The 66,199-nt window shown below is 34.7% G+C and overlaps 8 long non-coding RNA genes across 20 annotated transcripts; all 8 read right to left on the bottom strand.

The window, feature by feature from the left end:
• Nucleotides 1–9,698: 9,698 nt before the first annotated feature.
• LOC133671304 (uncharacterized) lies at nucleotides 9,699–12,425 on the bottom strand. The gene is made up of 3 exons (XR_009834281.1): nucleotides 12,212–12,425; nucleotides 12,036–12,106; nucleotides 9,699–9,764 (listed from the first exon to the last, which is right to left on the bottom strand). It is a non-coding gene; the product is annotated as an uncharacterized LOC133671304 (long non-coding RNA).
• Nucleotides 12,426–12,533: 108 nt separating this feature from the next.
• Nucleotides 12,534–17,339, bottom strand: LOC133671301 (uncharacterized). The gene is made up of 2 exons (XR_009834276.1): nucleotides 12,712–17,339; nucleotides 12,534–12,606 (listed from the first exon to the last, which is right to left on the bottom strand). It is a non-coding gene; the product is annotated as an uncharacterized LOC133671301 (long non-coding RNA).
• A 3,359-nt stretch (nucleotides 17,340–20,698) lies between these two features.
• On the bottom strand, nucleotides 20,699–23,782 carry LOC133670704 (uncharacterized). Of its 3 annotated transcripts, XR_009834138.1 has the most exons (3): nucleotides 21,619–23,782; nucleotides 21,119–21,513; nucleotides 20,699–21,013 (listed from the first exon to the last, which is right to left on the bottom strand). It is a non-coding gene; the product is annotated as an uncharacterized LOC133670704 (long non-coding RNA). The 3 variants fall into 3 exon arrangements; XR_009834140.1 differs by having other exon boundaries at nucleotides 21,108–23,782; XR_009834139.1 differs by having other exon boundaries at nucleotides 21,119–23,782.
• A 31-nt stretch (nucleotides 23,783–23,813) lies between these two features.
• Nucleotides 23,814–36,429, bottom strand: LOC133670703 (uncharacterized). The gene is made up of 14 exons (XR_009834137.1): nucleotides 35,872–36,429; nucleotides 35,474–35,559; nucleotides 34,965–35,017; nucleotides 34,664–34,881; nucleotides 34,471–34,580; nucleotides 33,469–33,523; nucleotides 33,066–33,177; nucleotides 32,295–32,333; nucleotides 32,115–32,185; nucleotides 31,941–32,011; nucleotides 30,897–30,940; nucleotides 29,655–30,097; nucleotides 24,077–24,726; nucleotides 23,814–23,979 (listed from the first exon to the last, which is right to left on the bottom strand). It is a non-coding gene; the product is annotated as an uncharacterized LOC133670703 (long non-coding RNA).
• Nucleotides 36,430–43,070: 6,641 nt separating this feature from the next.
• LOC133670702 (uncharacterized) lies at nucleotides 43,071–50,384 on the bottom strand. 5 transcript variants are annotated; one of them, XR_009834133.1, is made up of 5 exons: nucleotides 48,329–50,383; nucleotides 47,829–48,223; nucleotides 47,653–47,723; nucleotides 44,349–44,431; nucleotides 43,071–43,251 (listed from the first exon to the last, which is right to left on the bottom strand). It is a non-coding gene; the product is annotated as an uncharacterized LOC133670702 (long non-coding RNA). The 5 variants fall into 5 exon arrangements; XR_009834135.1 differs by having other exon boundaries at nucleotides 47,818–50,384; XR_009834132.1 differs by having other exon boundaries at nucleotides 47,829–50,384.
• Nucleotides 50,385–50,523: 139 nt separating this feature from the next.
• LOC133670710 (uncharacterized) lies at nucleotides 50,524–50,982 on the bottom strand. Its single transcript, XR_009834151.1, has 2 exons — nucleotides 50,787–50,982; nucleotides 50,524–50,689 (listed from the first exon to the last, which is right to left on the bottom strand). It is a non-coding gene; the product is annotated as an uncharacterized LOC133670710 (long non-coding RNA).
• Nucleotides 50,983–50,998: 16 nt separating this feature from the next.
• LOC133670708 (uncharacterized) lies at nucleotides 50,999–60,220 on the bottom strand. 7 transcript variants are annotated; one of them, XR_009834147.1, is made up of 6 exons: nucleotides 59,775–60,171; nucleotides 58,650–58,720; nucleotides 57,606–57,649; nucleotides 56,750–56,806; nucleotides 56,364–56,432; nucleotides 50,999–51,436 (listed from the first exon to the last, which is right to left on the bottom strand). It is a non-coding gene; the product is annotated as an uncharacterized LOC133670708 (long non-coding RNA). The 7 variants fall into 7 exon arrangements; XR_009834146.1 differs by lacking the exon at nucleotides 50,999–51,436 and adding an exon at nucleotides 60,178–60,220 and having other exon boundaries at nucleotides 56,193–56,432; nucleotides 59,775–59,886; XR_009834149.1 differs by lacking the exon at nucleotides 50,999–51,436 and adding an exon at nucleotides 58,824–59,042 and having other exon boundaries at nucleotides 56,193–56,432; nucleotides 57,606–57,841.
• A 269-nt stretch (nucleotides 60,221–60,489) lies between these two features.
• Nucleotides 60,490–63,135, bottom strand: LOC133670709 (uncharacterized). The gene is made up of 5 exons (XR_009834150.1): nucleotides 62,580–63,135; nucleotides 62,183–62,268; nucleotides 61,674–61,726; nucleotides 61,373–61,590; nucleotides 60,490–61,289 (listed from the first exon to the last, which is right to left on the bottom strand). It is a non-coding gene; the product is annotated as an uncharacterized LOC133670709 (long non-coding RNA).
• Between the last annotated feature and the right edge of the window lie 3,064 nt (nucleotides 63,136–66,199).

The raw sequence follows: 66,199 nt of genomic DNA, 5'->3' as shown, positions 1-66,199 counted from the left end.
ACACATGGGCATAAAGGGCAAATATGTGAATGATGTTGTAACAACTCGGATTTCTAAGCCCAACAATAGTAATTTTTTTTTTTATATATATTTAATACACCTGGTGCCGGTAATCAAAGAACTTGAATCCTTACATCATCAAAATACAACCCATACAATCAACAGTTCATTCAAAAGCGAATCTTACACAAACACATAATATTAGTGTTGCATGATTTGAAATTCATATTAAAAATATATATACATGGACATGAGTTTGCATTCTTATACTACTAATAGCCATCACAAAATTTTAAACAAAAAGGGTCTAATAAAAGTTATACATTCAGTACATTGATCCCTACAAAATACATTGTGAGTTCGAATGCATCTACTTAATTCTTTGCAAAAGTAGGTTCCCATGTATCGGGTATCCTAGACATCTTGTTGGTGTGACGTCCCTGCAGCAGTACAAAACATTTAAGAGAAAACAAATACTTAATAATAATAATAATATTGGTAACTAACGGCCTAGCAATTAAATAAGCATTAACATTTATAATTTCTTCATGTATTTGATGTAACAATTAGTAGTACATATAGATACACAAGTTTTCAAATGCCATTCGCCGAAACTAGTCGTTTATTTGTCCCGGCTATCCATCCGGATTCCATAGCAATAGCTGCGTCACTGCCAATCCTAAAATCGGCAGCCGAAACTACATCGCTGCCGATCAAGGAATCGGCAGCGAAACTGGGTCGCTGCCGATTTCTGTATCGGCAGCGAATACTGTGTCGCTGCCGATCCAGAATCGGCAGCGGAACTGCGTCGCTGCCGATCCACAATCGGCAGCGAAATCATCCCTTTTTAACCCGGCCATCCATTCGGACGCCATTAGCCAAAGCTAATCACTCTTTTGTCCCGGCCATCCGTTCGGATGCCATTAGCCGAAGCTAATCACTCTTTTGTCCCGGCCATCCGTTCGGATGCCATTAGCCGAAGCTAATCACTCTTTTGTCCCGGCCATCCATTCGGATGCCATTAGCCGAAGCTAATCACTCTTTGTCCCGGCCATCCGTTTGGATGCCATTAGCCGAAGCTAATCACTCTTTTATCAACAATTAAGCGTTCGACAATTTAATATCGGTTCTAACAATATGGTAGTACTCAAGTTAAAATGTTCTAAGGATCAACGTATGAAAAAGAAAGGTGCAAGTCACCTACCTGTTCCACCTGTGGGTCGTTCCTGTCTTGATGATGGTCCAATCCCGACTGCACCACCTGAGACATCAATGGTCACAAATCAGCATAGTTGTATTTATTTTATTTTTGAATCACATTCATCATTACACTTATTTCAATAGTTCACATGTTCACATTAAAGTGTTCCCTATTTTACACCATCATATCATGAAATTGTTATTAGCATTTAAGTCATTCCTGCCTAGGAGGCTTATTGTAGGAATCGGCAGTGAGAACCGGTTCGCTGCGGGCTGCCCAATTCGGCAGCGAGAACTGGTTCGCTGCGGGCTGCCAGTTCGGCAGCGAGAACTGCACCGCTGTTGGCGCCACAGTTTCGCTGCACAACGCACAACTCGGCAGCGGATATCACTTCGCTGCAGGAGGTTCAGCTGCGGCAGCGAAACAGAATTTCGCTGCGCAACACACAACTCGGCAGCGAATATTAATTCGCTGCAGCATGTTCAGTTGCGGCAGCGAAACAGAATTTCGCTGCGCAACACACAACTCGGCAGCGAATATTAATTCGCTGCAGCAGGTTCAGTTGCGGCAGCGAAACAGAATTTCGCTGCGCAACACACAACTCGGCAGCGAATATTAATTCGCTGCAGCAGGTTCAGGTGCGGCAGCGAAACAGAATTTCGCTGCGCAACACACAACTAGGCAGCGAATATTAATTCGCTGCAGCAGGTTCAGTTGCGGCAGCGAAACAGAATTTCGCTGCGCAACACACAACTCGGCAGCGAATATTAATTCGCTGCAGCAGGTTCAGGTGCGGCAGCGAAACAGAATTTCGCTGCGCAACACACAACTAGGCAGCGAATATTAATTCGCTGCAGCAGGTTCAGTTGCGGCAGCAAAACAGAATTTCGCTGCGCAACCCATAATCGGGAGCATCAATTTCAGCACAATCATCACAGTAGAACACCTTAATTCCAGCAACAAACATCACAGCAGAACACATTAATTCCAGCAACAACATCACATTAATTCCAGCAACAATCATCACAGCAGAACACATTAATTCCAGCAACAATCATCACAGCAGAACACATTAATTCCAGCAACAACATCACAGCAGAACACATTAATTCCAGCAACAATCATCACAGCAGAACACATTAATTCCCCCTAGTTAAAGCCGGCCCTCTACCATGATTTGTTAGATGTTCTGAAATTGACTTTATTTCACTTTTGTTTGCTTGTTCTCTTGGTTAATTTCAGCTTCCTTCACAGCTGGCTTAGGTCTTAGATCAATTCTTTTCTTAGGGTTTTTTTTTTCTTCTTCTTTATTTTCGTTTTTTGATCTTACGGGGGAGAGGAAGAGAGTTTCATGACCCATACCTTCTGAATTTAACTAAGTTTGAGGAAGGTTTGACACTATTCAGCTGCTGGTTCTCCTTCTTTTTTTTTTTTTTTTCTGGCTCTCCTTTGCCTCTCCTCTATGCAGCTGCCCACTCCTCTCTCAAGGTCTCATCTCTCCCTCACAAGTTCACAAAGTAATCTCTACTGGTCTGATTTACGTTTCTGTTGTGAAAGGGGAAGGGAAGAACGGCATGCAGCTGCTGAATTTGGAAGGAGATGGGTCATTCTCTCTCCCCTCTTTGTATTTATACTACCCATCCAATGAAATGGGTTGTTTGGGGGTTGGTTTAGGTGTGTCCTTATCCTTGTTTGGTTTATCTAAAACCAGTTTTACCCCTCCCTCCCAGCTCTGCGTCACTGTTCATTGAGAAATCGGCAGCGAAAACTGCATCGCTGCCGATTTCTGCATCGGCAGCAAAAACTGTGTCGCTGCCGAAACTGTGTCGCTGCCGATTTCTGCATCGGCAGCAAAAACTGTGTCGCTGCCGATTTCTGCATCGGCAGCAAAAACTGTGTCGCTGCCGAAACTGTGTCGCTGCCGATTTCTGCATCGGCAGCAAAAACTGTGTCGCTGCCGATTTCTGCATCGGCAGCAAAAACTGTGTCGCTGCCGAAACTGTGTCGCTGCCGATTTCTGCATCGGCAGCGGAACTGCGTCGCTGCCGATCCAGAATCGGCAGCGGAACTGCGTTGCTGCCGATTTCTGCATCAGCAGCGAAAACTGCATCCATCATCATCCCTCTCTCTCTAAATATATATATATATATATATATATTTTTTTTCCTTTGGGTGTTTACATTCTCCCCTCCTAAATATGAATTTCGTCCTCGAAATTTAAGAAGTTTTCACACTCCATACCTGGTAGATCAAATAAAGTGGGGTACTTTTTTCTCATCTCAGCCTCCCTCTCCCAAGTTTCCTCTTCTACTTGAGCATTTCGCCATAAGATTCTAACAATGGGGATCTTTTTGCTCCGCAACTCCTTCACTTCTTGATCTAGTATCCGTATGGGCCTCAATTCCAATGTTAAGTCTTCCTTGACCTCTACTGGGACCTGGGGTAGAACTCGGGCGGGGTCTACGTTAGCCTTCCTTAACAAGGAGACATGGAACACATCATGGACCCTGGCTAACTGTGGGGGCAATTCCACCTTGTAGGCTACTGGTCCAACTCGTTGTAAGATTTTGAAGGGTCCAATGAATCGGGGAGTTAACTTCCCTTTCAATCCAAATCGTAACAAGTTCTTCCATGGGGCTACCTTCAGGAACACCTGGTCCCCCGTACTAAACTCGAGAGGTCTTCTCCTCACATCGGCATACTTCTTCTGTCTATCCTGTGCGGCTTTGATACGATCCCTGATAATTCTCACTTTCTCCGTGGTGACTTGAACTAACTCTGCGCCATATAACTTCCGGTCCCCAATTTCTTCCCAACATAAAGGAGTTCTACACCTCCTACCATACAAAGCTTCATATGGGGCCATCCCTATTGTGGCTTGGTGACTATTGTTATAAGTGAACTCCACCAATGCCATGTGTTCCTCCCAGTTTCCTCCAAATGCTAGCACACATGCCCGTAATAGGTCTTCCAAGACTTGAATGACTCTTTCCGATTGGCCATCCGTTTGGGGGTGAAACGCAGTGCTCATGTCCAATCTTGTTCCCAAGGCATGTTGTATGCTCGGCCAAAGTCGAGAGGTGAACCTAGGATCTCGATCCGATACAATGGACACCGGAATCCCATGAAGTCGTACCACCTCATTTATGTAGATCTTGGCAAGCTTGTCCACCGAGTCGGTCATCTTTACAGGCAAGAATAGTGCGGATTTCGTCAACCGATCTACAATGACCCATATCGCATCATTTCCTTTTCTCCCCTTGGGAAATCCTGACACGAAATCCATGGTGATCATCTCCCACTTCCATTCTGGAATTTGTAATGGCTGTAATGGTCCCGCAGGCCTTTGGTGTTCAACCTTGACTTGTTGACATATCCCACACTTTGACACATACTCAGCTATTTCCCTTTTCATATTAGGCCACCAATATAGGTGTTTCAGGTCTCGGTACATTTTAGTGCTGCCAGGATGTATGGAGAATTTGGACTCATGTGCTTCTTGCAGAACCATACGTTTGACTGTTTCGTCATCAGGCACATACAACCGTTGTCCCATCATCAAGGATCCATCCTCCGCTACTCGGAATTTCATTTCTACCCCGGCCTCCACATTCTTCCTAATCTTGGATCCCACCTTGTCATGGAATTGGGCATGTAGTATCTGTTCTCGATACGTTGGTCGCACCAATAATTGGGCTACTAACCCACCTCTTGCATCAATTCCCAAATCTGCACCCAACTCTTTTAATTCTGCCAATTGCCGCTCCTTTCCTACTGTTAAGCTTCCCAAGGAGGCTTTATTTTTGCGACTGAGGGCATCTGCCACCACATTTGCTTTCCCCGGGTGGTATTCTATGGTGCAATCATAATCCTTAATGAGCTCTATCCACCTTCTTTGCCGCATGTTCAACTCCTTTTGCGACATCAGATACTTCAGGCTCTTATGATCAGTAAAAATTTGGGTTCGAGACCCATACAAATAGTGTCTCCATATCCTCAAGGCAAAAACTACAGCTGCCAACTCCAGGTCGTGCACCGGGTAGTTCACCTCATGAGTCTTTAGTTGCCTTGATGCATAGGCGATCACCTTCCCATGTTGCATCAGAACACACCCCAATCCCTTCCCCGAGGCATCACTATATACCACAAAACCCTCAGTCCCTGAGGGGAGAGTTAAGACTGGAGCAGTGGTGAGCCTCCTCTTCAATTCTTGGAAGCTAGCCTCACATTCTTCCGACCACACCCACTTCTTATCCTTCCTAGTTAGCTGGGTCAAAGGGGTTGCAATCAGGGAAAAACCTTCGATAAATCTCCGATAGTATCCTGCAAGTCCCAGGAAACTACGTATTTCAGTGACTGAAGTCGGTCTTTCCCATTTCAAGACTGCTTCGACTTTTTGAGGGTCGACAAAAACACCTTCAGCTGAAATGACATGTCCCAAAAACGTCACCCTTTTCAGCCAAAATTCACATTTACTCAATTTTGCATATAACTGGTGATCTCTCAAGGTTTGTAAGGTTTGTCTCAAGTGTTCTTCGTGTTCCTTGAAAGAATTCGAGTACACCAGTATATCATCAATGAATACCACCACAAACTTATCCAGGTATGGTTGGAAAACCCGATTCATCAAATCCATGAAGAGAGCTGGGGCGTTCGTCAACCCGAATGGTAACACCAAAAATTCATAGTGTCCGTAACGAGTTCTAAATGCGGTCTTTGCTACATCCGCTTCTTTAATCTTCATCTGATAGTACCCTGATCTCAGATCTATCTTCGAGAATGCCCTCGCTCCCTTTAATTGGTCGAACAAATCATCTATCCGAGGTAACGGATACTTGTTTTTCATTGTTATTTTGTTCAACTGTCGATAGTCAATACAAAGCCTATGGGTTCCATCTTTCTTTCTTACAAATAGGACCGGTGCTCCCCAAGGAGAATTACTGGGTCGTATGAACCCCTTGTCTAATAATTCCTGTAATTGAGTCTTTAACTCGTTCAGTTCTGCTGGAGCCATCCGATACGGTTGTTGGGCTATGGGTGGGACTCCAGGAAAAGTGTCTATAGACACCTCTACCTCTCGCTCCGGGGGTAGTCCTGGTAGTTCTTCTGGAAACACATCTGGGAAATCCTTCACCACAAGAATATCCTTCAATCGTGGACCTTCATCATCAGAGTTTAAGATGTATGCGAGGTATCCCATACATCCCTTTCTTAACAGTTTTTGGGCTGTTACCATCGATATTAGAGCATTCAGTTTGGGAAATCTCTCTCCTTCAAAAGTCATTTTCTCGCCCTTAGGTGTTTAGAAAGTAACAGTTTTAGCATAACAGTCTATTAGTGCCTTGTATTTACTCAACCAATCCATGCCTAGTATTATGTCAAAATCATGCAGCTCTAAGGGAATCAAGTCTACTTCTGTTTCATACCCGGATAAACTAACCCCCACATCCACATATACAATATTTGTTTCAACCATGTTTCCCATTGGAGTTCCAATTACAAACCCCTTCTCTACTATTTCTACTTCCTTTCTCAATTTAGTGATACTTCTCTTAGCAATGAACGAGTGGGAGGCACCCGGATCAAACAATACATGCATATTAAAATCATTCAACAGTAGTGTACCTGCCACCACATCCGATGCAGCCCTGGCCTCCTCCTGTGTCAGGTGGAAGACCCTCCCTGGGGTCCGATCATTTTGTGCCCTCGGCTTCCCTCGACTGGAGTTTGCCCCTGATTGAGAAGATCTCACTGGCCTATTAACGGTGACTGACTGCTGGTGGCTCTGACTAGGCTGTCTATAGCTCTGTACTTGTCCGGTGTTCCTTTTGGGGCAGTCCCTCTTGTAATGACCTTTCCCACCACAGTAATGACACCCTTGGCTAAGATACTGGCAGTTCCTCCACCTATGACCCTCTCCTCTGCACACAAAGCATCGCCCAGGGGAAACTGAGCAGTCCCCAGGGTGTTTTTGTCCACATTTTTCACAAAAAGGATAGTCAACTCCCCTGCGGTCACCGGTCCCAGTTGAAGAGTTTGCCCTCAAGTGAGACTGTCCCGCCATCATTCTCCCACTTGACTGTTGGTGAGGCGGTAATATCAAACTCCCCTTCTTTCCGTGCTGCTCAAACACTCCACTTTTTCCTTTCTTCGGGTGCGGTGGTCTGCCGCTGAAATAGTCCCCATCTCTCTTTTTGCTTATACTCTGATACCCCCCTTGGCTTTCTCCAATACATGCCTCCAGAGCTTGTGCAGCCTCAATCAACTCCCTCACCGATTTAAATCGCAAGGCGATCAATCCTTGTCTCAAATCCTGTCGTAAACCATCTCTCAACTTTTCAATCATATGTTCCTCTGTCGGCACATAATGTGGGGCGAACAATGAGAGGTCATGGAATCTCCTTTCGTACTCCAATACTGACATATCACCCTGTCTTAATGCCAAGAACTCTTGTTCTTTCACCTTGCGATGATACTTGGAATAAAACTGATTCTCAAACTCTGTCTTGAAATCACTCCAAGTTAGGGTCTCAGTCGCACGCCTCAGCTGAACTGTTTCCCACCATGTCATGGCCCTATCAGATAGTAACTGGGATGCACAATTTACCCTCAAACCCTCGGGTATGCTTATTTGAATCATTGTCTTTTCTACCTTCCTGATCCATCTTCCAGCTATCTCTGCATCTTGTTCCCCCATATACGGTTCACAGCCCATTTCCCTCATACTCTTGACTAGTCGCACCAGTGGTACCACATTATCCATGGTCATGCTGGTCGTAGGGGCTGCTGGTGGATTCTGAGTGGTAGGGGTTGTTTGTGCTGCTGAATTAGCCATGCCTTCCATCACTGCTTTAACTATTTGTACAAGGAGTCCTGCATCTACATATTGTGGGGGCACACCAGTTGGAACAGTAGATGGCTGTGCTTCTGGTCTTTCTCGCTGCTCCATTGCGACTGAGGGTGTTCCCTCTGTCTGATGAGGCCTCGGGCCTTCTCCTGCCATCGTATCTTCCCCCTGCAAGGTTTCGGGCGGTATTATCGGAGCATGAGATGCCGTATCATCTAGATCTTCGTCTTGCCAACCTTGGGCACCTCGGTTCATGCCCCTCCTTTCTAAGGAGGGCGGCTCAGTTTGTGTCCCTTGTCGGGTGCGTACCATCCTGAAATTCATCGCAACAACACATTTATTAATGATCCTCAGGATCCATACCAAGGGCTCTGATACCAACTATAACAACTCGGATTTCTAAGCCCAACAATAGTAAATTTTTTTTTTTATATATATATTTAATACACCTGGTGCCGGTAATCAAAGAACTTGAATCCTTACATCATCAAAATACAACCCATACAATCAACAGTTCATTCAAAAGCGAATCTTACACAAACACATAATATTAGTGTTGCATGATTTGAAATTCATATTAAAAATATATATACATGGACATGAGTTTGCATTCTTATACTACTAATAGCCATCACAAAATTTTAAACAAAAAGGGTCTAATAAAAGTTATACATTCAGTACATTGATCCCTACAAAATACATTGTGAGTTCGAATGCATCTACTTAATTCTTTGCAAAAGTAGGTTCCCATGTATCGGGTATCCTAGACATCTTGTTGGTGTGACGTCCCTGCAGCAGTACAAAACATTTAAGAGAAAACAAATACTTAATAATAATAATAATATTGGTAACTAACGGCCTAGCAATTAAATAAGCATTAACATTTATAATTTCTTCATGTATTTGATGTAACAATTAGTAGTACATATAGATACACAAGTTTTCAAATGCCATTCGCCGAAACTAGTCGTTTATTTGTCCCGGCTATCCATCCGGATTCCATAGCAATAGCTGCGTCACTGCCAATCCTAAAATCGGCAGCCGAAACTACATCGCTGCCGATCAAGGAATCGGCAGCGAAACTGGGTCGCTGCCGAATTCTGTATCGGCAGCGAAGACTGCATCGCTGCCGATCCACAATCGGCAGCGGAAACTGCGTCGCTGCCGATTTCTGTATCGGCAGCGGAAACTAGGTCGCTGCCGATTTCTGTATCGGCAGCGAATACTGTGTCGCTGCCGATCCAGAATCGGCAGCGGAACTGCGTCGCTGCCGATCCACAATCGGCAGCGAAATCATCCCTTTTTAACCCGGCCATCCATTCGGACGCCATTAGCCGAAGCTAATCATTCTTTGTCCCGGTCATCCGTTTGGATGCCATTAGCCGAAGCTAATCACTCTTTTGTCCCGGCCATCCGTTCGGATGCCATTAGCCGAAGCTAATCACTCTTTTGTCCCGGCCATCCGTTCGGATGCCATTAGCAGAAGCTAATCACTCTTTGTCCCGGCCATCCGTTCGGATGCCATTAGCCGAAGCTAATCACTCTTTTATCAACAATTAAGCGTTCGACAATTTAATATCGGTTCTAACAATATGGTAGTACTCAAGTTAAAATGTTCTAAGGATCAACGTATGAAAAAGAAAGGTGCAAGTCACCTACCTGTTCCACCTGTGGGTCGTTCCTGTCTTGATGATGGTCCAATCCCGACTGCACCACCTGAGACATCAATGGTCACAAATCAGCACAGTTGTATTTATTTTATTTTTGAATCACATTCATCATCACACTTATTTCAATAGTTCACATGTTCACATTAAAGTGTTCCCTATTTTACACCATCATATCATGAAATTGTTATTAGCATTTAAGTCATTCCTGCCTAGGAGGCTTATTGTAGGAATCGGCAGCGAGAACCGGTTCGCTGCGGGCTGCCCAATTCGGCAGCGAGAACTGGTTCGCTGCGGGCTGCCAGTTCGGCAGCGAGAACTGCACCGCTGTTGGCGCCACAGTTTCGCTGCACAACGCACAACTCGGCAGCGGATATCACTTCGCTGCAGGAGGTTCAGCTGCGGCAGCGAAACAGAATTTCGCTGCGCAACACACAACTCGGCAGCGAATATTAATTCGCTGCAGCAGGTTCAGTTGCGGCAGCGAAACAGAATTTCGCTGCGCAACACACAACTCGGCAGCGAATATTAATTCGCTGCAGCAGGTTCAGGTGCGGCAGCGAAACAGAATTTCGCTGCGCAACACACAACTAGGCAGCGAATATTAATTCGCTGCAGCAGGTTCAGTTGCGGCAGCGAAACAGAATTTCGCTGCGCAACCCATAATCGGGAGCATCAATTTCAGCACAATCATCACAGTAGAACACCTTAATTCCAGCAACAAACATCACAGCAGAACACATTAATTCCAGCAACAACATCACATTAATTCCAGCAACAATCATCACAGCAGAACACATTAATTCCAGCAACAATCATCACAGCAGAACACATTAATTCCAGCAACAATCATCACAGCAGAACACATTAATTCCAGCAACAACATCACAGCAGAACACATTAATTCCAGCAACAATCATCACAGCAGAACACATTAATTCCCCCTAGTTAAAGCCGGCCCTCTACCATGATTTGTTAGATGTTCTGAAATTGACTTTATTTCACTTTTGTTTGCTTGTTCTCTTGGTTAATTTCAGCTTCCTTCACAGCTGGCTTAGGTCTTAGATCAATTCTTTTCTTAGGGTTTTTTTTTTTTTTCTTCTTCTTTATTTTCGTTTTTTGATCTTACGGGGGAGAGGAAGAGAGTTTCATGACCCATACCTTCTGAATTTAACTAAGTTTGAGGAAGGTTTGACACTATTCAGCTGCTGGTTCTCCTTCTTCTTTTATTTTTTTTTCCGGCTCTCCTTTGCCTCTCCTCTATGCAGCTGCCCACTCCTCTCTCAAGGTCTCATCTCTCCCTCACAAGTTCACAAAGTAATCTCTACTGGTCTGATTTACGTTTCTGTTGTGAAAGGGGAAGGGAAGAACGGCATGCAGCTGCTGAATTTGGAAGGAGATGGGTCATTCTCTCTCCCCTCTTTGTATTTATACTACCCATCCAATGAAATGGGTTGTTTGGGGGTTGGTTTAGGTGTGTCCTTATCCTTGTTTGGTTTATCTAAAACCAGTTTTACCCCTCCCTCCCAGCTCTGCGTCACTGTTCATTGAGAAATCGGCAGCAAAAACTGCATCGCTGCCGATTTCTGCATCGGCAGCAAAAACTGCATCGCTGCCGATTTCTGCATCGGCAGCAAAAACTGTGTCGCTGCCGAAACTGTGTCGCTGCCGATTTCTGCATCGGCAGCAAAAACTGTGTCGCTGCCGATCCAGAATCGGCAGCGGAACTGCATCGCTGCCGATTTCTGCATCAGCAGCGAAAACTGCATCCATCATCATCCCTCTCTCTCTAAATATATATATATATATTTTCCTTTGGGTGTTTACAGATGTGCATCACTATTGATAAAACTAATGTTCATAATCCTTACCAGCACCCATTAAAGAAATGCTAATAAGAGCATCGCACAGTCACAGTATAAAGAGACATCAAAAGTCTAAAAACAAACTATCATTGCCAGCAAAACATGTAACAGCCTTATTAGCAGCCTAGGAAAGCACGGAAAAGATCTAGGAAAATATAACAGGCATGGATGGAAGGATAGTGGCAGAATCCTAGATTGTTATCCCAATCAATGGTGGCCAAAGTTTGACTTTCTGAACTAAAATAAAATTATGCCTCATGATAGAACAACTAATTCAAAAGAAATTCTGGAGCATTGTGGGAGAAGCTTTGTAAAGATACAGATAAGCTTATATGTTAGAAGAAGAAAAAAACAAATATAAAATTCAGGATCCTTCTTCTTTCGTAATAAGATGTGGACCATTATTTACACTCCATACCTCAGAAAAGAAAAAGAAGTAGGTTATGAAGTATTACCGGGATGTGATTGTCGGAATTATCAACACAATCTCAACAAAAGCAGATAAAACATGATGCCCTGCACCTTCCTGTTGAATAACAACAATCATTAGAATACAAACTTAAAACGGTGACATTGAGAAACTACCTCAATCTCATAGATATTCAAACCATGTAGCTTACATGGAACATACCTATGCTCGACCAAATCATAAGCCTGCCGGAAATTTCTCACTTCAAATCACTGCAAAAGGATGTGCTTTTACAATTGTCAATATTGGCAACAGAATGATCTATACTCTTGTCATGGTATATAAGAATTTTCATCAAACAAGCAAAGGTTAGTGTTTCTATTATCAAATGAAACTACTTTCTATTATCAATTGAAACTACTTGCCGAAGTTCGGACCTTGTCAACCTCACTAAATCCTCCTTGCCCAAGAAGGTTTAAAAGGGCATATTGATGATTTAAAATCTGAAAATTATTAAAACTTGAATCATCCTCATCTCGTATCCTTTTCAATTCACGTATAAGACGTCCCTCTTCCAGTTTATAGCCGTCTCTCTCATGCAAAATTGTCTCTTCCTCCTACAGATAATCAACAATTCAATAACAAGGGATGCATGTATAATGGAGCACTTGCAACTTTTGCAATACTTGCAAAATTCAGCATCTCCATAAAGAATGACTTACACGCTACACGTTCACTAGACAAGATTTAGAAATCTCATCCTGGATGAGAAAATCTTCTTCATGTGCTCCAGATTCTGCATTTGTACCATCACCTTTGCCTTCATAGTAACAAAAACTAATGTTAATACTCAAAATGTATCTTAATAAATCACAAATAGCAGATAGACATTGTAAAAGCATGAGGAATAATTCGTTTCTTTTTATTTACTCATTTTTCAGTGACAAGTAATATTATTTTTCTAGGGTTTGAGGCCAAGACACATCAGTGCAACATCAATCTATCACCTCTAGTGCAACAGGTGGCAATAATAAACGATAATAAACTATTTTCTTCCAAAAAGTCACCCACCTCAATTAGCGACAAATATACAGAAACTTTTAGGGCAATGTATTACCATACACCCATTAGCATATAGGCATGCATGACAGCAAGCAAGAGGCCTATCAGAAAGCAGATCATAAATATGGAAGTAGCTTGGAAGGCCACAAAAGCTTCATGTGAAACAGAACAAATACCTGTTAAGGATAAGTACAGTTGCTTCTCACAAGGTTGAGATATCTTACCTCGATGCGATCTGTTCTAAATTTAATAAGCTCCTCTTTAAGATCTTTTATTTCTTAGTTCAGCTGGGATAGTTCATGTTTTTCCTGTGGTGTTAAGTGATCAATGAGCTCTGTGCCCACCTCACCTTGTTTCGTGGTCACAGTGGCTTTAAGCTCACTATTTGATTAGTGACATCTACAAGAGATTTTTCCTATAAATAGGACCCAACGACAGAGGAATAAGAACACTTGTGGTCTTAGCTTATCAAATTCAACAATAAGTTCACTTTTCTTTTTCACCATGATCTACAAAAGCAGAAAAGTCTAGTCAAACTATGCCCTTTCAATAAGCCTGACCAAAATAGAAAGAGAAAAGGATACATGCTTCTTGTAGCTTGTTTCTCTATGCTTTATGACTATTGAATCCTTCATGAGACTAGAAAATAACGATTTCAGCTCTGCAGCTCTCAACGTAGGCATTTCGCTCTTTGAAGTCTGCATTCAGCCTATAATTTTCTTCCTGAAGTAGATGACTTATTTAAAATCAAAAAATCAGAATATAAAGGAAATGGCAAGAGAGGCACGAGGACTTGCAACAATAGAGTTAAGAAGTTCAATTGCATACTCATACCAAGTAGCAAAACATACTTATCTAATTTCAATTAATCCATACATTTACACATAAACCTTGAAGACAGCTCATCATAAAACTAGAAATTTTCAAAGGGGTCTTGTTTTTAGTATAATGGTGGGCATCTACTAGTTACTGCTATAGACCTTGAATAAATCCCGAACATTTGTAGCTAGTACAACATCTGGAAAAGGTAAAAAACTTATCATCGAAGTGTCCAGTTAATGTGGAAAATAAAAATCAATTATTTCTCATAACAAGATGGTTCCGGTTCCTTGGACTAAAACGAAAAATCACCCAACAACAAGTGAAGGAAAGAAAACCTAGAAATCCACAGAAGCTTCCTTGAATCTACGACGAAAGTAGAAGAGTTCATATCCACAAGAGTAAGGAAACCTGTATAAATTGCAAAAAATCAAATTTCACTCGACTATGTGTGTCCATTCAGGTCCCCCAAATCCTCCACTAGGTCAAATCAAAGAAGGTATAAAATCCCCTAACATATTAATTTAAGTAACAAAATACACAAATAATTCTTAAATAATGATGTTTTAATTACTTATTTGCAAATTCTCCATCTACTAGACTGTGTTTTATTATTACCGACCATGTTAGCTGTATAAATTAGTTTATTGACAGTAGAGGACAAAAACCTAAAGTGAGGCCCTTTCAGCTGAAATTATAGCTTAGGTAGTAATATGTAGAAAATTTTAGTTGAGGAGATACCTTACATTTTAGCATAGCATCATCCTGAAAGCAAAGCACATGTTAAATAAAAGCATTCAACATTTTTTATCCCCAAAAAATAATTAGCATTTTTCTCTTTGCTACAGTTTGATACCTTGGCTTGGATATGTTCTGAAATTCTCTCTAGCACGTCTTTCACATCAGGCTCAAGCTCAGTCTATTTTTTTATGGCTTATGTTTATCGTTGAAGTAAAGATACATAAATCATAATCTCACATTAAAAACAATAAGTACAACAGAAGACATTTAACCATTAAAATCCAGTACCGTAGTACCTTGTCACTTGCCTCAAGTTCAGCTTGCCGTGTCTGAAGTTCCTCCTGTTTCCTAGTGAGATTTACATGTTGATCTAGTGCCTCCTTGTTTACATGGCTGAACTGTTGAAATGCTCATTGCACCAATGAAGCATTTTATGCAACTCTTTCAAACTCCTCTTATACCTATAAGTTCCAATAAAACAGAGCATGTCATTTTTGAAAAGATGAATGCTTAAGTGGAACCATGTAAACATGACCTATCTCAGTAAGTATCGAGTACATGTGGGGGAAGACCAAAACATCATCTTCTAGGATTTCAGCAAGGATAACGGCTGGAAAATCAGACAGGATAAATTAATTTAAAACATTGATTACAAGCCATAATAGTTTAATAATACATTAAAAGACAAGAACAAAAAACTGAAGCTTAGACTAGTCATTTATCACATAAAGAAACAATAAAGCATATTCACAGTTCAGAGTTGTGTTGTGACTTCAGCATTGAGTCTATCCATCCTGTCAGAAACACCTGGAAGAACAGCTAGTCAAAAAAATATTTTTATAGTGAAATATTAAAATCAAGTTTCTAAAAACAACTCAAAGCACACTTTAGAGTTAGTGTTATGACTTCAGCCAATGAGTTAACATCATTTAGTTCCTTCCCCTACAATTAAGAACCATGTAACATCTCAGATTTAGCAAAGGATATTAGGCCTTCCAAATTTTGTTTTTGTTATTTCAGATTAGTTGTGAAATTAGTCTCTAGCTCTCTGTTTTCTCATTTTAGTCTGTGATGGAAACTGCACAATCATGAGATTTCTTACCTCAATGTGATTTGTTCTACATAATTATGTTCATAAACTTCAACTTTGAGCATCGATAATCATAAAAGCCCCCCCGTCATAACGACTTTCTTCCTTACTTAATCACCTGATCATTAGTAACTTGTTAAGGCATCATAAACATGTAGAAGGATCATCATGTATAAGGCATCATAAACATGTTCTTACCTCAAGAACATGTCGGTCAAATAATTTAAGTTACATACAAATATCATATCAAAGAAAAAGTGTTTTACTTCGCAAATCATATAAATTTCCTAGTAGCATTGTGGTTGGGGTGGACACCAGAAGCGTACATGCAGGTACTTTATAGCTTACATTTATTGTTGGTACCAATCAACCAAAATTATCAAATTAAAACTTTTTCTCAGAACTATCCATCCTTGGATTCCAAAAGCAATAACTACAGAGCTTCTCACACCAAAAACTTTCAACCCAAATTTGCACACCAAGCTAATGAAAACATCAGCAATCAATTAACAAAACACGTAGAGAAATAACCTTCTAGAACAAAATAACACAAGTAATTACTCATGTCCATAAACTTCAACTTTGAGCATCGATAGTCATAAAAACCCCCCGTCATATCAACTTTCTTCCTTACTTAATCACCTGATCATTAGTAACTTGTTAAGGCATCATAAACATGTATAAGAATCATCATGTAAAAAATAACATATAAGATTTTTATCCTAACCATCCACAGTTATGCAGTCCAAACCATTAGTTTGTGGACACATCCAAATCTCAACAGATTACAGCTTAGGTAAATACTTAGGAGAATAAGAAGAATAATCAACGATATATGCATGCAGACCATTACAGGAGTCATATCAACTTCATCAACAATTTAGCTCATGCAAATTTTCAAAAAGCACACACATTTAAAGACAAGTCCTTGGGTATAAACAATGCTCCACTAGCATTCAAGAACATGCCAGTCAAATAATTTAAGTTACTTACAAATATCACATCAAGTAAAAAGTGTTTTGCTTCGCAGATCATATAAATTTCCTAGTAGCATTGTGGTTGGGGGTGCACACCAGAAACGTATATGCAGGTACTTTATAACGTACTTTTATTGTTGGTACCACTCAACCACAATTATCAAATAAAAACTCTCACAACTATCCATTCTTGGATTCCAAAAGCAATCACTACAAAGCTTCTCATGCCAAAAACTTTCAACCCAAATTTGCACACCAAGCTAATGAAAACATCAACAATCAATTAACAAAACATGTTGAGAAATGACCATCTGGAACAAAATAGCATAAGTAATTACTCAGTTTTCACTTGTGTAGACCAACATACAAATTATTAACAACTCGACTCGAACCAATGTTTTTGTTGGATCTCCTATTTCAGTTAGAACAAGCACGGTGGAGAACTAACCTGCGCTAGTCGTGGGGAAAAATTGGGAGAAAACTTCAACTTTTTTAATAAAGGGACCACATCAGAACCATGTGGATAGATAAGTTACACGAGGAGACTTGTATACAAATTATGAACAGCAAAACTTGAATCAATGTTTCTACTAGATCAATACTATTTCAATTAGATCAAGCATGGTGGACTATCCTATGCAAATACTGCGGTAAAATTGGGAGAAACTTCAACTTTTTTAATAAAGGTACCACATCAAAACCATATAGATAAGTTACACACGGATACTTTATCCTTACCTGTTTAGTGGGATAAAAGTGGCTTGTCCCCATTTCAAAGCATTAAGGTGCATAATTATCTGAGTACATCATTCAAACGATAAAGTGACCATGGCAGAAGGTCAAGAAACTGCTACTGATTATGCCATATCGTCTAGCAGATTGGGAACACAACTCTAAGAGAGAATACTTAACACAATCTAATAGACTAGGTAAATTACTTGCGAGATGTCACGGGTTGTTATAGGAATGATGCAAGAAGTCAAGTGAGGATTACTTGAACTAATCTAAGAAGCCGAGCAGACAAAGAACCTAGTATAAATGGTTAAAGAAAAATCTACAGTGTTTAGGTCAAAATGTGCAACCATATGGAGAAGCTTTCTATTAAGATGTCTTAACAATTGAAAAGGCTAGAGCACACAACATTCAGATCAATAATCATGGTTGCTATCCGAGTACATAAGTGACTAAAAGTGTTGTAACAAACTGAGCTATGAGGAATAGAAGCAGAAGAGCTGAATGGGGTTACTACAGGTAAACAGTGGTGGAACGGTACGAATGGCACTCAGGTCACCAGCTGATCCCAAACTCATCATTTGGCCTTAACTGCTCAAATGCACTCAGGTCATATATTCTCTCAAGATAAAAATCAAATAAATCAATGGTTGCATGTAGAAAGTGACTCAATGAAAATGTAAATGAAACAACACAATTGTGCAGAAATCATCCATCATAAAGGCATCTCTTATAGAAATTAACTAGTTACATGACCCGCGCGATGCCGCGGGTCAATGGTTTTTGCATAAAAAATATCAAAAAAAATTAAGATCTAAAAGTATTAAGTCTTTTTGCAAATGTATACCCAAGAGTCTTGGACGTGGCTGCAACGCCTGACCCAAGACAAATATTTATAATATTAATAATAACATTAAACTTGCATGACCCAAGTTTAAGTGGGTCTGACTGCAATACCAGACCCAATAGTCTTGGATGTGGGTCTGGCTGTTCGTGTCATAAAAGTGTGATAATTAAATAGATTAATTAAAAAGAAAAAAAACAAAGAAAAAAAACCAAAATGAAGTAAAAAATTAATGAAGAAAAAGAAAAAAATCTGAATTAACAGGGTTAACCCTTCAAACCAGGTTAACCCGTCAAACCTTGGATTCGTGTCGTAAAAGTTTGATAACTAAATAGAAAAAAAAATTGACGAGGTAACTCGTCAAACCCGGGATCCGTGTCATGAAAGTTTGATAACTAAATAGAAAAAAATTGAACATTAACAAACTAAACTAAATGAAAAAAATTAACTAAAAAGAAAAAAAACAAACAAAAAAGCATCAGCATTTTCACTGTGGACTCCAGTGTGCACTCCATAGTTAAAGGCATAAAAACAGCAAAAAAACAAAAAGAAAAAATAAAAGCATCGGTCGATAACTAAATAGAAAAAATTTTAATATTGATAAACTAAATTAAATAAAAAAATATTAAATAAAAAGAAACAATCCACAAGAAAAAAAACTTATAAGAAGAAAAAAACTAATGAAGAAAGAGAAACAAATCTAAATTAACTGGGTTAACCCGTGAAACCTGAAATCCGTGTCATGAAAGTCTGATAAATAAATAGAGAAAAAATTAATATCAACAAACTAAATAAAAAAATTAATTAAAAAGAAAAAAAAAAGCATCAGCCTTTTTTCACCGTGGGCTGCACTGTGCAGTCTACAGTGAAAGGAATAAAAAAAAGCAAAAAAAAAAACTAAAGGCTTCAGCCTTTTCATTGTGGACTGCATACAATATTAAAAGATGAAATCAAAAGAACAAAACTAATGAGGAAAAAGAAAAAAAATCCGATTCAACCGGGTTAACGTGTCAAACCTGGAATTCGTGTCATGAAAGTGTAATAACTAAATAGAAAAAAAAATTTATTATTAATGAAATAAATTAAAAAGGAAGATTAATTAAAAAGGAAAAAAGCAAAGAAAAAAAACATACAGGAAGAAAAAAACTAACGAAGAAAAATAAAAAAAATCTGAATAAATTGGGTTAACCCGTCAAACCTGAAATCTATGTCATGAAAGTCTGATAATTAAATAGAAAATATTTAATATTAACAAACTAAATAAAAAAAATATGAGGAAAAATAAAAAAATCTGAATCAACCGGGTTAACCCGCCAAATCAGGTTAACCTGTCAAACCTCAAATTCATGTCATGAAAGTGTTATAACTAAATATAAAAAGATTTATTATTAATGAAAAAAATTAAAAAAAGATTAATTAAAAAGGAAAAAGCAAAGAGAAAAAAACATACAAGAAGAAAAAAACTAATAAAAAAAATTAAAAAAAAACTGAATAAACTGGATTAACCCGTCAAACCCGGGATCCGTGTCATGAAAATCTGATAACTAAATAAAAATAATTAACATTAACAAACTAAATTAAACAAAAAAAGTTCATCAAAAGAAAAAACCACAAAGAAAAAAGCAAAAAAAAAAAAAACCGTAGACATGGAAAACGAAAAAAAAAACCAAAAAAAATAAAAACAGAAAAAGAAGAAAGAAAAAGAAGAAGACTGCTCAGTGTTTCACTATGGACTTCCACAGTGAAACACTGAGCAGTTTTAGTTTATTGTTAATTCATCTGACAAGGCAGATAGGGAACCCATTCAACCCACCATGCATATTTAAGTAGCAAAACAGTCATTGCATGAACAGAATGGAAACCAGTTTTGTTAAAAATAAAGTCAGTCACCAAATCAATCATATTCTCAACTGCTTTCTCCAGTAGGTGTAGTCAAGTTGCAGCAGCAACAATTTTATCCTGATTGAATAATGCTCATAATCCTTACCAGCATCCATTACAGAAACGCTAATAAAGGTATTGCACAGTCACAGTATGTAGAGAGACATCAAAATTTAAAAACAAACTATCATTGCTAGCAAAACACGTAACAGCCTTATTGGCAGCCTAGGAAAGCACGAAAAAGATCTGGGAAAAAATTATGGGTAGCAGCATTTGTTAACACAACACATGGGCATAAAGGGCAAATATGTGAATGATGTGCATCACTATTGATAAAACTAATGTTCATAATCCTTACCAGCACCCATTAAAGAAATGCTAATAAGAGCATCGCACAGTCACAGTATAAAGAGACATCAAAAGTCTAAAAACAAACTATCATTGCCAGCAAAACATGTAACAGCCTTATTAGCAGCCTAGGAAAGCACGGAAAAGATCTAGGAAAATATAACAGGCATGGATGGAAGGATAGTGGCAGAATCCTAGATTGTTATCCCAATCAATGGTGGCCAAAGTTTGACTTTCTGAACTAAAATAAAATTATGCCTCATGATAGAACAACTAATTCAAAAGAAATTCTGGAGCATTGTGGGAGAAGCTTTGTAAAGATAAAGATAAGCTTATATGTTAGAAGAAGAAAAAAACAAATATAAAATTCAGGATCCTTCTTCTTTCGTAATAAGATGTGGACCATTATTTACACTCCATACCTCAGAAAAGAAAAAGAAGTAGGTTATGAAGTATTACCGGGATGTGATTGTCGGAATTATCAACACAATCTCAACAAAAGCAGATAAAACATGATGCCCTGCACCTTCCTGTTGAATAACAACAATCATTAGAATACAAACTTAAAACGGTGACATTGAGAAACTACCTCAATCTCATAGATATTCAAACCATGTAGCTTACATGGAACATACCTATGCTCGACCAAATCATAAGCCTGCCGGAAATTTCTCACTTCAAATCACTGCAAAAGGATGTGCTTTTACAATTGTCAATATTGGCAACAGAATGATCTATACTCTTGTCATGGTATATAAGAATTTTCATCAAACAAGCAAAGGTTAGTGTTTCTATTATCAAATGAAACTACTTTCTATTATCAATTGAAACTACTTGCCGAAGTTCGGACCTTGTAAACCTCACTAAATCCTCCTTGCCCAAGAAGGTTTAAAAGGGCATATTGATGATTTAAAATCTGAAAATTATTAAAACTTGAATCATCCTCATCTCGTATCCTTTTCAATTCACGTATAAGACGTCCCTCTTCCAGTTTATAGCCGTCTCTCTCATGCAAAATTGTCTCTTCCTCCTACAGATAATCAACAATTCAATAACAAGGGATGCATGTATAATGGAGCACTTGCAACTTTTGCAATACTTGCAAAATGCAGCATCTCCATAAAGAATGACTTACACGCTACACGTTCACTAGACAAGATTTAGAAATCTCATCCTGGATGAGAAAATCTTCTTCATGTGCTCCAGATTCTGCATTTGTACCATCACCTTTGCCTTCATAGTAACAAAAACTAATGTTAATACTCAAAATGTATCTTAATAAATCACAAATAGCAGATAGACATTGTAAAAGCATGAGGAATAATTCGTTTCTTTTTATTTACTCATTTTTCAGTGACAAGTAATATTATTTTTCTAGGGTTTGAGGCCAAGACACATCAGTGCAACATCAATCTATCACCTCTAGTGCAACAGGTGGCAATAATAAACGATAATAAACTATTTTCTTCCAAAAAGTCACCCACCTCAATTAGCAACAAATATACAGAAACTTTTGGGGCAATGTATTACCATACACCCATTAGCATATAGGCATGCATGACAGCAAGCAAGAGGCCTATCAGAAAGCAGATCATAAATATGGAAGTAGCTTGGAAGGCCACAAAAGCTTCATGTGAAACAGAACAAATACCTGTTAAGGATAAGTACAGTTGCTTCTCACAAGGTTGAGATATCTTACCTCGATGCGATCTGTTCTAAATTTAATAAGCTCCTCTTTAAGATCTTTTATTTCTTAGTTCAGCTGGGATAGTTCATGTTTTTCCTGTGGTGTTAAGTGATCAATGAGCTCTGTGCCCACCTCACCTTGTTTCGTGGTCACAGTGGCTTTAAGCTCACTATTTGATTAGTGACATCTACAAGAGATTTTTCCTATAAATAGGACCCAACGACAGAGGAATAAGAACACTTGTGGTCTTAGCTTATCAAATTCAACAATAAGTTCACTTTTCTTTTTCACCATGATCTACAAAAGCAGAAAAGTCTAGTCAAACTATGCCCTTTCAATAAGCCTGACCAAAATAGAAAGAGAAAAGGATACATGCTTCTTGTAGCTTGTTTCTCTATGCTTTATGACTATTGAATCCTTCATGAGACTAGAAAATAACGATTTCAGCTCTGCAGCTCTCAACGTAGGCATTTCGCTCTTTGAAGTCTGCATTCAGCCTATAATTTTCTTCCTGAAGTAGATGACTTATTTAAAATCAAAAAATCAGAATATAAAGGAAATGGCAAGAGAGGCACGAGGACTTGCAACAATAGAGTTAAGAAGTTCAATTGCATACTCATACCAAGTAGCAAAACATACTTATCTAATTTCAATTAATCCATACATTTACACATAAACCTTGAAGACAGCTCATCATAAAACTAGAAATTTTCAAAGGGGTCTTGTTTTTAGTATAATGGTGGGCATCTACTAGTTACTGCTATAGACCTTGAATAAATCCCGAACATTTGTAGCTAGTACAACATCTGGAAAAGGTAAAAAACTTATCATCGAAGTGTCCAGTTAATGTGGAAAATAAAAATCAATTATTTCTCATAACAAGATGGTTCCGGTTCCTTGGACTAAAACGAAAAATCACCCAACAACAAGTGAAGGAAAGAAAACCTAGAAATCCACAGAAGCTTCCTTGAATCTACGACGAAAGTAGAAGAGTTCATATCCACAAGAGTAAGGAAACCTGTATAAATTGCAAAAAATCAAATTTCACTCGACTATGTGTGTCCATTCAGGTCCCCCAAATCCTCCACTAGGTCAAATCAAAGAAGGTATAAAATCCCCTAACATATTAATTTAAGTAACAAAATACACAAATAATTCTTAAATAATGATGTTTTAATTACTTATTTGCAAATTCTCCATCTACTAGACTGTGTTTTATTATTACCGACCATGTTAGCTGTATAAATTAGTTTATTGACAGTAGAGGACAAAAACCTAAAGTGAGGCCCTTTCAGCTGAAATTATAGCTTAGGTAGTAATATGTAGAAAATTTTAGTTGAGGAGATACCTTACATTTTAGCATAGCATCATCCTGAAAGCAAAGCACATGTTAAATAAAAGCATTCAACATTTTTTATCCCCAAAAAATAATTAGCATTTTTCTCTTTGCTACAGTTTGATACCTTGGCTTGGATATGTTCTGAAATTCTCTCTAGCACGTCTTTCACATCAGGCTCAAGCTCAGTCTATTTTTTTATGGCTTATGTTTATCGTTGAAGTAAAGATACATAAATCATAATCTCACATTAAAAACAATAAGTACAACAAAAGACATTTAACCATTAAAATCCAGTACCGTAGTACCTTGTCACTTGCCTCAAGTTCAGCTTGCCGTGTCTGAAGTTCCTCCTGTTTCCTAGTGAGATTTACATGTTGATCTAGTGCCTCCTTGTTTACATGGCTGAACTGTTGAAATGCTCATTGCACCAATGAAGCATTTTATGCAACTCTTTCAAACTCCTCTTATACCTATAAGTTCCAATAAAACAGAGCATGTCATTTTTGAAAAGATGAATGCTTAAGTGGAACCATGTAAACATGACCTATCTCAGTAAGTATCGAGTACATGTGGGGGAAGACCAAAACATCATCTTCTAGGATTTCAGCAAGGATAACGGCTGGAAAATCAGACAGGATAAATTAATTTAAAACATTGATTACAAGCCATAATAGTTTAATAATACATTAAAAGACAAGAACAAAAAACTGAAGCTTAGACTAGTCATTTATCACATAAAGAAACAATAAAGCATATTCACAGTTCAGAGTTGTGTTGTGACTTCAGCATTGAGTCTATCCATCCTGTCAGAAACACCTGGAAGAACAGCTAGTCAAAAAAATATTTTTATAGTGAAATATTAAAATCAAGTTTCTAAAAACAACTCAAAGCACACTTTAGAGTTAGTGTTATGACTTCAGCCAATGAGTTAACATCATTTAGTTCCTTCCCCTACAATTAAGAACCATGTAACATCTCAGATTTAGCAAAGGATATTAGGGCTTCCAAATTTTGTTTTTGTTATTTCAGATTAGTTGTGAAATTAGTCTCTAGCTCTCTGTTTTCTCATTTTAGTCTGTGATGGAAACTGCACAATCATGAGATTTCTTACCTCAATGTGATTTGTTCTACATAATTATGTTCATAAACTTCAACTTTGAGCATCGATAATCATAAAAGCCCCCCCGTCATAACGACTTTCTTCCTTACTTAATCACCTGATCATTAGTAACTTGTTAAGGCATCATAAACATGTAGAAGGATCATCATGTATAAGGCATCATAAACATGTTCTTACCTCAAGAACATGTCGGTCAAATAATTTAAGTTACATACAAATATCATATCAAAGAAAAAGTGTTTTACTTCGCAAATCATATAAATTTCCTAGTAGCATTGTGGTTGGGGTGGACACCAGAAGCGTACATGCAGGTACTTTATAGCTTACATTTATTGTTGGTACCAATCAACCAAAATTATCAAATTAAAACTTTTTCTCAGAACTATCCATCCTTGGATTCCAAAAGCAATAACTACAGAGCTTCTCACACCAAAAACTTTCAACCCAAATTTGCACACCAAGCTAATGAAAACATCAGCAATCAATTAACAAAACACGTAGAGAAATAACCTTCTAGAACAAAATAACACAAGTAATTACTCATGTCCATAAACTTCAACTTTGAGCATCGATAGTCATAAAAACCCCCCGTCATATCAACTTTCTTCCTTACTTAATCACCTGATCATTAGTAACTTGTTAAGGCATCATAAACATGTATAAGAATCATCATGTAAAAAATAACATATAAGATTTTTATCCTAACCATCCACAGTTATGCAGTCCAAACCATTAGTTTGTGGACACATCCAAATCTCAACAGATTACAGCTTAGGTAAATACTTAGGAGAATAAGAAGAATAATCAACGATATATGCATGCAGACCATTACAGGAGTCATATCAACTTCATCAACAATTTAGCTCATGCAAATTTTCAAAAAGCACACACATTTAAAGACAAGTCCTTGGGTATAAACAATGCTCCACTAGCATTCAAGAACATGCCAGTCAAATAATTTAAGTTACTTACAAATATCACATCAAGTAAAAAGTGTTTTGCTTCGCAGATCATATAAATTTCCTAGTAGCATTGTGGTTGGGGGTGCACACCAGAAACGTATATGCAGGTACTTTATAACGTACTTTTATTGTTGGTACCACTCAACCACAATTATCAAATAAAAACTCTCACAACTATCCATTCTTGGATTCCAAAAGCAATCACTACAAAGCTTCTCATGCCAAAAACTTTCAACCCAAATTTGCACACCAAGCTAATGAAAACATCAACAATCAATTAACAAAACATGTTGAGAAATGACCATCTGGAACAAAATAGCATAAGTAATTACTCAGTTTTCACTTGTGTAGACCAACATACAAATTATTAACAACTCGACTCGAACCAATGTTTTTGTTGGATCTCCTATTTCAGTTAGAACAAGCACGGTGGAGAACTAACCTGCGCTAGTCGTGGGGAAAAATTGGGAGAAAACTTCAACTTTTTTAATAAAGGGACCACATCAGAACCATGTGGATAGATAAGTTACACGAGGAGACTTGTATACAAATTATGAACAGCAAAACTTGAATCAATGTTTCTACTAGATCAATACTATTTCAATTAGATCAAGCATGGTGGACTATCCTATGCAAATACTGGGGTAAAATTGGGAGAAACTTCAACTTTTTTAATAAAGGTACCACATCAAAACCATATAGATAAGTTACACACGGATACTTTATCCTTACCTGTTTAGTGGGATAAAAGTGGCTTGTCCCCATTTCAAAGCATTAAGGTGCATAATTATCTGAGTACATCATTCAAACGATAAAGTGACCATGGCAGAAGGTCAAGAAACTGCTACTGATTATGCCATATCGTCTAGCAGATTGGGAACACAACTCTAAGAGAGAATACTTAACACAATCTAATAGACTAGGTAAATTACTTGCGAGATGTCACGGGTTGTTATAGGAATGATGCAAGAAGTCAAGTGAGGATTACTTGAACTAATCTAAGAAGCCGAGCAGACAAAGAACCTAGTATAAATGGTTAAAGAAAAATCTACAGTGTTTAGGTCAAAATGTGCAACCATATGGAGAAGCTTTCTATTAAGATGTCTTAACAATTGAAAAGGCTAGAGCACACAACATTCAGATCAATAATCATGGTTGCTATCCGAGTACATAAGTGACTAAAAGTGTTGTAACAAACTGAGCTATGAGGAATAGAAGCAGAAGAGCTGAATGGGGTTACTACAGGTAAACAGTGGTGGAACGGTACGAATGGCACTCAGGTCACCAGCTGATCCCAAACTCATCATTTGGCCTTAACTGCTCAAATGCACTCAGGTCATATATTCTCTCAAGATAAAAATCAAATAAATCAATGGTTGCATGTAGAAAGTGACTCAATGAAAATGTAAATGAAACAACACAATTGTGCAGAAATCATCCATCATAAAGGCATCTCTTATAGAAATTAACTAGTTACATGACCCGCGCGATGCCGCGGGTCAATGGTTTTTGCATAAAAAATATCAAAAAAAATTAAGATCTAAAAGTATTAGGTCTTTTTGCAAAGGTATACCCAAGAGTCTTGGGCGTGGCTGCAACGCCTGACCCAAGACAAATATTTATAATATTAATAATAACATTAAACTTGCATGACCCAAGTTTAAGTGGGTCTGACTGCAATACCAGACCCAATAGTCTTGGATGTGGGTCTGGCTGTTCGTGTCATAAAAGTGTGATAATTAAATAGATTAATTAAAAAGAAAAAAAACAAAGAAAAAAAACCAAAATGAAGTAAAAAATTAATGAAGAAAAAGAAAAAAATCTGAATTAACAGGGTTAACCCTTCAAACCAGGTTAACCCGTCAAACCTTGGATTCGTGTCGTAAAAGTTTGATAACTAAATAGAAAAAAAAATTGACGAGGTAACTCGTCAAACCCGGGATCCGTGTCATGAAAGTTTGATAACTAAATAGAAAAAAATTGAACATTAACAAACTAAACTAAATGAAAAAAATTAACTAAAAAGAAAAAAAACAAACAAAAAAGCATCAGCCTTTTCACTGTGGACTCCAGTGTGCACTCCATAGTTAAAGGCATAAAAACAGCAAAAAAACAAAAAGAAAAAATAAAAGCATCGGTCGATAACTAAATAGAAAAAATTTTAATATTGATAAACTAAATTAAATAAAAAAATATTAAATAAAAAGAAACAATCCACAAGAAAAAAAACTTATAAGAAGAAAAAAACTAATGAAGAAAGAGAAACAAATCTAAATTAACTGGGTTAACCCGTGAAACCTGAAATCCGTGTCATGAAAGTCTGATAAATAAATAGAGAAAAAATTAATATCAACAAACTAAATAAAAAAATTAATTAAAAAGAAAAAAAAAAGCATCAGCCTTTTTTCACCGTGGGCTGCACTGTGCAGTCTACAGTGAAAGGAATAAAAAAAAGCAAAAAAAAAAACTAAAGGCTTCAGCCTTTTCATTGTGGACTGCATACAATATTAAAAGATGAAATCAAAAGAACAAAACTAATGAGGAAAAAGAAAAAAAATCCGATTCAACCGGGTTAACGTGTCAAACCTGGAATTCGTGTCATGAAAGTGTAATAACTAAATAGAAAAAAAAATTTATTATTAATGAAATAAATTAAAAAGGAAGATTAATTAAAAAGGAAAAAAGCAAAGAAAAAAAACATACAGGAAGAAAAAAACTAACGAAGAAAAATAAAAAAAATCTGAATAAATTGGGTTAACCCGTCAAACCTGAAATCTATGTCATGAAAGTCTGATAATTAAATAGAAAATATTTAATATTAACAAACTAAATAAAAAAAATATGAGGAAAAATAAAAAAATCTGAATCAACCGGGTTAACCCGCCAAATCAGGTTAACCTGTCAAACCTCAAATTCATGTCATGAAAGTGTTATAACTAAATATAAAAAGATTTATTATTAATGAAAAAAATTAAAAAAAGATTAATTAAAAAGGAAAAAGCAAAGAGAAAAAAACATACAAGAAGAAAAAAACTAATAAAAAAAATTAAAAAAAAACTGAATAAACTGGATTAACCCGTCAAACCCGGGATCCGTGTCATGAAAATCTGATAACTAAATAAAAATAATTAACATTAACAAACTAAATTAAACAAAAAAAGTTCATCAAAAGAAAAAACCACAAAGAAAAAAGCAAAAAAAAAAAAAACCGTAGACATGGAAAACGAAAAAAAAAACCAAAAAAAATAAAAACAGAAAAAGAAGAAAGAAAAAGAAGAAGACTGCTCAGTGTTTCACTATGGACTTCCACAGTGAAACACTGAGCAGTTTTAGTTTATTGTTAATTCATCTGACAAGGCAGATAGGGAACCCATTCAACCCACCATGCATATTTAAGTAGCAAAACAGTCATTGCATGAACAGAATGGAAACCAGTTTTGTTAAAAATAAAGTCAGTCACCAAATCAATCATATTCTCAACTGCTTTCTCCAGTAGGTGTAGTCAAGTTGCAGCAGCAACAATTTTATCCTGATTGAATAATGCTCATAATCCTTACCAGCATCCATTACAGAAACGCTAATAAAGGTATTGCACAGTCACAGTATGTAGAGAGACATCAAAATTTAAAAACAAACTATCATTGCTAGCAAAACACGTAACAGCCTTATTGGCAGCCTAGGAAAGCACGAAAAAGATCTGGGAAAAAATTATGAGCAGCAGCATTTGTTAACACAACACATGAGCATAAAGGGCAAATATGTGAATGATGTGCATCACTATTGATAAAACTAATGTTCATAATCCTTACCAGCACCCATTAAAGAAATGCTAATAAGAGCATCGCACAGTCACAGTATAAAGAGACATCAAAAGTCTAAAAACAAACTATCATTGCCAGCAAAACATGTAACAGCCTTATTAGCAAGAGCAATATTATGGCCACACAAAGAGTGTGTCTTGAGTTATGTTTCATGCGTGTTCTTGTTTCATCATCTTAGAAAAAAAAATGAAAAGTTATATGGAAGTCATAATAAACATAATCATGGATGCTAAGGCCCTTACTATTTATGCTAAGAGAAAAGCTTATGCAATAGGTGTCTCACAGTAAGTTAAAGCTTCCATCCATTTTACCTAAGAAAAGCATCATAAGAAAATTTTTAAGGTCAGTCAAACTCCAAGTATTTAAAGGTAACAAAGTACCCAAAAGAGACGTATTAAAAATATTTAACATGAATGTATGGTATGACTGGTCTATTGTATTCTTGAGAGGAGTTACATCTTGTTGTGTGGATTAAATATTCTATGCACTTTCAACATTTGGCGAAACTAACTGAGGATACCTTAATTATTCATATTAAGAATGTGGTTGATAGAGTAAGTCTAGGAGTACAACATAAATGTTTGGCAACAAAATAGAGCTATGCTGCACAACAAGATAATATATATACCTTTCCCCATCACTATTGGTCAGTACATAACCCCTCAAATTAGCAGCCATCGACAGTCTAGACAACACGAAATCAATTAGTTAGAGATCAAATCATGACAGAATCATAACTTAGGATCATTGAATGACTCGAAACTTATCAAAAGGTGAGTTAACAACATGATTAATACTAAGGGTGGCAGAAAGATAAATCTACACAAGCCCAAAGCAGCTTTAAGGACCTCCTTTACCCAACGAATCTAATGCTTGAATGAAATGGGAGATTCAATGATCAGCAACGTAAAACCATTTTTCCTTCTCATAGTTATCAACCAGTACAAGGGTATAAAATTAGATTTACTTCTAATAAATCTACACAAGACCAAAGCAGCTTCTTGGACCTCATCTGCCCAGCAAATCTATTGCTTGAATGAAATGGGATGTTCAGTGACTAAAAATTTAAAAACATTTTTATTTCTCATAGCTATCAGCCAATGTGAGGGTAGAAAATTGGTAGAAAATTTCATGTATGTTTCTATATTTTATGTTTGTTTCTATTTCTAATCTAGCAATATATCACAAAAACATTTTAATTTTTCTATCTATCAATAGCATATTTTTAATGCCAAGCAGAAAGAGCACTTAATTGAATCTTTGTGCTTAACCTTTTATCTGCAGAGCAACCATAGATCCCATAGCATTTTTAATCGCAGGAAAAAATAGCTTGTTTTAAATGTAAATTCACTTGGAAATTTTCCATGCTTGTAACAACATTGCTGAAATCATGGATACACCATGTTATAAGACCATCATCAGAACTTAAAAGCTAATCTTTCCAACACCATCATCAAATAAGGTGCAGCTTTAAGATGACTAACCTGGATGTGATCTTTTGCCACAGAAAGCTTGAGTTCTTCAACGTCTTTTCCATCATGATCGTCATTAGGGTACAGAAGAATCAATTACCATTTAAGAGAGTTGTTGTAGCCATAAATATACAGGAATGAAAGATTGTAAAGTATTGCACCTTTACAAACCAAAAGCACATTCAACCAATTAAGCACTTCCAAAAAAGATGCTTAAAAAACAACTTTTAAGGAAAAACAACGATCACCTAATAAAAGAAAAAACAAGCAATTATTTCTAAGATTATCCAATCAAACATCAGAAGGATGAGGTAGGTTTGGTATATATGAATACAATAGATCTTTCATGCCAAATGAGGCATCTATAAGAGATTAACACAGAGATGTGCATCGTAGATTGTAAAAGATGTGGTGAGCGATCGAAAGATGACAGAATACACGCCGACTACAAATCCACACCAACACAACAAAGAAAATAAAAATATTCGTGAACAACCAATATGGAAGCATAAAAATAAATCTTTTTTGGATGAACAACCAAAACAGTAATGAAATAAGTAGCCAATTATAAACAGCCTAATAAAAAAATTAATCAAAATGGTTGATCTATGTGATAAAAATATTCACAAAGTGTCATGTGCACTTTCGAATAAGAAAAGAGTAATCAGGTTTCCTTTCACCTTTTGAGGGTTGGGAGGGATGAAGAAAATAGAGAGAAAAAAATTGTACAGAGCACCTCTTACAAGGTTTCCAATTTCATGCATGGATGGAAGGATAATGGCAGAATCTTAGATTGCTATCCCAATCGATGGTGGCCATAGTTTGACTTTCTGAACTACTCAAAGAAAATTATGCCTCGCGACAGAACAACTAATTCAAAAGAAATTCTGGAGCATAGTGGGAGAAGATTTGTAAAGATAAAAATAAGCTTATATGTTAGAAGAAGAAAAAAACGAATATAAAAATCAGGATCCTTCTCCTTTCGTAATAAGATGTGGACCATTATTTACACTTCATACCTCAGAAAAGAAAAGGAAGTAGGTTATGAAGTATTACCGAGATGCCATTGTCAGAATTATCAACACAATATCAATGAAAGCAGATAAAACTTGATGTCCTGCACCTCCCTGTTAAATAACAGCAATCATTAGAATACAAACTTAAAAAGGTGACATTGGAAATACCTCAATCTCATAGATCGGAAATGAGATAGTGTATGATGAAACATACATCGAGTAGTTAATGCTTGTCATAATTGCATAGGTTGTGGAAGAGATCACTCAATACAAAACGAATGGCTACTAAAGAAACATATTGTAAGCTCATAACAAAATTTTGATATCAATTAACTCCAATAAAAGTTTATTGAAAGGACACCAACAAAAATAAATCAAGGACATGATCACTCACAATGAAAAAAAATATTCTTGTCAGGTCTGTTATCTCCAACTGCAGAAGACAGTTGTAAGAGAAAGCAAAGGGTAGCCCACTTAAAATGGATCAAGCCAAAGTCAAATAAATTGACGAAACAAAGAAAGCACAAAAAAAATTAATAAATTAACCAAGATCCAATCAATTCCTGAAACAAGGAACTACAATAAAGAAATGCATCCCCCATCCCCGTCTTGATCCTCGCTCCCCCACTTTTAACTCCCATAAGGTGCTCTTTTCAGCCTCCCAACATCTTTGAACATATAACTCTCTATACAGTGTTAATATTTCCAAAATTTCATGATTTCAAAAGGATTACACACAAACACATGTATGATGACAAAGTGATGATATACATATTAAATGACCATACTTTTAATAAATGACAGATTTATGGAACTACCATGCTTTCTCGGCATGAATCTCGGTGCGCTAGATTACATGATGGACAATTTCTTACAGAAGATGCAGGAATTATACATTTCATGGGAAGTAGTTTCTGATACAGTTACATTTCTCTAGTAGTTTCCGATGACTTTGTACACTCTTTACTTCTTTAAGTATGTAAGATATGGATCTTGAGCAATGGTTAAAACATCTGGTCTCTCTGCTTGGTTATAGGTCAGACATTGACAAATCAAATCATGTAATCCATCAGATGCACGTACAAAAATCATCATCCACTGTTGCTGTGAGAATAAGACCTAAGAGAATATGCTGTGAAAACTACCAGACTCAAATCAAACTCACCTTCGCCTCATTTGAGATAATAGGCTTCGTAGGGAATTCAACCCTGCAAGCTTTTATAATTGTGTCTTCGCGTAGTATTCGTTCTTGAGTTTGGTCATGCCCAAAAGGGCGTCTGCCAAAGAGCATTTGGTAAAACAGAACTCCAATTGACTAAACATCAACTTGTATCCCAAGAAAGGCATTTTAAAGAAGGTTAAATAGATGAAGCTTAAGCAGTCAATTATATACGGTGATAACCAACTCTTTGGAATTCTCATGGAGACTCAATCATTGAACAGCAGGTGAGCAACGAGTCAGAGGACCATGAATCCCAAAAAATAAGGGACATTCTCATTTCAGTAAATGCATTTTATTCTCTTGGCTATGGTTGTGACTGAATGTCCTTAATGGGGAGAAAATATACCTTCAATGATATTAAAGGGGTCTTGCTGAGCTCAAAGCATGCTGGTGGAAAATACCTAAAATTACAAAAGAAAACGGAATCAGAATTTTGCCCATATAGCTAAACTAGAGAAGATTTATCGAGAGTAGGAAATATTTGTCTAGGAAACTGCAAGTGCATTTATTTCTTGAAGCAAAAGATCAAACATTTACAACATCCAAAATCACAGGTGACAAACTTCAGTGTTACTTGCCAATAAGTTCCAGCTCCCTGAGATGTAAGTTCCATTCCCTAGGACCCAACATCTTTGAGATCAGAGCCAAAAGCCTTTAAGATCAGCACCAAATCCCCCAAAAACAGCAAGCCAAAACCAAGACAAAAGGAAAGAAAAAGAAGGCTGATAAGTCACGCCATCATTGCAAGGCAAATAAAGACACAAAAGCAATCCCACCTTACCCTAACAACTCAGTTCTTGGTGGCTTCGATGGAGAAAGAGAAGAGGAGTGCAGGAAAACAAGGAGAGAGAGACACAAAAAATTCACATAAACAAAGGAGAAGATGAGCTTAACCCAATAGCTAGCAGCCCCAATCCCAGCCCCAGCAAATGAAACCCAAACCAAAAAACATAATGTCCTATGCCGAATGAAGGGAAATTAACACAAGAAAAAAAATATAAGCATGCTCCTTGCCCAAGCCCACCAACATAAGCTGAATAGAAGGGGGGGAAAGCCAGCCAAAAAGAGCTGAGCAAGAGGTAAAAAAGCCAGCCAAGAAGCAGTTTGCATTGTTCCATTGAATAGGAAGTTGTCAAGATATACATTGGATTCACCAATCCTTTTACTTTTTTTGTTATTTCTTCAACGCATCATGCATGTTATACAATCCAAAACTTGCAGCCTGGATTATCTAATTTGGTGGTCTTTTTTATCAATATCTTTTATCTCTACTTTTATCACTCACAAAGAACACCAAGAGAGATCGTTCAAGCACATTCAGGACAAGCTTAAAAAGATGTGAGTATACCCGATAACACCCACACTACCAAGTCTTAAGGAATCTTGGTGAACTTTAATCCTGGCTTGTCTCTATTCTTTTGAAACAGATATCAGCAGATCCGATATGATTTTGGTTCTCTGCATCAAGAAGAAGACGAGCATTAGATATGGTCACAAATCTGCTAATGAAAAACTTGTTACACTGCTGAATGAGTGGATACCCTGCCTATTGTTGGTTGCACAATGAAGAGAACTAAGCAAGCAGGTTAAATGCCTGAAAAAAAAAATGCCAGTATCAAGATTCCAGCTAAAGCCATATGCAAATGCTATTAACTAACAAGTTGAAATCAAGTCTTAAGGAATCTTGGTGAACTTTAATCCTGGCTTGTCTCTATTCTTTTGAAACAGATATCAGCAGATCCGATATGATTTTGGTTCTCTGCATCAAGAAGAAGACGAGCATTAGATATGGTCACAAATCTGCTAATGAAAAACTTGTTACACTGCTGAATGAGTGGATACCCTGCCTATTGTTGGTTGCACAATGAAGAGAACTAAGCAAGCAGGTTAAATGCCTGAAAAAAAAAATGCCAGTATCAAGATTCCAGCTAAAGCCATATGCAAATGCTATTAACTGACAAGTTGAAATCAAGTAAATCAACAGGCCCAGAACTCTTCACCGATGACATGCAAGAACGCATGCCTTAAATGCCATTGCCTTCAAGCTAAAACAAAGTTAAATGTTTTGTTCTTTCCAAGTTTCATCAACTCTATAAGCTTCCTGCACCATTTATACATTCCTTTATTGGGAGGCCATATTTAATCTCCTCCTCAACATTACATTTCCCACTTTAGAATATCCAATTATTAGTAAGGGTGCAAAATAAGAGACACCAAAAACTCAACCCTTTTGCTAAGTATCATATGGCATCATAGCATGCAATGAAACTTGAAACATTTGGGTAATTTTATTGCCATATACTACTTAATGAGAAAGTGACTCAATGAAAATGTTAATGAACCAACATTACCTGCTTTATATACATCCTGAAATTACAGAATCATCCGCCTTCTATCAAAGAGATTAAAGAGCAGCACCATTAGCGGAGTTTTCTTACTGTTAGAGACAGAAAAAAAAAATAATTTAAATTTTCAAAATAAAAAAAAAAGGGATTAGCATGCCTATCTCTGTACGATCCAAAATCTGAAATTATTCCATGCTTTTTTAAGCAGGAAATTAAAAATAAATAAATAACAGTTTCCAAGATTAAAAAATAAATGCTTAAAAAAACTAACTGCTAACTAGGGTTTCAACTTCCAGAAATTTACAGAATATACAAAAATCGGAGTCTCAAACCCTAAGTTCTAAGTAACAAATACAGGCACTAAAACCACGGCGTGGCGGAGCAAGATTAGCAAGAAAACTTACGAAATTGTCACTCCATCGACTAGAAAGGGGTTTGGCTTGAAGAAGAAGAAGATGAGGAGGACTGGGTTTGAGCGGGCGAGCGGGCGAGTTAATGGTTTAGGTGTTGGGTGGGTGCGCAGGTTAAGGCCGTTGAGCAGAGTGCTCCAGCGGTGTGTTTTAGCGCTGGGCTTGCGGTGTGTCTCTATCAGATGCTTTGACATGTCTTCCTCTTCCACTAAGTTCTTGACCGTTGTCGCTGCATAATATGATCCAAGAAATCCTTCCTCTTCGCTACATACTTCTACTTTGTCTCCACCGTGGAACTCCAGTGTTGTTACAGAATTTAACAGGCAAAGAAAAGAGGAACTTGAAAGATCAAGGAATTATTTCGTGTACTGTAAATCAAAATCAATGAAGTGGAAGTGTAACAGACGGGTTGTTTTTTAACGTTACTATTTTCCTGCAGGGAAAAGGATTGTGATGTCGATTTGATATTTCTAGGCTGTTAACGGATAGTTTTCTTTCTTGTTCCTCGAGTACTAATGGGATCCCCATGAATCTAACACCCGTATTATTATAATATGTGATAAAAATATTTTCATTTTAATACACGGGTCTTCTTTTCATGTCATTTTGAAGGAAAAAGTTTTACTCATAGTTATTAAATTTAATTTGAGATTCATGTCGATAGAAATAAATTTATAAATCAATAAATCAATTTAAGTTTATAATAAAATGATATTATTTTAATAAAAAATTAAAAATAAAATTCATTGAAATTTATAATATTAGCATATCTCATTTTAGTGTTCATATATATTAAAAAAAAAAACCCTATATAGATTAGATTTGAGCTGATTTTTTGAATGATGTTAGGTTTGATAACTATGATTTTAAATAAGAGATTACTCAGGTAATGTCATGAGAATTTATATGCTTTAAGGATTGAATTGATAATTGAAATTTGTTTTATAAAATATTTATTTCTTAATAATGTGTATATTAATTCATTAAAGAAAAATAGCAGATAAATTATTATAGTTTAATTTAAACGATTGATCTCCGAGGAAAACTTCTCTTGAAAAACTTCTTAGGTATGGATGGTTATTGAATTATTTATCTCATGATTTGCTATCATTTTTTTTATAAGAAAATTCAAGAACATTATAATTCTGATTTACTTTCTTATTGAATATTCTATACCAATGGTGTTGTTTCTGACTAAATATCATCATCATCACATTTTTTTGTTGTTATTGATATCCACAACCATTATGCCCCCTAATGTTTCAAGATTCCTCAACCTCTACACGAAGGAGATGATTCTAGATTGCCGTCGTGCAACATTACTAGGGGAGTTAATTTTTTTTAATAAACAATATTAGAGATAATTAAGAATTTTGACAATCAAGTTAAATTTTGATTGATTTAATATCACAATAAAAAATGAGGTAACAAAAAAATTAATATATAAAAATATTAAAGACATTCAATGTAATTAAAAAAATAATTACGATTTTAAAAAGGTTAAATAAGCTAAAAACTAACTTAAAAGGGGTTTCAATTGAAAAAAAAAAATTAAAAAATATTTTATTAAAATATATAAAAAAGGTAATAGTTGAAAAAAAAACAAAAAAAAAGTAATTACAAAAAGGAAAAACGATCTGAAAACATAAAAAAAATTTAAAAAAAAAACAATTTTAAAATTTAAGGGAACGCGGTGTCCCAAACATGCTTTTAATGGATGTGGTCTTCACTTTTAATAATGTCTAAAAAAGTAGATTGAATCTCATAAAAACTTCTTAACGTGATTAATTTTGAGTTTTTGAATTGATTATAATGTGTTTTGTTGTTAGAAATAGGGGTATAAAGGTTGATAAAATAATTTTTTTATATATTTTTAAGTGAAAAAAAAAGTTAAGATTTGGGTTTTTAGATCTAAAATATTGTTCAGATAATATTACTGAACAATATTATCAGATCACCAAAACAAAACTATTGTCCAAATAATTTACAAAAAAAAATGGCAAACAAACCAACCTTTAAAGATAAGAAAAAGAATTGGCGGTGTTATCTAATTATGCTATCATTTTCATATATGAAAATGTTGTTTCTATATGATTTTTTTCAAACTTATTATATATTTACATTAAAATAATTTATTTATTTATTTATTTTATTTAAACTTGCTTTTAAAATTATGAGAATTTTTTATAAAACAAGTTTTGATAAAAATATTAAAAATAATGCATTAATAAGGAAAAAAGTTTTTAACTAAACAAATACTTTTTTATCCTTATTTTAAGTCGTTTAATTTTTTTTTGAATATTAATTTTGATCACTTTTAATTTTTATAAAATAAATATAGCTGAATAAAGATATGTTTTGAAAAACATGTGTTAATAAAAAAAAATAATTTATACTAATAAATATAGCTGAATAAACATGTGTTATTAGAGATAATTAAAAATTTTGACAATCAAGTTAAATTTTGATTAATTTAATATCACAATAAAAAAATGAGATAACAACAAAAAATAAAAAAATAATTTTAAAGACATTCAATGTAATTAAAAAAAATAGTTACGATTTAAAAAAGATTAAATAATCTAAAAACTAACATAAGAGGGGTATTAATTAAAAAACAAAATTAAAACATATTTTATAAAAAGATATATAAAAGGTATTAGTTGAAAAAAAACATCAAGAAAGGAAAATCCCAGGCGCATGGGCCTTTAAGCCCAAGCCAGCGCGCTTGGGCCTGCTATTGTTTTCAGGTCATCTGTTCTTTTTCTTAAAAAAAAAAAAAGAATTGACAGATGACACATCGCTCGTTATGGTAGACGACATGTTATTTGTTAGCCCAAAATCCAACAACTATTTTGATAGCTGGAAATTTGGGTTTATGGGTTTGTTTTACCAAACAAAACTTGTTTTGCAACCATTTCAACCACAAAACACCGTACAAACATCTTTAAAACATCAAGAAAACCAACCTATCAACCTAATTAAAAAAAGGTCCAAACCACTAAAACAAACTGGAAAAAATATTGCATCATTAACCTAGATCTAGTTTTTAGGTTATATTGAGGCTTAAAACAATCACTATAAAACTCTCCTCACCTTGTGAAACTCGTTGACATCAATTTTAATATTTTTTGTGGTTGGGATCGTTGCTAACGAAGATCTCTTTCTTTCTTTCTCTCTCTTATAGAATCTAACGACTCCTCTCTCCCCTCCAATGAAAAAATTGCTGAAAAAAAAGAAAATAATTTTTCATACCAAGATGTATTTTTAAAAAAATTAAAGGGACCATGTAAACCCTCGTAAATAAATAAATAAATAAAAACAAAAATAGGATCGAAGTAATGAGGTCTCAATGAGTAATGAAGATTCGGTATGAAATAAATGAATAAATAGTAGGAATGATAATAAATGTGTCATGTGAGAGAGAGAATGATCTCCATAAATAAATTTAAAGGTATCGTTGAAGTTGAAATGAAAGTCATGATTTTTAGTTTAAAACTCGTAACGTTGGTGAAACCAGTGACGAGTTTCATTGGATAAAAGAATAAGAAAAATGAGAAGATATGTAAACCCGGATAAAAAAAACTTATTTCGACAAATTAGTGATAAATGTGGTAATATTGAATTTATAGAGATAAATAAAGGGGAAATGTCACGAGAATCTAAGTAAATAAAATAATGCATGAAATGTGTGTTAATGGGAAAAAAATGAAGATGTAGAATAAGCATGTACAATGAATGATGTGTTGTTGAGGTTTTACATGATTATGATATGATTGAGAAATGAGTATAACTATACAGGATGATTGTCGTTAATTTGGGACCTCTAGGTATAAGGGAAACTCTACTGAAATTTCAGAGGGAATTTCAGCAAGTCTCAGATAAGTTCGATGGAAGAAAAAAAATACCCTTTTTTTTTAATTTAAGGCTCAAAGCTCTTGTACGAATGTATTAAATTACAGGGTGTTACAAACCAACCACCTTACAGCAAAAAAAGATTTGGGGGGGGGGGGGAACAAATTTGAAAGTGTCACCTATGTTAATCACATTTTTTACTTTAGTCCCCTATCTTTTAATTCAACTCTCCCTCAAATAATGAACATGCAATTAGATGCTAATTTGAATTTAAAAGAACTCAATTGTGCAAAGAAATTTTTTTGGGGTGCCAAAGCATTAAATGAAAAATTTTGAAAAACATTACTGCTCCGATCCAAAATGTTTTCAACTACAATGAAAACACCACAAGACTTAATTTTGGTTAATATGCATTAATTTTAAGCTCTTATATTTTCATATGTAAGATTTAATTGTTGGAAACCACTAAATTCCCGGTATTCTTAGCTTAACATGTGAGAATAAGTGCATGTTGTTTTATTCAAATTTTTAGTTTTTTTTATTCAATTTGTTCTCCCTTTTGTCATTGTTATATAATTCACAAAATTAATATTGGTGATTAAGTGCTGATATAAAGCTCATTAAGTGTTTGTTTTTGTAGTGGAACATGCTTTTCAAATGAAAAAAATATCAAATTGATGCATTTTAAGTGTTTTTAATGATTCTAATGTGTTGACACAACAACTAAAAAAAATATGAAAATGTTTTTTGGATACATTTCAATTGAATTACATTAAGAAAGCATGGGAAAATTACAAACCTTTATAGCCTATACAAAACTCCAAGTTAGTCCAATTATGCTTTTGAAAAATTTTAAAATTTTTGACCCCGGCCCGAGTCTGACAGACCTAAGCGCGTGGGTCTAGCTTGGTTGCGAGACCCAAGCGCTTAGGTCTAGATCCAAGCATCATGGGTTTGACAAACACGCCTGATTTGACAAACAACAAACAAAGAGGACAATTGTGCACGTTAGTTATTAGGAGAGAGAAAAGAAAGAAAAAACACAAACAATCGATCACCGGCGGCAACCCAACTAGTATCTGTCTACACACGCCACACCACGTGGAAGAGGGCACGACTGCACATCTAGTGAGACGGTGGATGGCCAGATTTGGCCACCGGGAGGCATAACACGCACCTTTTTAATAGCGCAAGTGCCACCCTTTCCCCGAGAAAGAAAAAGGAGGCCAAAGAAATATCTTGCAAAAAGATGAGAAATTGAAAGTGAAACTATTATTACAATCCACAAAAAAAATCTCTTAATCTACAGTGATTTCCCCACACCATTTAACTTTTAATATAATAGTCACTATTTAAAAAAGATTAAATAAGCCAAAACAAAATAACATAAGAGGGGTATTAATTAAAAAACAAACTTAAAAAATATTTTAAAAAGACAAAAAAGATATTAATTGAAAAAAACAAAGAAAATTACCAAGAAAGGAAAAACTTAAGCGCATGAGCCTTGAAGCCCAGACACGTGCTCTTGGGCTTGCCATTTTTTTTCCAGGTCATCTGTATTTTTTTTTGAAAAAGAAAGAATTGGCAGACAACATGTCACTCGTTGTGGCAGAGGGCGTGTTGCGTGTCAGCTCAAAATTCAACCACTATTATGGTGGCTAAAAAAATCAGGTTTGCGAGTTTTTTTACCAAAAAACTCATTTTTCACCAAAACACCTATTTTTCAACCATTTCAACCACAAAACACCCTTAAAACACCAAGAAACCAACCTATCAACCTAATAAACCCAAAAAGGTCTAGACCTCTAAAAAAAACCATAAAAAATATTGCATCTTGGACCTAGATTTGATTTTTTTTAAGCTACATTAAGACTTAATACACCACTGTAAGAACACCCTTAAAACACCAAGAAACCAACCTATCAACCTAATAAACCCAAAAAGGTCTAGACCTCTAAAAAAAACCATAAAAAATATTGCATCTTGGACCTAGATCTGATTTTTTTAAGCTACATTAAGACTTAATACACCACTGTAAGACTTCCCTCACCTAGTGAACCAGTTTAACCTTGATGTTAGATTCTAGAGGTGTTTAAATCATTGGCCCGCATGCATAACACAGGTCAAATCATATTTTTTTAATGCAAAAAAATGGATAGACATTGCTAATGTGTTTTCTAGTACAAAAAGATTTAAACTACACGAGGGTTTGTATGAGGAAAAAATAATTATTTTTTCTATTTGCTACTAACATTTATTTCGGGTATAAACAATGTCTTTAAAAAGTGTTCAACAAAGAAGAAAAGAATTGTGGAGGAAAGACATGATAGAATGGAAGCTATTATGGAAGTGTTAATGGATAAGTTTGATAAAATGATTAGTGATTAGTAGACAAGGAGTTCCTAGTTGTAAGGAAAAGAAAGTTGAAATGCCTACCATTAGGGCTACAATGAATGATGAGAGTGTGGGCGATAATTATGAAGAAAAGAAATAGAAGTTCTTAAAGCCTGATGATTAGAAAGTTGCTATGAAATTGGTAAAGAAGCAACAAAGAGAGAACCCCTTTCATACTGGATGTCATATTAGTAATAAGATATGTAATATGATTATTGATAGTGAAAGTTGTACTAACGTTGCGAGTACTATTCTTATTAAAAAATTGGATTTGAACATTATTGAGAATGACAGACCTTATAAGCTTCGATGATTGAATGAATGTGGTGAAGTTATGATTATTAAATAGGTTTTGATTACTTTTTCAATTGGAAAGTATAAGGATGAGGTTTTGTGTGATGCGGTTCTCATGTATGCTAGTCATTTATTATTAGGGAGACCTTGATAATTTGACAGAAAGGCAAAGCATGATGGATTTAAAAATAAGTATTCTCTTGAGAAGGATGAAAGGGCATACACACTTGCATCATTGTCACCTAGACATGTTTATGAAGACCAATTAAAGCTGAAAAGAGAAAGCAAAACCGAGGAGACAAATAAACCATATGAGGTAATGTGTAACAACCTCAAAAGTTCAATCAATATATTCATTTAACTTCCACATAAAGGGTAAATGGAGCAAAAAATTTTTTTTGAGGTCCCAAGTTATCGACAATTTATCCTACACATAATTATAATCGCATCCCACCCATAATAACATCTATAATTGGTATAAATCAATCATTTAATTCATTCGAGAATATACTCAGGACAAATCTTCATTCTCAATCTCCATCTCATATCACATACATAAGTTAGTAATTAAGAGAACCATCCAAGCACTGAAATTTCATATACAAGCACAACACAGTTTAGCATTTTGAACATAAGCTAGTACACTATAATTTCCCAAGCATAGATTAATACATTAATATTCCAAAAACAAAATAATATAAGGAGTATATTATTCTATTCAGGTTACATGTTTACTGCATAATAAAATTACATGAAAAATCCCCAAGTTCCTAACTTATACAAAAAGGGAGAAGGAACCTAAATTCTACTCCTGACAAGAATGGAAGGGACCTGCAAAACATAAATTTTCCATATAATTAAAAATAACTAAAATACAAACAATTCATGGAAGAAAATTTATACAGCACATCTACCTACTTAAGTCATATGCAATTCAATATACCACCACCAACCCCTTTTGAGGATTATCCAATTTATTTCCTTTAACTACTTCTCCCCACGTTAGAAAGACTACTACCGACACTAATGACCTCCATTGGTGTCTTAGTTGCCCATCTTGTGGTCAACTAATAATATTCATAAAAATGCCGACACTAACATGACCGTTGATGTCATTAACTATTTTTGGACCGAAATAGTTAATCAATGTTCTATGTTACCTTGGGAGGTCCTTGGGTATGCCAATGTCAAGGATTCTTGATTTATTACTTAAAAGTACATTTTTATCAAGGTTTTATATCATCATTTTGTACTTGAAGTATCAATAACTCCTTAACTAGAGCATGCTTTATAATAACATGTCTAATAATATAAGATACCTTTAAGGAATTAAGGTTAATCCCATGTTTTTCTTGTTTTTAGAAATTCATTCTCAATCTTTTGATATCTTGTACCTTTTTTGTACCATTTCTTAGTCTTGAGCATGTTTTTGAATTGTACCCCCTTTGAACACACCTACAATCTATATAAAAAAAATTTCTAAGTTGAACACACTTGGACCCTTATCCTAAGATTAAAAAGAGGAAGGTGACATTAAAGGGACTAGGATCTTAAAGCTTGCATAACCAATTCTCAACTAAATGAGAAATTTACTCTCATATATTAGACTACAAAGGGAAACCTGGTAGCCTCATTAGAGTTTCAAGTAACCTATTATGGTTGAACTTGAGCCCATAAAAAAATTCTATTATTGATGACGAAGTTGGGTTAGCTAGATTACCCATTCATATATAGATGAAACTTGAGCTCACAATAACTTATTATGGTTGAACTTTAGCCCACAATAAGCTCACAAAGGATTAAACTGAAAGAATAAGGGAAAGTAACAAACTTGAAAAAAAAAATCTATGATTATATCAAAAAGATTTAAAAAATTAAGGGACTAATTGAGAGAAAGGAGGAAAGTATACGTTAGAAAAACTTGTCACCTTTAGGCAGCGTTTAGGTTGTCCTTTGTGCTTTAATTGGTGGTGTCTTTGATGACGTTGAAATCGTTGAGATGTCCTCTTCCCTATAAGGTGGTGCATGTGGCAATAGGAAATCATGTATGGCTTCGACAACCTATTTTTCTTTTCTTTCTCTTTCTTTTTTTTCTTTCTCATTGCCTCAGTTTGCATGACTAAATTATTCATTTCTCCCTTTCAGATCTCAACGTTTTCCTATTCTTCAATTCTAGTTACTTGACTCTTAATATTTAGAAAAATAAAGAATTCAAATAATATCTTACAAAATTGAGTACCAGCTTAATGCTGGGATATTTTTCAATACTGTGATAACTAAATAAAAGCTAAATTAAAATAAATTATCAACTTTAAATCCTAATAAACATAAAATATAAGGACTAAATTAAAAATAAAAAAAATCAATAACAAGAAAAAGGGCCAAAACATTAAAAAAAAAACTACAAAACACTTTGGATTACTATTATAATCCATAATGTTTTATGGGTACGGGGGAACAGTGTTTTTCCCACACCCTTTAGTTTTAGTTGGAGATAGCATATATAAGCATATTAACCTTGTTGTTAGACTCCAGTGGTGTTTAGATTGTTGTCCCGGTAGCATAGCACATGCCAAATCATTTTTTTTAGTTCAAAAAATGGATAGACGTTGCTAACGTATTTTTTAATAGAAAAATATTTAAACTAAACGAGGATTAACCCGATGTGATTTAATTCACTTGGTAAGTCCAAAGGCAGTTGGACAACTAGCAAAAACAACAACAAAAATAAATATTCATAAAACCAAGCCCTAATAAAATAGCATGACATTTATATGAGACTATTTTAACTTCATAAAAAGCAAAACAAAATAAATAAATAAATAACCAACATTGAAAAGTGAAATTAAATCAAGAAAAAAACAAAGTATAAAAAAGGACTTAGACGTGCATGCCTAGGTGGCCTAGCATGCACGTCTAAGCCTTAATAAAAAAAGCTTAGGTGTACAGGCCTACCAAGTTAGGCCCACATGTTTGGGCCTTCAATACTATTATTTTTTAAGGGGCAAAGGGTTATTGGAAAGTTCGAGCAAGGATGTGTTTCACTTAAAAATTATTTTTTAAACCATTTTTCACGTATGCAACACCCTAAAAACCTAAATAAACCCATTTATGCCTTTAAATAACCTAAAAAGGTCCAAAGATGAAAAAAATCAATTTGAAACTCAAAACCTTTTTTATGGTAGATCTACTCTCTCAAGCAATTTGAAGATGAAGTAGAACTCTATTAGAACTTTTCTCATCAAATATAATCTATTTACACCAAGATCGACAACTTTAGTAGTTTGAATCGGTGTTAACCAATTTTCTCTCTCTACGATCAAAATCTAATAACTTTCTCACTCGTAGCTCAAAATAGAGATTGAAAAAAAAAAGAGAAATGAAGTTTTTAATAAAATGAGAATTTTTGAAAAACTAAATGAACTGAAAATGGGTAAGTTGTGAAGTTAGAGGATTAAGGTCAACTTTATGGGTTAATTTTGAAGCGACCACTTTGTTTCTCTATTGTTTTTTAGTTTGGTATCTTGTCTTTCAGCTTTACCCTTGCTTAAAAAATTAGAAGCAACTGGCTTTCAATTTGACCACAAAAGGATCGAGTTGAAGAGAAAAAAGTTTGATGATCGATTTTTTTAAGAAGAAGATGACACTTTAGATTCTTGTAAAAAATGTCCATAAGTTTTAGTTTATTTTGTAATTTATAATGGCCTAAGATTTACACCCACAACCATTCGGCCCATAATATATAATAGAATAAAATTTATGCTACCCGCGCGATGCCATGAGAAACTTTTTAAATTGTGAATCAACTAAGTTTGCATTAAAAGACAATTATAATGTGAAAAAAAGGCATAAAAAGAACTACACAAAAAAAAATCAGGAACGTAAAGAAAAAAAGATGAAAGGCATAGAGATGCGAGTGTACATGCAAAAAGGTTTGTTTCAAGACTTAAAAAAGAAAGAGTTCTTAAAAAGTAACATTGTCATATATCTAATATGATCAATGATTTAACAAATAAAAACAAAAGGTGAGGTAGGCAGTAACAAATTGCAAGAACTATTAAAAAATATGATAACTAAATAAAAAAATTAACATTAACAAGCTAAATTAAACAAAAAAATTTCATTCAAAGAAAAAAACACAGAAAAAAGCAAAAAATAAAAAACCATAAAGACATAGAAAACAAAAAAAAAAGAAAAAGAAAAAAAACCAGAAAAAAAAATAAAAACAGAAAAAGAAGAAAGAAAGAGAAGAAGACTGCTCAGTGTTTCACTATGGACTTCCACAGTGAAACACTGAGCAGTTTTAGTTTATTGTTAATTCATCTGACAAGGCAGATAGGGAACCCATTCAACCCACCATGCATATTTAAGTAGCAAAACAGTCATTGCATGAACAGAATGGAAACCAGTTTTGTTAAAAATAAAGGCAGTCACCAAATCAATCATATTCTCAACTGCTTTCTCCAGTAGGTGTAGTCAAGTTGCAGCAGCAACAATTTTATCCTGATTGAATAATGCTCATAATCCTTACCAGCATCCATTACAGAAACGCTAATAAAGGTATTGCACAGTCACAGTATGTAGAGAGACATCAAAATTTAAAAACAAACTATCATTGCTAGCAAAACACGTAACAGCCTTATTGGCAGCCTAGGAAAGCACGAAAAAGATCTGGGAAAAAATTATGGGCAGCAGCATTTGTTAACACAACACATGGGCATAAAGGGCAAATATGTGAATGATGTGCATCACTATTGATAAAACTAATGTTCATAATCCTTACCAGCACCCATTAAAGAAATGCTAATAAGAGCATCGCACAGTCACAGTATAAAGAGACATCAAAAGTCTAAAAACAAACTATCATTGCCAGCAAAACATGTAACAGCCTTATTAGCAGCCTAGGAAAGCACGAAAAAGATCTAGGAAAATATAACAGGCATGGATGGAAGGATAGTGGCAGAATCCTAGATTGTTATCCCAATCAATGGTGGCCAAAGTTTGACTTTCTGAACTAAAATAAAATTATGCCTCATGATAGAACAACTAATTCAAAAGAAATTCTGGAGCATTGTGGGAGAAGCTTTGTAAAGATAAAGATAAGCTTATATGTTAGAAGAAGAAGAAAACAAATATAAAATTCAGGATCCTTCTTCTTTCGTAATAAGATGTGGACCATTATTTACACTCCATACCTCAGAAAAGAAAAAGAAGTAGGTTATGAAGTATTACCGGGATGTGATTGTCGGAATTATCAACACAATCTCAACAAAAGCAGATAAAACATGATGCCCTGCACCTTCCTGTTGAATAACAACAATCATTAGAATACAAACTTAAAACGGTGACATTGAGAAACTACCTCAATCTCATAGATATTCAAACCATGTAGCTTACATGGAACATACCTATGCTCGACCAAATCATAAGCCTGCCGGAAATTTCTCACTTCAAATCACTGCAAAAGGATGTGCTTTTACAATTGTCAATATTGGCAACAGAATGATCTATACTCTTGTCATGGTATATAAGAATTTTCATCAAACAAGCAAAGGTTAGTGTTTCTATTATCAAATGAAACTACTTTCTATTATCAATTGAAACTACTTGCCGAAGTTCGGACCTTGTAAACCTCACTAAATCCTCCTTGCCCAAGAAGGTTTAAAAGGGCATATTGATGATTTAAAATCTGAAAATTATTAAAACTTGAATCATCCTCATCTCGTATCCTTTTCAATTCACGTATAAGACGTCCCTCTTCCAGTTTATAGCCGTCTCTCTCATGCAAAATTGTCTCTTCCTCCTACAGATAATCAACAATTCAATAACAAGGGATGCATGTATAATGGAGCACTTGCAACTTTTGCAATACTTGCAAAATGCAGCATCTCCATAAAGAATGACTTACACGCTACACGTTCACTAGACAAGATTTAGAAATCTCATCCTGGATGAGAAAATCTTCTTCATGTGCTCCAGATTCTGCATTTGTACCATCACCTTTGCCTTCATAGTAACAAAAACTAATGTTAATACTCAAAATGTATCTTAATAAATCACAAATAGCAGATAGACATTGTAAAAGCATGAGGAATAATTCGTTTCTTTTTATTTACTCATTTTTCAGTGACAAGTAATATTATTTTTCTAGGGTTTGAGGCCAAGACACATCAGTGCAACATCAATCTATCACCTCTAGTGCAACAGGTGGCAATAATAAACGATAATAAACTATTTTCTTCCAAAAAGTCACCCACCTCAATTAGCAACAAATATACAGAAACTTTTGGGGCAATGTATTACCATACACCCATTAGCATATAGGCATGCATGACAGCAAGCAAGAGGCCTATCAGAAAGCAGATCATAAATATGGAAGTAGCTTGGAAGGCCACAAAAGCTTCATGTGAAACAGAACAAATACCTGTTAAGGATAAGTACAGTTGCTTCTCACAAGGTTGAGATATCTTACCTCGATGCGATCTGTTCTAAATTTAATAAGCTCCTCTTTAAGATCTTTTATTTCTTAGTTCAGCTGGGATAGTTCATGTTTTTCCTGTGGTGTTAAGTGATCAATGAGCTCTGTGCCCACCTCACCTTGTTTCGTGGTCACAGTGGCTTTAAGCTCACTATTTGATTAGTGACATCTACAAGAGATTTTTCCTATAAATAGGACCCAACGACAGAGGAATAAGAACACTTGTGGTCTTAGCTTATCAAATTCAACAATAAGTTCACTTTTCTTTTTCACCATGATCTACAAAAGCAGAAAAGTCTAGTCAAACTATGCCCTTTCAATAAGCCTGACCAAAATAGAAAGAGAAAAGGATACATGCTTCTTGTAGCTTGTTTCTCTATGCTTTATGACTATTGAATCCTTCATGAGACTAGAAAATAACGATTTCAGCTCTGCAGCTCTCAACGTAGGCATTTCGCTCTTTGAAGTCTGCATTCAGCCTATAATTTTCTTCCTGAAGTAGATGACTTATTTAAAATCAAAAAATCAGAATATAAAGGAAATGGCAAGAGAGGCACGAGGACTTGCAACAATAGAGTTAAGAAGTTCAATTGCATACTCATACCAAGTAGCAAAACATACTTATCTAATTTCAATTAATCCATACATTTACACATAAACCTTGAAGACAGCTCATCATAAAACTAGAAATTTTCAAAGGGGTCTTGTTTTTAGTATAATGGTGGGCATCTACTAGTTACTGCTATAGACCTTGAATAAATCCCGAACATTTGTAGCTAGTACAACATCTGGAAAAGGTAAAAAACTTATCATCGAAGTGTCCAGTTAATGTGGAAAATAAAAATCAATTATTTCTCATAACAAGATGGTTCCGGTTCCTTGGACTAAAACGAAAAATCACCCAACAACAAGTGAAGGAAAGAAAACCTAGAAATCCACAGAAGCTTCCTTGAATCTACGACGAAAGTAGAAGAGTTCATATCCACAAGAGTAAGGAAACCTGTATAAATTGCAAAAAATCAAATTTCACTCGACTATGTGTGTCCATTCAGGTCCCCCAAATCCTCCACTAGGTCAAATCAAAGAAGGTATAAAATCCCCTAACATATTAATTTAAGTAACAAAATACACAAATAATTCTTAAATAATGATGTTTTAATTACTTATTTGCAAATTCTCCATCTACTAGACTGTGTTTTATTATTACCGACCATGTTAGCTGTATAAATTAGTTTATTGACAGTAGAGGACAAAAACCTAAAGTGAGGCCCTTTCAACTGAAATTATAGCTTAGGTAGTAATATGTAGAAAATTTTAGTTGAGGAGATACCTTACATTTTAGCATAGCATCATCCTGAAAGCAAAGCACATGTTAAATAAAAGCATTCAACATTTTTTATCCCCAAAAAATAATTAGCATTTTTCTCTTTGCTACAGTTTGATACCTTGGCTTGGATATGTTCTGAAATTCTCTCTAGCATGTCTTTCACATCAGGCTCAAGCTCAGTCTATTTTTTTATGGCTTATGTTTATCGTTGAAGTAAAGATATATAAATCATAATCTCACATTAAAAACAATAAGTACAACAGAAGACATTTAACCATTAAAATCCAGTACCGTAGTACCTTGTCACTTGCCTCAAGTTCAGCTTGCCGTGTCTGAAGTTCCTCCTGTTTCCTAGTGAGATTTACATGTTGATCTAGTGCCTCCTTGTTTACATGGCTGAACTGTTGAAATGCTCATTGCACCAATGAAGCATTTTATGCAACTCTTTCAAACTCCTCTTATACCTATAAGTTCCAATAAAACAGAGCATGTCATTTTTGAAAAGATGAATGCTTAAGTGGAACCATGTAAACATGACCTATCTCAGTAAGTATCGAGTACATGTGGGGGAAGACCAAAACATCATCTTCTAGGATTTCAGCAAGGATAACGGCTGGAAAATCAGACAGGATAAATTAATTTAAAACATTGATTACAAGCCATAATAGTTTAATAATACATTAAAAGACAAGAACAAAAAACTGAAGCTTAGACTAGTCATTTATCACATAAAGAAACAATAAAGCATATTCACAGTTCAGAGTTGCGTTGTGACTTCAGCATTGAGTCTATCCATCCTGTCAGAAACACCTGGAAGAACAGCTAGTCAAAAAAATATTTTTATAGTGAAATATTAAAATCAAGTTTCTAAAAACAACTCAAAGCACACTTTAGAGTTAGTGTTATGACTTCAGCCAATGAGTTAACATCATTTAGTTCCTTCCCCTACAATTAAGAACCATGTAACATCTCAGATTTAGCAAAGGATATTAGGGCTTCCAAATTTTGTTTTTGTTATTTCAGATTAGTTGTGAAATTAGTCTCTAGCTCTCTGTTTTCTCATTTTAGTCTGTGATGGAAACTGCACAATCATGAGATTTCTTACCTCAATGTGATTTGTTCTACATAATTATGTTCATAAACTTCAACTTTGAGCATCGATAATCATAAAAGCCCCCCCGTCATAACGACTTTCTTCCTTACTTAATCACCTGATCATTAGTAACTTGTTAAGGCATCATAAACATGTAGAAGGATCATCATGTATAAGGCATCATAAACATGTTCTTACCTCAAGAACATGTCGGTCAAATAATTTAAGTTACATACAAATATCATATCAAAGAAAAAGTGTTTTACTTCGCAAATCATATAAATTTCCTAGTAGCATTGTGGTTGGGGTGGACACCAGAAGCGTACATGCAGGTACTTTATAGCTTACATTTATTGTTGGTACCAATCAACCAAAATTATCAAATTAAAACTTTTTCTCATAACTATCCATCCTTGGATTCCAAAAGCAATAACTACAGAGCTTCTCACACCAAAAACTTTCAACCCAAATTTGCACACCAAGCTAATGAAAACATCAGCAATCAATTAACAAAACACGTAGAGAAATAACCTTCTAGAACAAAATAACACAAGTAATTACTCATGTCCATAAACTTCAACTTTGAGCATCGATAGTCATAAAAACCCCCCGTCATATCAACTTTCTTCCTTACTTAATCACCTGATCATTAGTAACTTGTTAAGGCATCATAAACATGTATAAGAATCATCATGTAAAAAATAACATATAAGATTTTTATCCTAACCATCCACAGTTATGCAGTCCAAACCATTAGTTTGTGGACACATCCAAATCTCAACAGATTACAGCTTAGGTAAATACTTAGGAGAATAAGAAGAATAATCAACGATATATGCATGCAGACCATTACAGGAGTCATATCAACTTCATCAGCAATTTAGCTCATGCAAATTTTCAAAAAGCACACACATTTATAGACAAGTCCTTGGGTATAAACAATGCTCCACTAGCATTCAAGAACATGCCAGTCAAATAATTTAAGTTACTTACAAATATCACATCAAGTAAAAAGTGTTTTGCTTCGCAGATCATATAAATTTCCTAGTAGCATTGTGGTTGGGGGTGCACACCAGAAACGTATATGCAGGTACTTTATAACGTACTTTTATTGTTGGTACCACTCAACCACAATTATCAAATAAAAACTCTCACAACTATCCATTCTTGGATTCCAAAAGCAATCACTACAAAGCTTCTCATGCCAAAAACTTTCAACCCAAATTTGCACACCAAGCTAATGAAAACATCAACAATCAATTAACAAAACATGTTGAGAAATGACCATCTGGAACAAAATAGCATAAGTAATTACTCAGTTTTCACTTGTGTAGACCAACATACAAATTATTAACAACTCGACTCGAACCAATGTTTTTGTTGGATCTCCTATTTCAGTTAGAACAAGCACGGTGGAGAACTAACCTGCGCTAGTCGTGGGGAAAAATTGGGAGAAAACTTCAACTTTTTTAATAAAGGGACCACATCAGAACCATGTGGATAGATAAGTTACACGAGGAGACTTGTATACAAATTATGAACAGCAAAACTTGAATCAATGTTTCTACTAGATCAATACTATTTCAATTAGATCAAGCATGGTGGACTATCCTATGCAAATACTGGGGTAAAATTGGGAGAAACTTCAACTTTTTTAATAAAGGTACCACATCAAAACCATATAGATAAGTTACACACGGATACTTTATCCTTACCTGTTTAGTGGGATAAAAGTGGCTTGTCCCCATTTCAAAGCATTAAGGTGCATAATTATCTGAGTACATCATTCAAACGATAAAGTGACCATGGCAGAAGGTCAAGAAACTGCTACTGATTATGCCATATCGTCTAGCAGATTGGGAACACAACTCTAAGAGAGAATACTTAACACAATCTAATAGACTAGGTAAATTACTTGCGAGATGTCACGGGTTGTTATAGGAATGATGCAAGAAGTCAAGTGAGGATTACTTGAACTAATCTAAGAAGCCGAGCAGACAAAGAACCTAGTATAAATGGTTAAAGAAAAATCTACAGTGTTTAGGTCAAAATGTGCAACCATATGGAGAAGCTTTCTATTAAGATGTCTTAACAATTGAAAAGGCTAGAGCACACAACATTCAGATCAATAATCATGGTTGCTATCCGAGTACATAAGTGACTAAAAGTGTTGTAACAAACTGAGCTATGAGGAATAGAAGCAGAAGAGCTGAATGGGGTTACTACAGGTAAACAGTGGTGGAACGGTACGAATGGCACTCAGGTCACCAGCTGATCCCAAACTCATCATTTGGCCTTAACTGCTCAAATGCACTCAGGTCATATATTCTCTCAAGATAAAAATCAAATAAATCAATGGTTGCATGTAGAAAGTGACTCAATGAAAATGTAAATGAAACAACACAATTGTGCAGAAATCATCCATCATAAAGGCATCTCTTATAGAAATTAACTAGTTACATGACCCGCGCGATGCCGCGGGTCAATGGTTTTTGCATAAAAAATATCAAAAAAAATTAAGATCTAAAAGTATTAGGTCTTTTTGCAAAGGTATACCCAAGAGTCTTGGGCGTGGCTGCAACGCCTGACCCAAGACAAATATTTATAATATTAATAATAACATTAAACTTGCATGACCCAAGTTTAAGTGGGTCTGACTGCAATACCAGACCCAATAGTCTTGGATGTGGGTCTGGCTGTTCGTGTCATAAAAGTGTGATAATTAAATAGATTAATTAAAAAGAAAAAAAACAAAGAAAAAAACCAAAATGAAGTAAAAAATTAATGAAGAAAAAGAAAAAAATCTGAATTAACAGGGTTAACCCTTCAAACCAGGTTAACCCGTCAAACCTTGGATTCGTGTCGTAAAAGTTTGATAACTAAATAGAAAAAAAAATTGACGAGGTAACTCGTCAAACCCGGGATCCGTGTCATGAAAGTTTGATAACTAAATAGAAAAAAATTGAACATTAACAAACTAAACTAAATAAAAAAAATTAACTAAAAAGGAAAAAAACAAACAAAAAAGCATCAGCCTTTCACTGTGGACTCCAGTGTGCACTCCATAGTTAAAGGCATAAAAACAGCAAAAAAACAAAAAGAAAAAATAAAAGCATCGGTCGATAACTAAATAGAAAAAATTTTAATATTGATAAACTAAATTAAATAAAAAAATATTAAATAAAAAGAAACAATCCACAAGAAAAAAAACTTATAAGAAGAAAAAAACTAATGAAGAAAGAGAAACAAATCTAAATTAACTGGGTTAACCCGTGAAACCTGAAATCCGTGTCATGAAAGTCTGATAAATAAATAGAGAAAAAATTAATATCAACAAACTAAATAAAAAAATTAATTAAAAAGAAAAAAAAAGCATCAGCCTTTTTTCACCGTGGGCTGCACTGTGCAGTCTACAGTGAAAGGAATAAAAAAAAGCAAAAAAAAAAACTAAAGGCTTCAGCCTTTTCATTGTGGACTGCATACAATATTAAAAGATGAAATCAAAAGAACAAAACTAATGAGGAAAAAGAAAAAAAATCCGATTCAACCGGGTTAACGTGTCAAACCTGGAATTCGTGTCATGAAAGTGTAATAACTAAATAGAAAAAAAAATTTATTATTAATGAAATAAATTAAAAAGGAAGATTAATTAAAAAGGAAAAAAGCAAAGAAAAAAAACATACAGGAAGAAAAAAACTAACGAAGAAAAATAAAAAAAATCTGAATAAATTGGGTTAACCCGTCAAACCTGAAATCTATGTCATGAAAGTCTGATAATTAAATAGAAAATATTTAATATTAACAAACTAAATAAAAAAAAGATGAGGAAAAATAAAAAAATCTGAATCAACCGGGTTAACCCGCCAAATCAGGTTAACCTGTCAAACCTCAAATTCATGTCATGAAAGTGTTATAACTAAATATAAAAAGATTTATTATTAATGAAAAAAATTAAAAAAAGATTAATTAAAAAGGAAAAAGCAAAGAGAAAAAAAACATACAAGAAGAAAAAAACTAATAAAAAAAAATTAAAAAAAAACTGAATAAACTGGATTAACCCGTCAAACCCGGGATCCGTGTCATGAAAATCTGATAACTAAATAAAAATAATTAACATTAACAAACTAAATTAAACAAAAAAAGTTCATCAAAAGAAAAAACCACAAAGAAAAAAGCAAAAAAAAAAAAACCATAGACATGGAAAACGAAAAAAAAAAACCAAAAAAAATAAAAACAGAAAAAGAAGAAAGAAAAAGAAGAAGACTGCTCAGTGTTTCACTATGGACTTCCACAGTGAAACACTGAGCAGTTTTAGTTTATTGTTAATTCATCTGACAAGGCAGATAGGGAACCCATTCAATCCACCATGCATATTTAAGTAGCAAAACAGTCATTGCATGAACAGAATGGAAACCAGTTTTGTTAAAAATAAAGGCAGTCACCAAATCAATCATATTCTCAACTGCTTTCTCCAGTAGGTGTAGTCAAGTTGCAGCAGCAACAATTTTATCCTGATTGAATAATGCTCATAATCCTTACCAGCATCCATTACAGAAACGCTAATAAAGGTATTGCACAGTCACAGTATGTAGAGAGACATCAAAATTTAAAAACAAACTATCATTGCTAGCAAAACACGTAACAGCCTTATTGGCAGCCTAGGAAAGCACGAAAAAGATCTGGGAAAAAATTATGAGCAGCAGCATTTGTTAACACAACACATGAGCATAAAGGGCAAATATGTGAATGATGTGCATCACTATTGATAAAACTAATGTTCATAATCCTTACCAGCACCCATTAAAGAAATGCTAATAAGAGCATCGCACAGTCACAGTATAAAGAGACATCAAAAGTCTAAAAACAAACTATCATTGCCAGCAAAACATGTAACAGCCTTATTAGCAAGAGCAATATTATGGCCACACAAAGAGTGTGTCTTGAGTTATGTTTCATGCGTGTTCTTGTTTCATCATCTTAGAAAAAAAAATGAAAAGTTATATGGAAGTCATAATAAACATAATCATGGATGCTAAGGCCCTTACTATTTATGCTAAGAGAAAAGCTTATGCAATAGGTGTCTCACAGTAAGTTAAAGCTTCCATCCATTTTACCTAAGAAAAGCATCATAAGAAAATTTTTAAGGTCAGTCAAACTCCAAGTATTTAAAGGTAACAAAGTACCCAAAAGAGACGTATTAAAAATATTTAACATGAATGTATGGTATGACTGGTCTATTGTATTCTTGAGAGGAGTTACATCTTGTTGTGTGGATTAAATATTCTATGCACTTTCAACATTTGGCGAAACTAACTGAGGATACCTTAATTATTCATATTAAGAATGTGGTTGATAGAGTAAGTCTAGGAGTACAACATAAATGTTTGGCAACAAAATAGAGCTATGCTGCACAACAAGATAATATATATACCTTTCCCCATCACTATTGGTCAGTACATAACCCCTCAAATTAGCAGCCATCGACAGTCTAGACAACACGAAATCAATTAGTTAGAGATCAAATCATGACAGAATCATAACTTAGGATCATTGAATGACTCGAAACTTATCAAAAGGTGAGTTAACAACATGATTAATACTAAGGGTGGCAGAAAGATAAATCTACACAAGCCCAAAGCAGCTTTAAGGACCTCCTTTACCCAACGAATCTAATGCTTGAATGAAATGGGAGATTCAATGATCAGCAACGTAAAACCATTTTTCCTTCTCATAGTTATCAACCAGTACAAGGGTATAAAATTAGATTTACTTCTAATAAATCTACACAAGACCAAAGCAGCTTCTTGGACCTCATCTGCCCAGCAAATCTATTGCTTGAATGAAATGGGATGTTCAGTGACTAAAAATTTAAAAACATTTTTATTTCTCATAGCTATCAGCCAATGTGAGGGTAGAAAATTGGTAGAAAATTTCATGTATGTTTCTATATTTTATGTTTGTTTCTATTTCTAATCTAGCAATATATCACAAAAACATTTTAATTTTTCTATCTATCAATAGCATATTTTTAATGCCAAGCAGAAAGAGCACTTAATTGAATCTTTGTGCTTAACCTTTTATCTGCAGAGCAACCATAGATCCCATAGCATTTTTAATCGCAGGAAAAAATAGCTTGTTTTAAATGTAAATTCACTTGGAAATTTTCCATGCTTGTAACAACATTGCTGAAATCATGGATACACCATGTTATAAGACCATCATCAGAACTTAAAAGCTAATCTTTCCAACACCATCATCAAATAAGGTGCAGCTTTAAGATGACTAACCTGGATGTGATCTTTTGCCACAGAAAGCTTGAGTTCTTCAACGTCTTTTCCATCATGATCGTCATTAGGGTACAGAAGAATCAATTACCATTTAAGAGAGTTGTTGTAGCCATAAATATACAGGAATGAAAGATTGTAAAGTATTGCACCTTTACAAACCAAAAGCACATTCAACCAATTAAGCACTTCCAGAAAAGATGCTTAAAAAACAACTTTTAAGGAAAAACAACGATCACCTAATAAAAGAAAAAACAAGCAATTATTTCTAAGATTATCCAATCAAACATCAGAAGGATGAGGTAGGTTTGGTATATATGAATACAATAGATCTTTCATGCCAAATGAGGCATCTATAAGAGATTAACACAGAGATGTGCATCGTAGATTGTAAAAGATGTGGTGAGCGATCGAAAGATGACAGAATACACGCCGACTACAAATCCACACCAACACAACAAAGAAAATAAAAATATTCGTGAACAACCAATATGGAAGCATAAAAATAAATCTTTTTTGGATGAACAACCAAAACAGTAATGAAATAAGTAGCCAATTATAAACAGCCTAATAAAAAAATTAATCAAAATGGTTGATCTATGTGATAAAAATATTCACAAAGTGTCATGTGCACTTTCGAATAAGAAAAGAGTAATCAGGTTTCCTTTCACCTTTTGAGGGTTGGGAGGGATGAAGAAAATAGAGAGAAAAAAATTGTACAGAGCACCTCTTACAAGGTTTCCAATTTCATGCATGGATGGAAGGATAATGGCAGAATCTTAGATTGCTATCCCAATCGATGGTGGCCATAGTTTGACTTTCTGAACTACTCAAAGAAAATTATGCCTCGCGACAGAACAACTAATTCAAAAGAAATTCTGGAGCATAGTGGGAGAAGATTTGTAAAGATAAAAATAAGCTTATATGTTAGAAGAAGAAAAAAACGAATATAAAAATCAGGATCCTTCTCCTTTCGTAATAAGATGTGGACCATTATTTACACTTCATACCTCAGAAAAGAAAAGGAAGTAGGTTATGAAGTATTACCGAGATGCCATTGTCAGAATTATCAACACAATATCAATGAAAGCAGATAAAACTTGATGTCCTGCACCTCCCTGTTAAATAACAGCAATCATTAGAATACAAACTTAAAAAGGTGACATTGGAAATACCTCAATCTCATAGATCGGAAATGAGATAGTGTATGATGAAACATACATCGAGTAGTTAATGCTTGTCATAATTGCATAGGTTGTGGAAGAGATCACTCAATACAAAACGAATGGCTACTAAAGAAACATATTGTAAGCTCATAACAAAATTTTGATATCAATTAACTCCAATAAAAGTTTATTGAAAGGACACCAACAAAAATAAATCAAGGACATGATCACTCACAATGAAAAAAAATATTCTTGTCAGGTCTGTTATCTCCAACTGCAGAAGACAGTTGTAAGAGAAAGCAAAGGGTAGCCCACTTAAAATGGATCAAGCCAAAGTCAAATAAATTGACGAAACAAAGAAAGCACAAAAAAAATTAATAAATTAACCAAGATCCAATCAATTCCTGAAACAAGGAACTACAATAAAGAAATGCATCCCCCATCCCCGTCTTGATCCTCGCTCCCCCACTTTTAACTCCCATAAGGTGCTCTTTTCAGCCTCCCAACATCTTTGAACATATAACTCTCTATACAGTGTTAATATTTCCAGAATTTCATGATTTCAAAAGGATTACACACAAACACATGTATGATGACAAAGTGATGATATACATATTAAATGACCATACTTTTAATAAATGACAGATTTATGGAACTACCATGCTTTCTCGGCATGAATCTCGGTGCGCTAGATTACATGATGGACAATTTCTTACAGAAGATGCAGGAATTATACATTTCATGGGAAGTAGTTTCTGATACAGTTACATTTCTCTAGTAGTTTCCGATGACTTTGTACACTCTTTACTTCTTTAAGTATGTAAGATATGGATCTTGAGCAATGGTTAAAACATCTGGTCTCTCTGCTTGGTTATAGGTCAGACATTGACAAATCAAATCATGTAATCCATCAGATGCACGTACAAAAATCATCATCCACTGTTGCTGTGAGAATAAGACCTAAGAGAATATGCTGTGAAAACTACCAGACTCAAATCAAACTCACCTTCGCCTCATTTGAGATAATAGGCTTCGTAGGGAATTCAACCCTGCAAGCTTTTATAATTGTGTCTTCGCGTAGTATTCGTTCTTGAGTTTGGTCATGCCCAAAAGGGCGTCTGCCAAAGAGCATTTGGTAAAACAGAACTCCAATTGACTAAACATCAACTTGTATCCCAAGAAAGGCATTTTAAAGAAGGTTAAATAGATGAAGCTTAAGCAGTCAATTATATACGGTGATAACCAACTCTTTGGAATTCTCATGGAGACTCAATCATTGAACAGCAGGTGAGCAACGAGTCAGAGGACCATGAATCCCAAAAAATAAGGGACATTCTCATTTCAGTAAATGCATTTTATTCTCTTGGCTATGGTTGTGACTGAATGTCCTTAATGGGGAGAAAATATACCTTCAATGATATTAAAGGGGTCTTGCTGAGCTCAAAGCATGCTAGTGGAAAATACCTAAAATTACAAAAGAAAACGGAATCAGAATTTTGCCCATATAGCTAAACTAGAGAAGATTTATCGAGAGTAGGAAATATTTGTCTAGGAAACTGCAAGTGCATTTATTTCTTGAAGCAAAAGATCAAACATTTACAACATCCAAAATCACAGATGACAAACTTCAGTGTTACTTGCCAATAAGTTCCAGCTCCCTGAGATGTAAGTTCCATTCCCTAGGACCCAACATCTTTGAGATCAGAGCCAAAAGCCTTTAAGATCAGCACCAAATCCCCCAAAAACAGCAAGCCAAAACCAAGACAAAAGGAAAGAAAAAGAAGGCTGATAAGTCACGCCATCATTGCAAGGCAAATAAAGACACAAAAGCAATCCCACCTTACCCTAACAACTCAGTTCTTGGTGGCTTCGATGGAGAAAGAGAAGAGGAGTGCAGGAAAACAAGGAGAGAGAGACACAAAAAATTCACATAAACAAAGGAGAAGATGAGCTTAACCCAATAGCTAGCAGCCCCAATCCCAGCCCCAGCAAATGAAACCCAAACCAAAAAACATAATGTCCTATGCCGAATGAAGGGAAATTAACACAAGAAAAAAAATATAAGCATGCTCCTTGCCCAAGCCCACCAACATAAGCTGAATAGAAGGGGGGGAAAGCCAGCCAAAAAGAGCTGAGCAAGAGGTAAAAAAGCCAGCCAAGAAGCAGTTTGCATTGTTCCATTGAATAGGAAGTTGTCAAGATATACATTGGATTCACCAATCCTTTTACTTTTTTTGTTATTTCTTCAACGCATCATGCATGTTATACAATCCAAAACTTGCAGCCTGGATTATCTAATTTGGTGGTCTTTTTTATCAATATCTTTTATCTCTACTTTTATCACTCACAAAGAACACCAAGAGAGATCGTTCAAGCACATTCAGGACAAGCTTAAAAAGATGTGAGTATACCCGATAACACCCACACTACCAAGTCTTAAGGAATCTTGGTGAACTTTAATCCTGGCTTGTCTCTATTCTTTTGAAACAGATATCAGCAGATCCGATATGATTTTGGTTCTCTGCATCAAGAAGAAGACGAGCATTAGATATGGTCACAAATCTGCTAATGAAAAACTTGTTACACTGCTGAATGAGTGGATACCCTGCCTATTGTTGGTTGCACAATGAAGAGAACTAAGCAAGCAGGTTAAATGCCTGAAAAAAAAAATGCCAGTATCAAGATTCCAGCTAAAGCCATATGCAAATGCTATTAACTAACAAGTTGAAATCAAGTCTTAAGGAATCTTGGTGAACTTTAATCCTGGCTTGTCTCTATTCTTTTGAAACAGATATCAGCAGATCCGATATGATTTTGGTTCTCTGCATCAAGAAGAAGACGAGCATTAGATATGGTCACAAATCTGCTAATGAAAAACTTGTTACACTGCTGAATGAGTGGATACCCTGCCTATTGTTGGTTGCACAATGAAGAGAACTAAGCAAGCAGGTTAAATGCCTGAAAAAAAAAATGCCAGTATCAAGATTCCAGCTAAAGCCATATGCAAATGCTATTAACTGACAAGTTGAAATCAAGTAAATCAACAGGCCCAGAACTCTTCACCGATGACATGCAAGAACGCATGCCTTAAATGCCATTGCCTTCAAGCTAAAACAAAGTTAAATGTTTTGTTCTTTCCAAGTTTCATCAACTCTATAAGCTTCCTGCACCATTTATACATTCCTTTATTGGGAGGCCATATTTAATCTCCTCCTCAACATTACATTTCCCACTTTAGAATATCCAATTATTAGTAAGGGTGCAAAATAAGAGACACCAAAAACTCAACCCTTTTGCTAAGTATCATATGGCATCATAGCATGCAATGAAACTTGAAACATTTGGGTAATTTTATTGCCATATACTACTTAATGAGAAAGTGACTCAATGAAAATGTTAATGAACCAACATTACCTGCTTTATATACATCCTGAAATTACAGAATCATCCGCCTTCTATCAAAGAGATTAAAGAGCAGCACCATTAGCGGAGTTTTCTTACTGTTAGAGACAGAAAAAAAAATAATTTAAATTTTCAAAATAAAAAAAAAAGGGATTAGCATGCCTATCTCTGTACGATCCAAAATCTGAAATTATTCCATGCTTTTTTAAGCAGGAAATTAAAAATAAATAAATAACAGTTTCCAAGATTAAAAAATAAATGCTTAAAAAAACTAACTGCTAACTAGGGTTTCAACTTCCAGAAATTTACAGAATATACAAAAATCGGAGTCTCAAACCCTAAGTTCTAAGTAACAAATACAGGCACTAAAACCACGGCGTGGCGGAGCAAGATTAGCAAGAAAACTTACGAAATTGTCACTCCATCGACTAGAAAGGGGTTTGGCTTGAAGAAGAAGAAGATGAGGAGGACTGGGTTTGAGCGGGCGAGCGGGCGAGTTAATGGTTTAGGTGTTGGGTGGGTGCGCAGGTTAAGGCCGTTGAGCAGAGTGCTCCAGCGGTGTGTTTTAGCGCTGGGCTTGCGGTGTGTCTCTATCAGATGCTTTGACATGTCTTCCTCTTCCACTAAGTTCTTGACCGTTGTCGCTGCATAATATGATCCAAGAAATCCTTCCTCTTCGCTACATACTTCTACTTTGTCTCCACCGTGGAACTCCAGTGTTGTTACAGAATTTAACAGGCAAAGAAAAGAGGAACTTGAAAGATCAAGGAATTATTTCGTGTACTGTAAATCAAAATCAATGAAGTGGAAGTGTAACAGACGGGTTGTTTTTTAACGTTACTATTTTCCTGCAGGGAAAAGGATTGTGATGTCGATTTGATATTTCTAGGCTGTTAACGGATAGTTTTCTTTCTTGTTCCTCGAGTACTAATGGGATCCCCATGAATCTAACACCCGTATTATTATAATATGTGATAAAAATATTTTCATTTTAATACACGGGTCTTCTTTTCATGTCATTTTGAAGGAAAAAGTTTTACTCATAGTTATTAAATTTAATTTGAGATTCATGTCGATAGAAATAAATTTATAAATCAATAAATCAATTTAAGTTTATAATAAAATGATATTATTTTAATAAAAAATTAAAAATAAAATTCATTGAAATTTATAATATTAGCATATCTCATTTTAGTGTTCATATATATTCAAAAAAAAAAAACCCTATATAGATTAGATTTGAGCTGATTTTTTGAATGATGTTAGGTTTGATAACTATGATTTTAAATAAGAGATTACTCAGGTAATGTCATGAGAATTTATATGCTTTAAGGATTGAATTGATAATTGAAATTTGTTTTATAAAATATTTATTTCTTAATAATGTGTATATTAATTCATTAAAGAAAAATAGCAGATAAATTATTATAGTTTAATTTAAACGATTGATCTCCGAGGAAAACTTCTCTTGAAAAACTTCTTAGGTATGGATGGTTAGCAGATGAATTATTTATCTCATGATTTGCTATCATTTTTTTTATAAGAAAATTCAAGAACATTATAATTCTGATTTACTTTCTTATTGAATATTCTATACCAATGGTGTTGTTTCTGACTAAATATCATCATCATCACATTTTTTTGTTGTTATTGATATCCACAACCATTATGCCCCCTAATGTTTCAAGATTCCTCAACCTCTACACGAAGGAGATGATTCTAGATTGCCGTCGTGCAACGTTACTAGGGGAGTTAATTTTTTTTAATAAACAATATTAGAGATAATTAAGAATTTTGACAATCAAGTTAAATTTTGATTGATTTAATATCACAATAAAAAATGAGGTAACAAAAAAATTAATATATAAAAATATTAAAGACATTCAATGTAATTAAAAAAATAATTACGATTTTAAAAAGGTTAAATAAGCTAAAAACTAACTTAAAAGGGGTTTCAATTGAAAAAAAAAATTAAAAAATATTTTATTAAAATATATAAAAAAGGTAATAGTTGAAAAAAAAACAAAAAAAAAAGTAATTACAAAAAGGAAAAACGATCTGAAAACATAAAAAAAATTTAAAAAAAAAACAATTTTAAAATTTAAGGGAACGCGGTGTCCCAAACATGCTTTTAATGGATGTGGTCTTCACTTTTAATAATGTCTAAAAAAGTAGATTGAATCTCATAAAAACTTCTTAACGTGATTAATTTTGAGTTTTTGAATTGATTATAATGTGTTTTGTTGTTAGAAATAGGGGTATAAAGGTTGATAAAATAATTTTTTTATATATTTTTAAGTGAAAAAAAAAGTTAAGATTTGGGTTTTTAGATCTAAAATATTGTTCAGATAATATTACTGAACAATATTATCAGATCACCAAAACAAAACTATTGTCCAAATAATTTACAAAAAAAAATGGCAAACAAACCAACCTTTAAAGATAAGAAAAAGAATTGGCGGTGTTATCTAATTATGCTATCATTTTCATATATGAAAATGTTGTTTCTATATGATTTTTTTCAAACTTATTATATATTTACATTAAAATTATTTATTTATTTATTTATTTTATTTAAACTTGCTTTTAAAATTATGAGAATTTTTTATAAAACAAGTTTTGATAAAAATATTAAAAATAATGCATTAATAAGGAAAAAAGTTTTTAACTAAACAAATACTTTTTTATCCTTATTTTAAGTCGTTTAATTTTTTTTTGAATATTAATTTTGATCACTTTTAATTTTTATAAAATAAATATAGCTGAATAAAGATATGTTTTGAAAAACATGTGTTAATAAAAAAAAATAATTTATACTAATAAATATAGCTGAATAAACATGTGTTATTAGAGATAATTAAAAATTTTGACAATCAAGTTAAATTTTGATTAATTTAATATCACAATAAAAAAATGAGATAACAACAAAAAATAAAAAAATAATTTTAAAGACATTCAATGTAATTAAAAAAAATAGTTACGATTTAAAAAAGATTAAATAATCTAAAAACTAACATAAGAGGGGTATTAATTAAAAAACAAAATTAAAACATATTTTATAAAAAGATATATAAAAGGTATTAGTTGAAAAAAAACATCAAGAAAGGAAAATCCCAGGCGCATGGGCCTTTAAGCCCAAGCCAGCGCGCTTGGGCCTGCTATTGTTTTCAGGTCATCTGTTCTTTTTCTTAAAAAAAAAAAGAGAATTGACAGATGACACATCGCTCGTTATGGTAGACGACATGTTATTTGTTAGCCCAAAATCCAACAACTATTTTGATAGCTGGAAATTTGGGTTTATGGGTTTGTTTTACCAAACAAAACTTGTTTTGCAACCATTTCAACCACAAAACACCGTACAAACATCTTTAAAACATCAAGAAAACCAACCTATCAACCTAATTAAAAAAAGGTCCAAACCACTAAAACAAACTGGAAAAAATATTGCATCATTAACCTAGATCTAGTTTTTAGGTTATATTGAGGCTTAAAACAACCACTATAAAACTCTCCTCACCTTGTGAAACTCGTTGACATCAATTTTAATATTTTTTGTGGTTGGGATCGTTGCTAACGAAGATCTCTTTCTTTCTTTCTCTCTCTTATAGAATCTAACGACTCCTCTCTCCCCTCCAATGAAAAAATTGCTGAAAAAAAAGAAAATAATTTTTCATACCAAGATGTATTTTTAAAAAAATTAAAGGGACCATGTAAACCCTCGTAAATAAATAAATAAATAAAAACAAACATAGGATCGAAGTAATGAGGTCTCAATGAGTAATGAAGATTCGGTATGAAATAAATGAATAAATAGTAGGAATGATAATAAATGTGTCATGTGAGAGAGAGAATGATCTCCATAAATAAATTTAAAGGTATCGTTGAAGTTGAAATGAAAGTCATGATTTTTAGTTTAAAACTCGTAACGTTGGTGAAACCAGTGACGAGTTTCATTGGATAAAAGAATAAGAAAAATGAGAAGATATGTAAACCCGGATAAAAAAAACTTATTTCGACAAATTAGTGATA

Source organism: Populus nigra, chromosome 13 (assembly GCF_951802175.1).
Source record: "Populus nigra chromosome 13, ddPopNigr1.1, whole genome shotgun sequence".
In the NCBI taxonomy this organism is placed as follows: domain Eukaryota; kingdom Viridiplantae; phylum Streptophyta; class Magnoliopsida; order Malpighiales; family Salicaceae; genus Populus; species Populus nigra.
Note: the sequence above shows the minus strand (reverse complement) of the source record. Positions and strands in the feature narration are given on the sequence as shown.